The following is a 56,945-nucleotide window of genomic DNA, read 5'->3' on the forward strand; positions in this document are numbered from 1 at the left end:
GACGTGGTTCCGCCGGCCACGGAGAGGATGCTTCTGGGCGGTGGAGCTTCGAATGAGTGGGCAGAGCGATGCACAGTTGAAGGAGAAGCTAGCAGTGCGGTGGATTGAACTGGTATGCTCTGGTTCAGTGGATGGACGACGGCGCAGCTCACCTCGTTCTTATGGAGCAGGCGGAGCTGTGCTTCCAAAATTGAAGCACAGTGAGGTGCTACAATGGGCAAGGTGGTGTCAATCAAGCTGCTGGCTGTCTCGCGGAGCCACGGACGCGACGAATTTCATTAACGCTCTACGGTCACGTCGAATTGAAAGCAAGAGGTACCGTTGGCCATGGCTTTAGCGGAGACAGAGGCGTTGGCACATCCACGGTCATTAACGCAAGGTACGCGTGCACATGACGACGGGAAACATTGAGACGTGCCCAGGCGACTGTCCGCGCGGTCGACCCACGCGAGTGCAGAGCTGATATGACTCGTGCGCAGTGTGCTTGCGTGCGGTGGCAGGCAACCAAGGCACAGTGATGACCATGGTCAGTGATGGCTTGTCCAAAGCAGATGACGTGCACGGGTTTTCTACAAATTACCAAAAGCGGCTTCGTCGACCCATTTATAACTTACGCGAAATGACTTAAACTTCGAACGGTTTCGCGTCGAATTCCAATTCCGAGCTACCTGTTTCCTTATCGACTACTGAGTACGTACTACAAATTTTTATTAAAGTTCACATACACGATCTACATCATTTTTATTTAATAAAAATCCGTTTAGAATACTAAACAATATAAAGCGACATGAAACTTAACATCTATTTCCCGTTTCGGATAAACGTTTCAAAAGTCGTCTATTGATTTATACTCCAATTTACACACATATGCACAAATACATAATGCTCCTGCGATGTTTTAGCAAAACATTACAATGTAACACCGGGGTGTTACAAATCTACCCCCCTAAAAGAAAATCTCGACCCGAGATTTATGTGCCTAGTGTGAGAAAGAGACAGGGAAATATATTTGGCGCAACACTAACTATCCGACCCAGATAGGAGATGGGGGTAATGCTTTGTTAAGTAGCTCTCTTGCTCCCAGGTGGCTTCGTCCTCTGAATGGTTTTGCCATTGCACCTTGTAAAACTTTATCACCCTGTTCCTGGTCACTCTCTCCTTCTCATCCAAGATTTTTATAGGATGCTCCACATAAGACAGATCAGGTTGGAGCGGAAGTCCTTCTATTTCCACAGATTCTCCAGGAACTCGTAGGCATTTCTTCAGTTGCGAGACGTGAAATACATTGTGAACTGCCGAGAGAATTTCCGGGAGTTGGAGACGATAAGCAACGGGACCACACTGCTGCAACACCTTGTATGGACCCACATACCGAGGGGCTAACTTGCCATGGACACCAAACCGATGTACCCCTCTCATAGGAGATACCTTGAGATACACAAAATCTCCAGCTGCAAATTCCAAAGGTCTTCTTCGCTTGTCTGCGTAAGCCTTCTGTCGACTCTGAGCTGCCTTCAAGTGTTCACGAATTATATTTACTTTCTCTCGGGCCTCCTTTATGAAATCAGGCCTGAAGTACCCACGGTCTCCTACTTCAACCCAGTTTAGTGGCGTCCTACACTTTTGTCCATATAAAGCTTCAAATGGTGCCATGCGGATACTCTCTTGATAACTGTTATTATAAGAAAATTCTGCCAGCTTTAAACAATGATCCCACTTCTCAGGAAAAGAGATGGTACAAGCCCGTAGCATATCCTCGAGCACCTAGTTCACCCTTTCAGTTTGACCATCAGTCTGTGGGTGGTATGCCGAGCTTCTGAGAAGACGAGTACCCAAACACTCCTGGAGTTTCTCCTAGAAACGAGAGACAAAAACTGACCCTCTATCAGAGATGATGGTGAGAGGAACTCCATGTAGGGTCACAATCCGATCAAAGTATAACTCCGCATACTTCTTTGCATTGTATCTAGTGTCCACCGGAAGGAAGTGGGCAGACTTGGTGAGACGGTCCACAATGACCCAAATAGAATCAAAGCCAGAGGAGGTGCGGGGTAAACCCACAATGAAATCTAGGGAAATATCCTCCCATTTCCAAACAGGAATGGGCAAGGGCTGCAGATATCCAGGAGTACGCATATGATCTGCCTTGATTCTACCACAAGTGTCACACTCTGCAACAAACTGGGTGATATCTTGCTTCATATAAGACCACCAGTATAGTTGACGTAGATCATGGTACATCTTGTTGCTACCAGGGTGGATAGATAGCTTGGAATGATGGGCTTCTTTTAGAATCTTCCTTTTCAGCTCGTCATTAGACGGAACCACCAATCTATTCTTGTATCTCACGACTCCCATCTCATCAATGCTAAAATGAGGTCCACGTCCTTCAGCTAGCAACTTCTTGATGTGAGGAATCTCTTCGGGGTCTTCCTTCTGCTCCCGAATAATTTGCTCCAGCAATTCTGATGTCAATGCAATATGAGCTAGCACCTCTGTGTGGTGAAGTGATAAGGGTATTTCCTCAACCTGATGCGACTTACGACTTAAGGCATCAGCTACCACATTGGCTTTTCCTGGATGGTAGTGGACTTCCAAATTATAGTCCTTGATCAACTCTAACCATCTCCTTTGTCTCATGTTCAACTCAGACTGGGTGAAAATATACTTAAGGCTCTTGTGGTCAGTGAAGATGTGCACTTTGTTGCCCAACAAATAATGCCTCCAAATCTTCAAAGAGTGAACTACAGCAGCTAGCTCTAAATCATGGGTAGGGTAGTTCACCTCGTGCTTCTTCAGTTGGCGCGAAGCATAAGCTATCACACGCCCCTCTTGCATAAGCACACACCCCAAACCCGTCTTCGAGGCATCACAGTAAACATCAAAGGGCCTCTCAATATCAGGTTGAGCCAATACAGGAGCAGTGGTCAGAAAAGTCTTCAGGGACTAAAAAGCTTCTTCACAAGCTGGACTCCAAACAAACTTAGCTTCTTTCTGGAGCAGCTTAGTCATGGGCTGGGCTATCTTGGAGAAATCAGGGATGAAACGTCGATAGTATCCAGCTAGCCCAAGAAACTGACGGATCTGGTGTACAGACCTAGGAGACTTCCAATCTAAAACATCTTGCACCTTGCTGGGATCTACAGAAACGCCTTCAGGTGTCAACACATGTCCCAAAAACTGCACTCGATCTAACCAAAACTCACACTTGCTGAACTTAGCATACAGCTGGTGCTCCCTTAGCCGAGTTAGTATTATCCGGAGGTGACGGGCATGCTCTTCCTCATTCTTGGAATAGATTAAAATGTCATCAATGAAAACTACCACAAACTTATCCAGCTCCGGCATAAAAACTGAGTTCATCAAGTACATGAAGAAGGCCGGGGCATTGGTGAGGCCAAAAGACATCACTAAGTATTCATAGAGCCCATACCTAGTAGAGAAAGCTGTCCTTGGTATATCTTGTGGCCTGATCTTGATCTGATGGTAGCCCGATCGGAGATCTATCTTCGAGAACACCATGGCACCAGCTAACTGTTCAAACAAAGTATCTATGCGGGGCAAGGGATACTTGTTCTTAACTGTTACCGCATTGAGAGGGCGGTAATCCACACACATCCGCAGAGTACCATCCTTCTTCTTCACGAAAATTGCCGGGCAACCCCATGGTGAAGAACTTGGGCGGATGAAACCCTTGTCCATCAACTCTTCCAGTTGTTTCTTCATTTCGGCCAGTTCTCTCGGAGCCATGCGGTACGGTCGCCTAGAGATAGGAGCAGTACCAGACTCAAGCTCAATGGAGAATTCTACCTCACGGTCCGGTGGCAATCCAGGAAGATCTTCAGGGAAAACATCTGGGAACTCACATACTACTGGAATGGAGGTAAGATCAGGAACGGCTTCAGCATGGGCAGCAACAGGTAAGACTGGTTCTGAGGGTATGATGAGAGACATCCTATCCTCAGAAGACGGAAGCCGTAACTCTACACTTCTTCTCTTCATATCCAATACTACCCCATACGCCCGCAACCAGTTCATTCCAAGAATAACATCAATGCCTTGCCCAGGCATTATCATGAACTGTAGACGGTAAGTGTGGGTGGCTAGTACCAAACTTACTGTATCTGTGCGGGTATTGATGAACATCTGAGAACCCGCAGTACGGATCTTATAGGCATACGGTATAGCCAATAGTGATAAGTTGTGCCGCTCTACAAACCCCATGCTCATAAAGGAATGTGATGCACCAGAATCAAACAACACCAAAGCTGGATGGGATTCGATGGTGAACATACCAGCCATGACTGTCTCCTGCTGCACAACTTGCTGAGCATCCGTGAAGTGCACCTGACCAGATCTGCTGGGCACCTTCCTCTTGATGAAAGTCCTCTTAATCAGCCTGGAAATTTGCAGATGGCTGAGACGGCTGAGCTGTCTGCTGCTGAGGACACTCCCTGGCATAGTGGCCCTCCTTGCCACACTTGAAACAAGCACCAGGCTTGTTCCCGAATCCCTGACGAGGTGGGACCTGCTGTCCCTGAGTCTGCTGAGGCTGCACCTGCTGCTGAGGTGCCTTGTACTGAGTAGCAGAAGTATGTGATGTCTGCTGGGGTGACCGGAACGGAGGCCCGCCGGATGGTTGATAGGGCCCCCGCCTAACAATTTGCACCTTCTGAGTATGAGGGTGGCTGGAGGATCCAGCTGCCACCCTCCTCCGCTTCCAATCCGCCTGAGATGCCCGCTGAAAACCCTCAAGAGCAATGGCGGCGTTCATCAGAGCCCCAAAGGTCTGATAGTTCCCCAGGTACAGTTTCTCCTGAAGAGCAGGAGTGAGACCGCGAAAGAAGCGATCCTTCTTCTTGTCATCCGTGTCCACCTGACTACCAGCATACTGAGCCAAGTGGTTAAACTGGGTTACATACTCCATTACCGTCCTGCTCCCCTGACGCAGCTCCATGAACTCGGTCACCTTCTGGTGGATAACACCAGCAGGTATGAAGAACTCGCGAAAGGCGGTGGAGAACTCCTGCCACGTTGCCGGGTGATCCGGCAGCTCCGCGGCCTGGAAAGTCTCCCACCAGGCACCTGCGGACCCCAAAAGCTGCTGGGATGCAAAGTGCACCTTCTGCTCGTTGGCCACTCCAAGCAGCCGAAACTTCTGCTCCAGTGTGCGAAGCCAGTGCTCCGCCGCCAAAGGATCGTCCGACGGCGTGAACGTGGGTGGGTGGGTCTTGAGGAAGTCCTGGTAAGAGGACTGTCCCTCAGGACGGCGAGCACCACCCCCATTCCCACCGTTGCCCCCGGGGCCTCCACGGGCGAGACCCGCGACGGCCTGTGCCATAATCTCCATGGCACGAGCTGTCTCCTGACGAGCAGCGGCTGACTCCTAACGAGCAGCCAACAACTCCACCATGACCTCCGCGGCGGACAACGGCGGAGGCGGTGGCGGCGGCGGGAAAGGATGAGGAACCAAAGGTGGAACCTCCCGAGCTCCCTCATCGTCACGCTCAAAGGCCCGACCACTGTCACCATGGCCCTCGTTGGCCGCTCCCGAACTAGTGCTCCCACGTCCGGACCTCAGATTCATCTGTAAGAGAGACGAACCAACCATTAGGACTCCTTCCTGATCAGGATCCAGAGATTAAAGAAATGGCAGCACATTTATTAAAGCATTCATTAAGTTAGTTCTACCAATTTACTACTTTCATTATACGTGAAGGGGGATTCCTAGATCAAGTAAGATGCTACTATATGATGCATGCTTCGACCTATACGTTCACTCAAGCCGGAATATAGCGGCGTTCGTAACATTTTCGGCACATCGCACACTCACTTTCCGTATACTAAGCGATTTCTTGCGCCACGTAAGTCAGTGTACCTACAGAAAACTGATTAGATAAAACCAGTGCCGCTATCCTAGATACACCATATAGCTAGGGCTTATACTTAACTTAATCGCATCCTACTTTTCGCAAAACTTTTGTTGGTCAAATTTTTAGTTTTGTAAAAGAGTGAGGAACTCATGACCATTATTGGCTCTGGTACCAACTGTGGCAGAACCACCCGGAATAGCGTACTTACGGAGGCGCTCGTCTTCCACCAGACACTAAGCACCCCGAAAGCCACTACCACGAGCGGTATCCGTCGGGCACACCCCGAGGGAGAACCCGAAAGATCCACATTTATCCCAAGGATCCAATAATGAAAACGAGTTACAACACAAGTCCATCGCATACATTAGAGTTTCTTAAAAGTACATTATTACAATACCAAATACAGAGTGCGGAATGATTAACAGCGGAATATTAAAAGATAACATCTAGCGATAAGATAACGAGGATTCCGTCTGAGCCCACCAGATGGATCCTCCACACAAGGAACTCCTCAAGCATCACCTGCAACAGGGGTAAATAAACCCTGAGTACACAATGTACTCGCAAGACTTATCCGATCAGTGGGAATACTTTCCCGACTCCAAGGAATATGTTAGGCTTTATGGTTGCTGGTTCTCTTTTAGCAAAAAGCAATACTAATAGTGAATCCTTATTGATACATTATTATCATCAGCCGGATTAAGTTTTCATCTAGTCAATCTATATAAGCACCTGTTCTACTTTCAAGCAGGGGTTGAGCAATCGATATTGTTCCTTCTCCTTTTTCACTTCCAGTTCTTACTACGGTGCTAAACCGCAGACAAGCCGTACCGGATAACCCGGCGATTCGCGAATCAATGTACCCAGCTGGGTGCCCCGAAGACACACGCCCCACTTGTACCCCAGGCACAAGCAGGACTAACCCACCACTCTCCTGTCCCGGGTGTCCAGGTCCCCGTCCAAACTTGGACTCCAAGCCCCCACATCCTGAGTCCCGGACTCAGTGCGGTGCAAGGACCTCCACCACCTCCTCTTCCCATCAGTCGGTCCGGAAAGAGCCGGATCCGCGACAAGAGAGCAGCAAGTCTTCCCTGCGCCCATACCCAAGTATGTGCTCGGGACAATAATCTGTGACTTGCCTAGAGTCATATGCAACGACCGGTCCTTAATCGACACAGACAGGGAAAAAGTGTAACCGAGCTATGCCCTGTTGGCCGCAGGACACAACCCCTCACACCCACCAGTACCAAATCCACATCCCTATCCAGTCACCATTTTTCCTTTCCATTATTTCATCATGATATCATAGTGTAAGCACCTATTTGCGAGTAACGGCAGGTTACTCACGCTACCGACATCCTGAGCATGGCAGCTACTCGACCTGCACTAGTAGGACTCATGGTGGATATATCTATGCATGTAGTTTCCATAAAATGCCTGTAACGTAAATGCATATCATATAAATATATTTAGTGATCATTTAAAAATAGGGGTTATGCACCGGGGCTTGCCTTAGGCAGGTGCCGGGTCAGCAAAGTCAGCACCAACAGGCTCCTGGGCTCCCTCCTGTGCGAAGATCTCCTCCTCGTACTCCTCGATCACCTCGTCGTACTCTGGCTCGACGACGGGCACGAAGTCTACCAGCTCGTGATCTACATGCATGAAATGATGATGCAATGCTTAGGAATATAACAACAACAGCTCTTAAAATAAAAGTACATTGATTTAGCTACTAAGCTATGGATATCGACCACGGTACTAGGCTACCTATTGTCACCGATAACCATTTTGAAGTATCATTATTGTTATAGCAACTACAGCTATTCTTACCCCTAATGCTAGTTTACGATACATACCCTAAAGCAAGGATAATAACTATGCCATTAAGCGACTCGCTCAATGGCTACCTATTTTACAGCAAGTATGTAAAGATCTAAGGACCCTACCGTAACAATTTCGAAGCTAAAACTATTGCCGGTTTACCACAACAAATCCTGCAATTAAAGATCGATATACCGCTAAGCTCTCTACTTTTTTTTCTTATGAGCCTACCATCCTAACAGTTAATGGTGAACTAACTGTACTAGCAGGTAGATGACATTTTTGTGAACCTAACAAACTTGGTTTCACTATTTTAGGACATCTACACCATTTACTATCATTTATCAAAGTTCAGCGCATAACTAAACTAACTAAGCAATTATATTCTCAGGAACAACCGAAACAGGCCTCGTGGCCCACGGCCTGGCTCGGCAGCGGCGCAGCAGCGGGCGCGGCCCAGCGCAGGCGCGGCAGCGGCCCAGCGGGCGGGCGCGCAGCAGCGGCAGCGCAAGCGCAGCAGCGCGCGGGCGCGGGCGAGCGAGCGCAAGCGGTGCGGCCAGCAAACGGCAGCAGGCGCGCGGCCCAGCAGCGGCACGGCCCAGCGCGGAAGCAAGCGCGGGCTCAGGCGCGGCAGCGGCAGCGGCAGCGCGGCGAGTGCGCGCGGCCCAACAGCGCGCGGCGCAGGCGCGGCAGCGGCAGCGGCAGCGCGGGCGAGTGCGCGCGGCCCAACAGCGCGCGGCGCAGGCGCGGCAGCGGCAGCGGCAGCGCGGGCGAGTGCGCGCGGCCCAACAGCGCGCGGCGCAGGTGCGGCAGCGGCAGCGGCCAGCGCGGGCTGGCAGGCCGGACGCAGGCAGCAGCGGCTAGCAGGCCGAGCAGCGCGGCAGCAGCAGCGTGGCCCAGCCAGCGGCAGCAGCCCACAGTGGCGTATTTCAACGTATTACGACTTTATTTTCCTACATGAAAAGCGGCCACAAACACGTGTGACGTAGGGGTGACGTCATGATGATGTCAGCAAGCTAAAATGAACAGTAACGCACCGTCGCTGCTCTGCTTGCTCTGCTCTGCACGGGACGTGGTTCCGCCGGCCACGGAGAGGATGCTTCTGGGCGGTGGAGCTTCGAATGAGTGGGCAGAGCGATGCACAGTTGAAGGAGAAGCTAGCAGTGCGGTGGATTGAACTGGTATGCTCTGGTTCAGTGGATGGACGACGGCGCAGCTCACCTCGTTCTTATGGAGCAGGCGGAGCTGTGCTTCCAAAATTGAAGCACAGTGAGGTGCTACAATGGGCAAGGTGGTGTCAATCAAGCTGCTGGCTGTCTCGCGGAGCCACGGACGCGACGAATTTCATTAACGCTCTACGGTCACGTCGAATTGAAAGCAAGAGGTACCGTTGGCCATGGCTTCAGCGGAGACAGAGGCGTTGGCACATCCACGGTCATTAACGCAAGGTACGCGTGCACATGACGACGGGAAACATTGAGACGTGCCCAGGCGACTATCCGCGCGGTCGACCCACGCGAGTGCAGAGCTGATATGACTCGTGCGCAGTGTGCTTGCGTGCGGTGGCAGGCAACCAAGGCACAGTGGTGACCATGGTCAGTGATGGCTTGTCCAAAGCAGATGACGTGCACGGGTTTTCTACAAATTACCAAAAGCGGCTTCGTCGACCCATTTATAACTTACGCGAAATGACTTAAACTTCGAACGGTTTCGCGTCGAATTCCAATTCCGAGCTACCTGTTTCCTTATCGACTACTGAGTACGTACTACAAATTTTTATTAAAGTTCACATACACGATCTACATCATTTTTATTTAATAAAAATCCGTTTAGAATACTAAACAATATAAAGCGACATGAAACTTAACATCTATTTCCCGTTTCGGATAAACGTTTCAAAAGTCGTCTATTGATTTATACTCCAATTTACACACATATGCACAAATACATAATGCTCCTGCGATGTTTTAGCAAAACATTACAATGTAACACCGGGGTGTTACAGAAATTTTCAACTGGCTCTCTTTACAAATATATTACTACTGGAGGGGTTAGAGATCAGCAGATGATGAATATGTGGAAATGTAATATCCCTTTGAAGGTAAAAAATTTCATATGGATGGCGACTCATGACAGAATTCAATCACGTGTCTAGCTTAAGAAGAAACAATGGTCAGGTCTAGAAAAATATGCTGCTTGTGATATTTTGAAAACTACAGATCATATATTGTTCCAATACCTAATTGTTGTATTCCTTTGGCCCTTTCTGAGGGTCTCATTGGGATGGCAAAGCTCTCCAACCAGCTATACAAATTTTATGTTAGAGTTTGTTGAGGACTGCCGAGGAGCCAAATGCAAGGTAACACTCTTCATTTGTGCAGGCGCCTTATGGACAATCTAGAAGATGGGGAATGACATGGCAATCAACAAGAAAGTTCTCACTTCTCCTAAAGTGATCATTTTCAAGACCTTGATGCTGATCAAATCATGGCGTCCACTACTGAAGACGAAGCTGGAACCAACAGCGGAGGAGATGATCAACCTACTGACGGCTAATGCGCATTAGTTCAATCTTTGTTGCCGTTTTCTATAATACACTTTGTGGTCGCTGATCTTGGTTAGGTAGTGCCCAGTATGGGTGCCTTTTAGTTGTCGTCGTTATAGATGGTCAGTCGAGTTCAATTTGAGAGAAAGTCGAGCTTTTGTTAATTTTCTCTCCGTCTATGTTCTTACTTTTGTAAAACTGGAGTCCCCGATGACCGGACCTTAGGTGTTCGATTCGCTTCCTAATAAAGCTGGGTGAATGCGTTTGGTCTAAAAGGAATACAAAAAGTTGTGTCTCTTCATTTTCCTCAAGGTTCGTATATATACCACTTGCGTAGTTGTGCAGCATCTCATCCCCACGCCACACCTCGAGAAAGTAGCACTCGCAGCTGAGCCCTCCATATGATGCTGCCTCGGCTCGTCAGCGGCAAAGAAGCATCCATCGATCTCAAGGCTATGGCGCGGTATGAGCATGCTCTGTGGCCATGGTGAGTGGGGCGTCTTCCCCTGCCGCCTGTAGCTGCTCGCCGCTCACCAAGTCACCAGTGGCGACGAAGTCTAGAAGAAGCTGCACGAGCAGAAGAACACATGCTCGAAGGTCGAAGAAATAGAGACCAGCAATAGAGAATAGAGAGACATGGAGACGGGGGGGGGGGGGTTCATCTAAATTCCTCCAAGCGAACGGGGCCTGACCCTGACTTGCTTCTCTTTTGATTAGCACCGCAGGCTAGCTAGTAGATCGTCAGGACTGAGTGCAGCATGCAGCGAATTGTTCTGTATTATTACAAGCTTACTAATATTGTGATGTTTGTGGTCCGTGCTGCCTTACTCTAATTACCTCAAACTATTCATATAGGTGATAATCTTTTCCTTGTAGATTCTTATCGCGTAACTTTCTATTAAACTGTGCAATTTATACTATTTCACTAGAGGCTACCAATCGATCCCCACTCCCAAACTCATTTTAAGTATAATTACTATTTTCAATATATATCAATATATACATGGCATATGGATATCATAATATTTGTTTGACCGTTACGTTTTCCTATAATTTGATATAACATTCCAATACCTTTTATTATATTCTCCCATAATGCAACAATTTTATTTCTAAGAAAATAATGTTGTAATGCGCAAGGTGTCACATACAAAATATTTCTAAGAATATCCGCATTCGCGCAGCAACGCGTGAGGTATACTTCTAGTAATATAGATAATGAAGTTTGTACAAGCTCTTGGAGTTTCTCAATTGGTCAACGACAGCTGCCAATTGTAATTAACCTCTAATGAGAATAAAGAAAATAATGCATATTTACCTCATGATGTTATTTTATAAAAAATATAACAATCAATTACACACGGTGCGGCGCTTAAAATTGGGCCTAATCTAAGATTGCCGCTACATCAGATTTTGCCACATGGGCTACTTTCTTCTATGGCTAGTGCAGTTGGGCCCAGTGTTTGCTTGTTTAGGTCCTAGGAGCCAAGGGGCTTACCACATGCATGAATAGCAGGCCTGTTGGGTCTCCTCGCGGTGGGGCGTGGCAAAAGTACTCTTCTTTTTCATCAATAGATTTTTTTCTCTCTCAATTTTTCTTCAGACAATAGATAAATTTGGGACTTCAACGTCAGGCATCAGTACAAGATGATTACCGCCTCCATTTCAAAAAGTATGTTATTTTACTTCCATTTGAAAGCAAACTTTTCAAATTTGATAAAGTTCGTAGAAAACTATATACGAACATTTAATCCCTCCATTCTAAACTTTACTTTACTTTATCATTGCCTAATCAAATTTTGGTCAAATTTATAGAAAAAATACATACACCAACATTTATAACATCAAATTATTTTATCCATGGGATGCTAGGATAATGCATCTATTGAACTTGTACACGTTAATATATTTTCTAAAATATTAATAAAAGTTTAAAAGGTTTGACTTACGATAAAGTTAAAGTAAATTATAGTTTAGATCAGGGAATATAATACCAAATAAATTCACAATCAAGACCTATTTCATGGTAAAATTAACAAACTCATTAGATATTGTAGATGTCAATGTTTTTTTTATAAACTTATCCCAAGTTAAAAAATTGTTTAATTTATGACATAACTAAATTGCCAAAACGAGTATGTGCAACTAAGTAGCAACAGCTACAATCCCACCAACAAAATAGGGAGGAAAAGCAATTTCATCAAGACAAAAAAGTTTAACATTATATACCGATTCGAACAATGAAACTCCATCCGTATATGAAGCAAAAATATGTGCATGGACGATGAGAAGAAACAATAAAAAAGCTTAGATCATGTTCTATAGCACAACTTCAGCAGTACTTTTCAGCGAATGAACAGTATTTTTCTCTCACAACAAATCAACATAAACCAAATTTTAGCGAAATGGACATGGCCTTAACCTTGTTTGCAGTATAGGAACAAAATTGGCGATTCAAAATATTTCATATAACATCGGATGTTTTTTTTATGATGGCTACTGTATGTCCTAAACATAGGTTTTCACTGTTTGATGGCTTTTTTTTACTTTTCAGCCAGACCTTGTTTAGATTGTAAGTTTTTTCACTCTCTCTCCATCACATCAAATTTTTGGACACATGCATGGAGTATTAAATGTAGATAAAAAAATAACTAATTACACAGTTTGATTGTAAATTACGAGACAAATCTTTTGAGCCTAATTAGGCCATGATTGGACAATAATTGTTAAATACAAACGAAAGTACTACAACGCAAATACTAATTTCTAACTCCAATCTAAACAAAGTCCCGGTCACGCCCATTATTCATGCAAAAGTTGTTATTTTTTACTGAATGAACACAAGTGACGGCAGGACACGGTACGGTTTCGGTCAGTGTCATCGGAGTCGGACGAGGACGACAACCACGCGTACGTCGGCGACGAGGAGCATGTCATCATCCAATTAATGAATGTTGTTTGCGGCGATCGATGACATGGCCGCGGCCTGTTACAGTATTACTGAAATCTATCAATGGCCGAAAGGTAAAATTGAGCTGAAATCCAGCCTCATGCGCTGCGTCATGTGCATTTGCTGTGCTCGATTACTCGGAGGAGCATTTGCTTCGCTCCGTCCTTATCCTCCCACCAAGGCCAACCGTCGTTCGTACTCGTACGTCCGTGAGCGCCGTCAGCGTTAGGTAACCGTACGTCGGACGCGCATTCCAGAGAGTTCATGACCATCTCAACTTTCACCAGCTCATCACCACTGTCAAAACTCAAACGCGACCTTGTTCATCCTGGTAAAAAAAAAAGCCCAGCAAGATCCTCCTGCACCAAAGAGAGCTGCCCGTGCCGGCAAATGTGACAGGGGAACGTACGCTGGGTGGGTGAGAACTTACCTTGTCGATGGCGCTGGAGCTGAAGGCGCTGTCGGCGGTCCCGGCGAGCCAGCCGGAGGCGCCAGCGCCGGCGCGCTGGCGTTGTTGGCCGTCGCAGGAGAGATGCTGTGGTTCTTGGGGCTGCCGGTCGGGCTGCTCTTCTCCGCGAGGACGTACCGGTGCGGCACCGTGGTCCGGCGGTGGTGCACGTGAGGTCGCAGCCGCAGCCGCCGTCGTCCCTGACGCCGCGCTATGTATTCATGCAATACTAACGTAAAAATATACGGAAACATCAATTTTTGTCATCTTTTAACTTCGAATCCGTTTAGTTTTGGCACAAGAGGTAGTAACAAATGTTGTAGAGCTACGCGAGATCTCCAACTTTACTTAAAATGCCAAAGTCTAATTCGGCCTGGTTGGAGAGATACAAGCTTCCAAAGTGGGGTGGCGCGGCGTCGTCCATCGGCTTCTGTTCGCGCGCCCGCGGGGCTGCGGCTCACCTACATGGCCACGGCATCATGCCACGTCAGCACGAGAAACCAACGTAGAGAAGTATGGACCTAGATAATATGGCGTACAAAGTTTATGACTAAAAAACCACTTTGTAAGTTGATAGATCTAACCGAAACCTACTCATAAGTTAATGGACCTCTGATGTATTTAACTCAAAAAAAAAAAAAAGCCCAGCAAAATCCTCCTGCACCAAAGAAATCTACCAAAACCACCAACCAGGCAACCAGGGTCCAGGGGTCCGGGGATCTTGCCGTCGTCAACGCGTGCGCGAGAGCGAGACCGAGCACACAAACGCAGCTGTCAGGCTGTCGCTTGCGGTAACAGTAGTCTAATCATGAGCCGCTGCCCTTTCCGTAGCCGACAATATGCCAACAACCGCAGAGTGTTGAGGGTACCATAAGTACGTATATTATACTGGGTGGTTTGGGCCACCGTCCGTTTCCACTGCCACCGACGCCCGGGCCCCGCGCCACGGGCCCGGAACACCACCTGGGCGGCTTGGACCCCAGGCCCAACCAGAGCTGGGGTCGGGGGCCTCGGTACGGACCGGGCGGAGGCCTGGCCTGGCCTGGCCTGGACCCGGCAGCGCCAGGTGGTGCTGCCAATAGGACGCACGCTCTCGCTCCGAGGAGAATTTAAGAACCGAGGCAGGGGAGAGGAGTCGAGGACCAGAGGAGACAGGAGAGAGAGAGAGAGGGGGGAAGTCGAGGAGACAGAAGAGAGAGAGAGAAGGGAGGCCAGGAGGCTTCCTCTCCCCATTCTCCAATCCCTGCCCTACCCGAGCCAGCCGCGAGGAAGGAGGCGTCTCGTCCGGCGCCCGCCCGTCGGCCGACCTTCTGCTGCTGCAACTTCCAAGTGAGTGTCGGAATTTCTGTCCTCGATTTGTTACTCGTATGATCCGGGGTTTTCTTGGACCTCTCGCGGCCGTCTTTGGAGATTCTTTGCGCGTTTCTGTTTTCGTTGCGGAATTGGGGATTTGGGGACTGTGATCGCTCTAAAGCTGTGTGGCGCGTTGCAAAAAATTGGGCTGACGAAAGAACGGACCTGAGCTTCCGGTTCCTGCTGCTGCAGTAGATTTCGCTTCTCCGAAGTTGTTACGAATTCCCCCCTGCTCTCGTCGATCTAGTTTTCTCAGCTGTTTGTTTAGTTCGAGTAGCTCTAGCATAGTTTTTCTTTTTTGCGCGCTGTATTGGTGATATGTTCCTGTCCACATTTGCTACTAAAAAGCACGTTTAATTTAGTCTGACGATAGATTGACTACAAAAAATAGTGCACCTCTGAAAACCGTGTGTCTTTCAGTCTTCTGTCGTCAAATCCGGTCGGGGATCGGCTTGTTTCAAGCCTTCTCGTCCGCGAATCCCGATTCGCTTGAATCGCTTCTCCTCCATTTTGCTGCTTTGGATAATCTGTTCATCTCGGGTACCTACCTCAAACAGCAATTTTCCATCTTTTTTTTTTTCAGTTACAAACGAGTAGAAAGTAGGAAAGGGTCATGGCCCTACCAAAGATCACGATGAAAAGAAACTTGCAATGCCAGATTTTCTATTAAAAAGAAGTGCTGCGCCTCTGTTTCTGAAAATATGTCAGAAAATTAGTAGTAAATCTGTTCCCCCCCCCCCCCCCCCCCCCCCCCCACCCCCCATAACTTGCTCTCCTTCGCCAACAGCTAAGTTTCACATACATGAACAGACGGCCGCCATTTTTGGGAACTGGTGTCCATCTTCTTTTAGGTAAAAGCAAGTACTTGAGGGTGTCCAGTTTTGTGTTTGTACGTGTGGCTCTGATGGTACCTGTTCTGTCAAGAGCAATCCTGTCCATAAGTCATGTCACTGTTTGCATTACATAAATCAATCATAGGAATAGTTTCCATGTATACAAATACAAAGGTTCCATAGTTTCCTCTTGAGCCTTATATTGCTACGTTTCTACAACCCTAGGTTGCGTTGAATATTGCTCTAGGCACAGTATCTAGATAGTGTTCTAGTTCTAGCCAAAAACAACTTGTAGGATCATGATCATGATTTACATGCTACCCTCTCTCCTACTGTAATCGATTGTAAATAACTGCTTGGCATATGATGTTCTATTATATAAAGATATAATGCCCTTCATTTGTGCTATATTGTTATGTATTTTTTTTATCATATTTTGATATTTTTACTCATGTAAATTATTGTGTAATCTTAGTGGTACTAGTGTTAGCTTTTTTCTACTTCCCAAAATGTCGTGTATTCATGACTGGTGGTATTATTTTTTGGAATCACGCAACATGTAAAATTATTGATTTGAGCATCGTCGATTCTATTCAAGATCTGGAACTTGACAACCTTATATCTATATCTATAGTACACTTAAATGAGGATCAAATATAGTTTAGATCTCCATAACTATCTCAATAATCCAAGATCCCCTGACCCAGCAGATCCTCAGTCCAACTACATGGTTCACTTAGTTTCACTTGAAGGTGGCTAGGGCTAAGACCAAGAGGACTTGTGTCAATGGCCTTACAACCACTAGTTCAACCCAAGAGGTCTTACATTGTTGGCTACATCCTATAACCACATGATGCCTTAAGCCAGAATATGATTGGTTGCTCTAAGTTATCCACGAGTTCTCATTGGCGCATTGTTTCAGTTTCACACAATCCGACAAATACCATTAGTTCTCATTGGCGCATTGTTTCAGTTTCACACAATACGACAAATACCATTACTTCTCATTGGCGCATTGTTTCAGTTTCACACAATCTGACAAATACCATTAGGACGACCTTGAAAGTTTGAAACCACTAACCGTCATGCTATTTTGCTACAAAAGAGTTAGTAGGACCCACCTATCCTTGGTGCATACATATTAAAAGACTTTATTTATTTCAGAATGTCTAAAAGGTGCAAAATGAGAAGGTGATTGCATAGCATTCACTGCTTGATGTATTAGTAGCACGTCATCCTTATCTAACATCCATATCCTTCCTGTCGGTATATATCTGCCCATTCACTACATGACACTTGTGCAAATAAAAAAACACATGATACTTGTGGAGATTGAAAAGATAAGCTCTCCAGTGGAACGACAAGGTGATTGCATAGCATTCACTGCTTGCTGTATTAGTAGCACGTTATCCTTATCCAATAGCCATATCCTTCTCGACGTAATGCAATATATATGCCCATTCACTACATGACACTTGTGCAAATAAAAAAAAGTACATGATACTTGTGGAATTTGAAAAGATAAGTTCTCCAGTGGAATTGGTTTTGCATGGGTAAGTACAAGGTTACTAGCCATCTTTCTGTTATGTGCTAATGGGGATATTTAGAATTAATCTAAGTCTGTTCATCTGATCGAGTCCGAAATTGTTGAGATCTGATTTTTGGTTCTGCAATTCATGATTTGCTTCAATTTGGACACAAATCTCAGCATCCATTTAGTTGTCATCCCCTTTCTAATTAAGAAGTCATACTTTTTTTTTGAAATGAATGGCAGGAGCTCTGCCTCTCAATTAAGGTAGAATAAAAGGGAGTTATGTACAGATTTTAGTCCGAACGAAAGCGAAAGCAAAGGAAAAAAGAAGTGGCAAACACACAGAACCACAGCCCGGGTGCAGCTCCAGCACCGGCTTGCTAGTTCCCCCTTTCTAAAGCCCTTTCCGTTTGCTCAATGTCCTCCTTAATTCTCGCAGCGACCTGTGAAGCCGATTCCTGGGCATTATTGTTAAGAAGTCATACTCATGGTCATGGCTGACATTTTCTTGTCTAACCACTATTATGGAACTGGTTGTGCATTGCATCCTATCTTCCAGTGTTCCAATCTGAGACTAAGGGCATTTTGATTTTAGTATGCCACAGGAAGGTTTGTCAGAACTTTGATCTTAGATAGGTCATCGTAGGTCTATTTTCGAGCTGATAGTGATCTGGCCAAATGAACAAGTCAACGATCCTAAATGCATTTTCTAGTACCCGAGAGTCCGATATTTCTACCACTTTGTATTTTTTTCCAAATACGAGCATGTGTTCATATATGATCATGCTTTTGAATTGGGACGTAGGAATATGGTTTGTCGCTATCTGACTGCATTTTATCCCTCTGCATCCGTTGTCTTTATCTGGTGGAGATATTTAGGTGGAGATATTTAAATGATGGTTCTTTGGATGGTGAGACAGAAGCTGGTCTGCTTGGGCTATCCAAGAATGGAAATCAATTTTAATACAATTGCAAGAGGTCAAGTTCATGTGCACAAAAGAATCTTGTTCTTGCAGACAAAACTGAAATAACCTTGTTTTACTTCTTTAAATTACATAGAAGTTCAGGACTGTTTCTAATTTTCCTAATTAAATTTGGACTGATCGATTAATCTGTTTCTTCTTTTGCAGTTCTGGAAAGATCTTAGATTTTTGTGCAAGAGCGAGTGGACATGGAACCATCCTCTCAGCCTCAGCCTGCAATGGGTGTTGCTGCTGGTGGATCACAAGTGTATCCTGCCTCTGCCTATCCGCCTGCAGCAACAGTAGCTGCTCCTGCAGTTGCATCTGCTGGTTTACAGTCAGCACAACCATTCCCAGCCAACCCTGCTCATATGAGTGCTCAGCACCAGATTGTCTACCAACAAGCTCAACAATTCCAACAACAGCTCCAGCTGCAGCAACAGCAGCAGCTTCAGCAGTTCTGGGCTGAACGCATGGCTGAAATTGAGGCGACGACTGATTTCAAGAACCACAACTTGCCACTTGCGAGGATAAAGAAGATCATGAAGGCTGATGAGGATGTTCGCATGATCTCAGCTGAAGCTCCTGTGGTCTTTGCAAAAGCTTGTGAGATATTCATACTGGAGCTGACACTGAGGTCGTGGATGCACACTGAGGAGAACAAGCGCCGCACCTTGCAGAAGAATGACATTGCAGCAGCCATCACTAGGACTGACATTTACGACTTCTTGGTCGACATTGTTCCCAGGGATGAGATGAAGGAGGACGGAGTTGGGCTTCCTAGGGCTGGGTTGCCACCCATGGGAGCCCCAGTAGATGCATATCCATACTACTACATGCAACAGCAGCAGGTGCCTGGTCCTGGAATGGTTTATGGTGCCCAGCAAAGCTACCCAGTGACGTATTTGTGGCAGGAGCCTCAGGAACAGCAGGGGCAAGCTCCTGAAGAGCAGCAGTCTCTGCATGAAAGTGGCTGAGAATGTTGCTCAGAAGCTATCACCTGATTCAGAGTTCTCATTTTAGGTTGTCCAAACTGCAGGCTTTCGTTAGCTAATATCGTTGGGTATCAAACTGAAACAGGTGATTCTAAGTAGGGTGTAGCATCATGGTAGTTTCATTTCTGCTGTGATGTTAGTTGAAAGGATAATGATTAGTAGCTAGTGGATTAAAGTTACCATACCGTTTCCTTCCGTTCTAAAAGTTTGCCTCCATGAGGCCTCTGATATGAAATGCTGGGTATTAATGCTTCTATGCTCTGCTTGTGTTGTGCGGTTCATGTTCATGCTCCTCTTATCTCCCTCCCCCTTTTTTTCCCGTTGCTCTTGATTGGTAGCATGTAAAGTGCTGTTAATTCATGGAAGAAAAATTCGTTTCAGACCTTGTGTCTAGTTGAATTCTGAGATCCAGTAGAGTTGGGACATGGTCGTTCACTCCAAAGACCAAATCAGTCATTTCCACTGAATTTGACTGGACTTGGCAATGTTTGCTGGGTGCACCTTTGTATATTCTGAATACAACAGGTAACTACTCCCATGGGCGGCATAATGTGTCATGTCGCCCAAATTTGACCGGACTCGGCAATGTTTGCAATTAAGGTACCGTTTAGTTCCACTTCGTTTTGCAAAATTTTTCAAGATTCTCCGTCACATTAAATCTTTGGACGCATGCATGAAGCATTAAATATAAATAAAAAATAAAACTAATTACACAGTTTAGATGAAATTCACGAGACGAATCTTTTAAGCCTAATTAGACTATGATCGGACACTAATTATCAAATAACAACGAAAGTGCTACAGTACCGTTTCGTCAAAAAATTTGCAAACTAAACAGGCCCTAAGGATTGTAACTTGCTGCTGAGGTTTACTTCTGTCTCGCGGGCGCATGTACACGGCACTATAGCAAACAGTGAGCGAGTTCAAATTTTCCGCTGTGCGCTGATCAGACGGTCAGCAGAGGTGTTTTCCGTGCAATGGTCCTCTGGACAAAGGGGATTTACACGTTGCAGAAATCTCAGGGGCCTATGAATCTTCTAGGAAGGTGCTTGCAGAGGAAAGTGCTTGTCTCGACGGCAAGCACCTCCCTTTTCTAAGTAGGGAACATCCCTTATTTTTGATTTCGCAGTCTTCTGACTAGCTTAACAAATGAGTTATTTGTGCTCATACCTTTTTCATGTTTTAGATCTACTATATACATAAAAGAGCTGAATAGAAATGTCTTATAAATAAACCACGCTATTTTAAGAATGGGAATGGGAAAAGTGTTTTGCTCTTGGATTTGTTGATCGGCAACTCACATTTTCGACCGAACAGTATCAGGTGGGTGAGTAACTTCCAGGCATTGTCCTCTCCATTTCCGCACCTAAGCACGGCTCTTTGGCTTATATAAGCGCTAAGGGAAGGGGATCTGAGTTTCTGAGAACGACCTTCTCCATTTCCGCACCTACAAAGCACGACTCGTTGTTCTGCTGGGCAGGGTTTTGAGGCTCACAAGGCGGCGCAAGGGCAATGGGGCGTGGGAAGGTGGAGATGAAGAGGATCGAGAACAAGGTGAGCCGGCAGGTGACCTTCTCCAAGCGCCGCAAGGGGCTCCTCAAGAAAGCCGAGGAGCTCGCCGTGCTCTGCGACGTGGACATCGGGGTCATCGTCTTCTCCGAACGCGGCAAGCTGTTCGACTACTCCTCACCGGCCAGGTCTGGGTGACTAAATTGCTGTGGACCTTTTCTTGCCCGATTTCACTGCCATATCATTTTTTGGTTGTGTTCATCCCATTGGGATTGCTTGGATTAATTGTCGCTCGGATTAGGTCTTTTTTGTTGTTGTTGCTGTGTTCACCCCGTTGGCATTTGCTTGTAAGGTTTTCAGATCACCGACGATTAATACAAGCAATCCGAGCCGATTACTGATCTCGGTTAGCAAAAAGTATAGGATGATCCCAGAATCTTATAAATCCCTAACACTAACGCACTCCACACTCACCATTTGCGAAGCTTGGTTGATCTGATTCACCGGTACGAGGCGGCCACCAACACGCAACTCTTCCATAAGGAGGCACACTACACTGATGATCATCATCAGGTACGCAGACCCAATGCAGCTTCAGTATCTTCATCAGTCTGTTTATGCGCCATCTCTGCTCCTGATTGAATTTTTTTCCCCATCGCAGCAGCAGCAGCAGCAGCAGATGGCCGCGGAGTTCAGCAAGCTGCAGCATGAGTACCAACAACTTGGGGCCAGCTTGAAGACGTACACGGGAGAAGACCTGTCGTCTCTGACCTCGGTGGTCGAGCTCGCCGAGCTCGAGCAGCAGCTCGAGTCGGCCGTCGGTAAAGTCCGTGCAAGGAAGGTATCTACTGTTCAGTGATCCTAATTCAGGATGGACACTGCCTCTGCATGTTAAAGTTTTAACCGCGTGCCTTGTTTTTCTGGCAGGATGAGCTGTTCATCAACCTGACCGACGAGCTTCAGCTCAAGGTAGCTGAAACTATTTCAGTTTTTGTAGCTCGTATAGACGTGTGATCGATGGCTAGGCCTTGTTTAGTTGGTGAAATTTTTTGGGAAACGGTACCGTAGCACTTTCGTTGTTATTTTGCAATTAGTGTCCAATCATAATCTAATTAAGCTTAAAAGATTCGTCTCGCGAATTTCATCTAAACTGTGTAATTAGTTTTATTTTTTATTTATATTTAATGTTTCATGCATGCGTCCAAAAATTCGATGTGACGAAGAATCTTGAAAAATTTTGTAAAATTTTAGAAACTAAACAGCACCCTAGTCGACCGACCAGCTGGTAGCTCATAGCTATGAAGTGATTGCGCCGCTGCGATGAGATGCAGATCAACGAGAACGGGCGCCACGACGACGCAGCTGCCGCCGCAGGCGTGGAGGCGGAGGAGACAACGACGATGGCGGAGCCGCCGCTGCCACAGTCGCCGTCATTCGCGTACCTCCTGGCTGTGGAGGAGAAGTCGGCGGCGAGCACAATGCTGCGCCTGTGGCCACAGCCGGACGCCGACGCCGACGGTGGGAGTTCCAGTCGACGCGGTCTGCAGCTGTGGTAACAAACCGCGTACGCGTACGTCCGAAGCTAGCTGATCAGTACTGCTAGCCAAGTTTAATCTTTTTTCTTTTCACCCTTTGTGCTGACAAATTCAGCGGTAATTTCTTCTTTGCAGATCGAAGGCAAGTAGACTGGTTGCCTGGCCGAGGACGGACGTGTCGATCAGCTGGGTGGACATCAGGACATGACATAACAGATTTACTTAATTTGCTAAAGTAGAAGCCTAAAACAAACAAGTTAGTTAAAGAAAGAAACTATCATGCTTAAGTAGTACTAATAGGTCATGTAATTAATGCTCAAGTGGCCATAACTTTTTATGTCTTGGTCACATCTGGTGGCATTTGGGATTTTGGGGTCTTTTCAACTGTCGTCGGTTGCCTCCGAGTTGTTTATGTGACGAAGGATAAATAAAGACCATAACATAGACAGGATAAATCTAAGTTTTAGCACCTTTACTACTAATGTTTTTCTTTTGATAAAGTACCTTTACTAATGTTGACCTGAACTAAAGATGCGGATGGATATCCATGGACCTCCTATTATTCCTAGTGTTGTGGTCATGAGTCATGAGTTATGAACTTTGCAGTTGTTTCATCTCTGAGATGGACACATTTCAATTGCTGATTTTGATTACTCCCTGGAGGGAAAGGATTATAATACATAATGTCATTCTCGCCATGACGCCACCATGCGAGTGATGGACTCTTGAGTCTCTGACCAACACACCCCACTGGAAGTTGTAGCACAGAGCGGCACACGAACCAGACGGTAGACAGCTTGGCACACGGCACGTGAACAGGACGCGTCATAGAGAGGAGCAGAGACGCGGCGGGCGGCGGGCGGCGGCCGAGCCAAATCCAACCCAACCCAGCGGCTGGCCGGACCCGTCCCGCCTCTCGGCCGCTGCCCCCGCCTTGTCGGAGAAGCTTCACACACCTCTCGAATCTCGATCGATCCTGCGGGCGCCGCCTTGGCGTTTGCCGCCTCAGCTTCTTTTCCGCGGCGGCACAAGCCCTAGTGCTCGCGTGGCGATCGGAACCAAATGCGCGCCGGTGGAGCGGCGTCCCCCGAGCCGGCGGCTTCTCCACCGCCTCCCGCCGGTTCCCTGCTTAATTTGAGGCCAGGCCATGGCGTCCCACGACCGCGTATGTCTCGCGCTCCCTTCCCTTCCTCGAACCCTAGTCTCGGCGTTCGTCTAACCCCTCGTAATTGTTAGGGCTTTTTGGATTCCTGCCATCGCAATTTTCCAAGGTTTGAAGATTGCCATTACAATTCGTCTTATTGGAAGATTGCCATTACAATTCTCGATACCCCTGTTCGTTGCCCTCATCTACGTATCCGATCAGCTAGGGCCCATTGTCAGGCCGTCGGATGCATACGCAATGCATATGGACGCCGATGCCCCTCCTCCCTAAGTCTTTGAAGCCGCAGCGGCTCCTCTTCGTTACCCCCCGGTCATCTCCGTTCCCCTTGAGCTTTCTTCTCCATCTTCGTCCCCCTCCTCAGGAACCCTAACCCTAGAAACCAGCCACCGCCGGAGCCTCTTCCACCCGTTGGAGTCAACGTCGAACCCTAACCTGGCAGCCACCGGTGATGTTGGAGGCACCGTGATGGCGGGAAGCGCAGGCTCCGCGCCTCCGTGCGCATCCACTGCTGCGGCGACGATGGAGGAACGCGGTAGCAGGTACCCAATCTTCGTCTTTCTTCTCCGTTTGCTCATCAAAGTTGGCGATTAGGCGTTTAATTTCCTTGTATTGTTGATGAACTGTGCATGTATACACTTCGACTGGGGATGGATTTACTGCTTGTTAGGGATGGGATGTTTGCGCTAGAGGTCAAAGTTGAAGCTTTTGCTTCAAAAGACTTGAGTGGTAGGAAATCATACACAAAAGGCCGAGTGTTTAAGTTGGATGTGGAGTATGGGTCACTGACACTAGACTTGCTGTTGAAACATCTGGCAACTGAATTGAATCTGTGCAATAACCAGACGCCTACAGTTTGGTTCTTTGACAAAAGATTGAATGAGGATGCCAGACTAGTTGATGAGATACAGATGGTTGATTTGTTTGAAATGCATAAGGAGGAGATAACTTGCCAGGTTGTAGTAGGTGTATTTGATAGTTCAATCTGTGTGGAGCATGAGTTTGATGCACTGGAGCCTCTCTGTATGGTTCCTCCTGATGATGTCGCAGAATTAGGCACTCATGATGTTAACCTTCTTACACAACATACTAGTGGTGGTACTGAGCCAACAAATGAGCCGCATGCTGCTCCTAAGAATCCAAAGGCAGCTTCTGAGTTAGAACCAGATAGAGAACCAGATATTTTTGATAACGAAGAAGAATATGTGGGAATTGATGATGAGGCCATGTATGATGAAGAACCTACACACCAAACTGAGTTTCCACAGCCACATGTTGATCCATCGTTTGACAATGCTAACACTAATGCTACTGCTGATCCATCATTTGACTTTGTAAATGTTGAGGCAGAGGTGGATGATGCTGATCCTCTAGAGATCAATGTCTTGCATGAATATTACTCTGTTGCTAGGTTCAAAGCTACCTATGAGGATAGAGTTGAACCAATGCCAGACAGATCGCAGTGGCCAGAAATTGATCTTGGGTTCAAGGTTCACCCACCTCTGCTGGGAAGAGCAGCAGGTAGGCCTAAGGTTCAAAGACAAAGAGGGTGCCTAGAAAAAAATCCAGACAAAAAGAAAGTGAGATGCAGCAGATGTGGAGGTTTTGGACACTTCGCCAAGACCTGCAAACTTGAAATGGTTGGAGAGGATGGCGAAACTGCTACAACAAAGAAAAGGTTAGCTTTACCTTGAATTTCAGTTCAATTATCTAGTGCTGTTAATTATTTGAGGCTGTTAATTATCTAGGACTGTTAATTGTTTATGCCTGTTAATTAGTGGATAAAACATGTACAGGAAGAGGACAGATTGCACCCTTGAAAAAGAAGCTGGACCATCAAATGGGAAGAAAAAGAAGGCAACAAAGAAGAAGAAAACTCCTACGAAGAAAAAAACTCCCTTGAAGAAGAAGCAGAAGAGAGATGCTGCTGCTCCTCCACCAAAGGTCGTCAGAAGCCTGAAGGACTTAATCTGTGATGGTGGACAGTGACCCTCTTGGTTGTGATGATGGACAATGACCCTTTTGGTGAATGTGAAACCTTTTGTGAACTTGTTTTGGTTATGTAATGGCCTGTGAATTTGTAGATGGCTGTGAACTGTGAACTGCTGCCTACAATGGCCTGTGACATGTGCACTGGATGCTGTGAATTATGAACTGGTGCCTATGAATGGTCTGTGCTGCTTGTAAACTTGAGCAAACTATTTGCTGAATTTCTTAATGCTTGTAAACTTGAACAAGCTTCAATGCTCTTATGAGGAATGCTATTGTCAGTTTGAAGTAGAATCATGGTAATGTTAAAATGTGCCATTTCAGTTTGTAATATTTCAGTTTCCTTTGAATAATGCTATTGTCAATCTAAATTTTTCTCAGTTTCAGTCATGGTATGACAACATACATGAGGTATGACCAACAAATAATTTTTGAAACTAAATTCCATTGACATATAGCAGACAGCATACATACATTCCAGTTCATCCTCTTGGAATTGCCATACAACATGAGAGACTAACAAAATAATTCTTAATTAACTAGGTCCATATTTTGCTCATAAGACATCCTAAAGCTACACCTACACACAGTGCTGCTATCACAACATAATCCATTTTCACCCTCTGTACTTGGATATTCAGATCACCCACATCACTCACGGCACTGTCAATTTTCTGCCTCAATGCATCCACCTCTCGCTTCATGTGTAGAATGTGGTCAACAGAACCACCAACATGGTGCCCAGGACTATGAGGAATCGCCTTCTTCTACTGAGTTGGGAGTTGCACTTTGTTGCGTAAGAATGCAACATATTGGTCCTCGGACATGATGATGCCACATGTTGTTGGGTCGTCCTGCATCCAACGAAACCCTAGCCGCATGAACACCAACCAAGAACTCCAAATCGAACACAAATTCGACAGAAATTGACTTACTTTGATGTTGTTAGGGCACTTCACGAAGCTTTGGCCATAAGTATCCTTCTTCTTGCTTATGATCCGTATGAGCTGGACGAAGCAGTGGGGGCAATCCACGAGCGCGGGCAACGGCAGGCTCTGCGACGAGCTAGAGGCAGTCGCTGGCGGCGGCCTATAATGGGTGCCACTCATCCTCAACAGTGGCAAGCGTCAAAGCCAGGCGGCCGTCGGCGGTGCGGTACGCGGTAGCGGCAGACAGACGATGGCAATGGCGTGCGGGCGAACGAGAAGAAGAAAGGAGATGAACGGGGGCTTCTGCCTTATCCTGAAGCCAGGGGCAATATAATCATATACGCAAATACGTAGCCTGCATGTGGGGTCATGTACAAGGAAGATGTAGATGAGGGCAACGAACAGGGGTATCAAGAATTGTAATGGCAATCTTCCAATAAGACGAATTGTAATGGCAATCTTCAAACATTGGAAAATTACGATGGCAGGAATCCAAAAAGCCCTAATTGTTAATACGGGTGACTGGGTGTGGCGCGTGCCACCCCCGCCGCCGCGGTTCCTGCATCAGGGTTTGATGACGCCGCGTCCTTGTGGGGGCGCTGGAACTCGAATTTGCTAAGCGGTGCGCCGGTACGGACCGGTGGAGCCTTGATTTGCTCCTCCTCCGGGAGGGCCTTTTCGCGCGCCGTGATCCCAAGGTGAGGCATCCGCGAAATTTAGACGTTTTACCGCTTTGCAAGGAATTTGGGTGCATTCCCCTTTTGTTGCGATAGAAATAGCGTCTCCGCCTGTGCAGTTCTGAGTTCGAAATTTCGAATTGTTTGTTTGCTGTCCGTATGATTTGGCCTGGCGTTACATATGGTGACGATGCATGCGGTTTGTGGTTGTGGGTCATCTGCTTGCTAATCGGTGGTTTATGGGTGAGGACCTCGCGACTAGGGTTATGGACGTGAATTGGGGGTTGCTTACGTGAATATCTTATCTAGGCCCGGTCTGTTTGTAATGTTATACGTGTTTGGGCGTAGTGGCTGAGTGGTGCTTGGATTTGTTACCTTTGTCTCCCATTTTGCAGGTGATGTGCATTTGTGGTTAGTGCAGGAATCCAGCATTAGTTGACATGTAACACATTAAACTATGATATATCGCTGTCCTTTTTTTTTGGGTAGTGGGCACATTTGTGTGCATGTTAGCACATCTAAGTTGTTTTTACAAAAAATGGTAAACCGACCCAATGTTTAAATGCTTCATAGTTGATGCGAAACGTGTAGACATTAAATTGCATGGTTTAGCAATATCTATCTTGCCATAAGTGCCTCCTTTGTTTTCATGGTTACGTAAGTCTTTCATTTAGTTAACTTGATGATTCCCATAAGTGCGGGTGAATAATGGTAAACGTAAAGCCGAAAGCTTACCAGAGATGCAAAGACTGGGAGTTTGATTCGTTAGCATGACAAACCTATATGTTGTCTGTATTCTGCCTTCTTGCTTACAACTGGTTTGGGAAACAGTATCAATGACCATGCGCTGTCGAAAATAACCTGGCATTATTTCACCAAATGGAATGCACAGGTGTAGGATTGTCCCCTATTGATCTTGTGTTCATAACCCAAAAAGCTATTCTTGGTTGGTCAGTTTGGAAGATTTTATAAACTAAATGAACTGATACACATATTGTTTTTCTTGTTTGTTATATATCTGTCAATTTATCAGAGTAAAAGAGTATGATCTATGTTCCTTCTGTATTATGGTTGTTGTGCCTCTTAGTTGGTTTACCATCAGCCATCACTGCATCAGTTAATGACTTAATGTTATAAACCCACTTTTTGTTTACTTCAGTTAAGTTTAGATTTTGACTGATCGGTTCAGGTGTAACATCATATAGGTTTGTTCAGTTGGTGAAATCTTTGAACCTATTTGCTTAGCATAATAAAATAAACTTCCTAAAATCGACTATATTTACAGTATGATCATCCTTGTATGCTGCAAGTCTGAAAATAAAATTTTTATACTTATCTAGTGGTTCAAAAATGTGGAAAACAAATTATTCTATGTGCTTAAAAAAAATGACTATGTTAGTCCCATGATAAGTTAGAAACACAACCTAAATATCATGCATTGGTGGTTAAAAGGACTTTTTGAATGAACCGGTTAAAAGGACTCTGAGTCACATTGTCTGTATCATGCATTCCATATCTGATCAACTGGTTGATGCTTCATTTCATACCTTTGAATACCTTTTATTTGATAACATAAATAAATATCCTGTATTGTTAGTTTGAAAAGGACCTTGATTCACATTGATCAACAGCTTGACAATTCATTTCATTCCTTTGGATACTATCTCCATCCAAAAATATAATGGATTCTGGCTATGCACACAGACAAGTACTTGTCTAGGTACATAGCCATAATACCTTATATTTCAAGACGGAGGCAGTACTTTTTATTTTATAATCTAAATATCCTGTATTGGTAGTTTGAAAAAGACCTCGAATTGCATTTTCAATTGCATGCACTCCATATCCAAAAAAAAACTTTTTGACATTTCAATATATTCCTCTGGATACCTTTTATTTGATATAGCTCTTGGTGGTCTTTGTGTTGAAATCTTGTATGACCTATGGCTGCATGCTGCTTACAAGTCCTAAATCATAGATGACGTAAAAAAACAAGAAGTTATACTCCTATCCCCTTCTTGTGCAGTGCAACCACTTATATTACACATTTGGTTAATGTTATTCTTATTAGTTGTTACTGTTGCATCACCTATTTCTAATTTTCTGCATTATTGAGAATTTGTGCATGTGTAGATTTCCTTATTTTAGCTGAAAACAGGGGCTATAACATTTACAGAAGTTGCTCAATGAAAAGGATTTCGATGTCATGGATCTCAGTCTGATCATCTAACTGCTTTCTACTGTAGACTGGTTTAGCTCGTTCATTGCTCCTTGTTTTCCTCATGAACTCTCTTTCTCTAGACAATCCTGACTGACAAGGATCCACTGTAATCTGATTGAGTAAATAGTTAATTGTGTGAAGAAACACTGATTGAGTGATGAGCCTTAAGCATGAAACTGGATTTTTTCCATGCTAGCTGTTTTTTTTTTTGTAATTTTATATCATAATTTCCTGGTGGTTACTAGACATTTCTCAAGGTGGAAGTGTTTTTAAGAAAATTCCTTTTCCTATGGGTCCTTCCCTTCTGGACTTCTGGTTATGGGTATGGGTAATGGAATTCGACTGCTTTAGATCTTGATCTGGAGTCCAATGTGCATTGATGAGCCCTTCTCTACTTCTAGGCCTTTTTGGCGTTGCATGCATGAACAAGCAATAGCACACTCAAGTCATTCAGAACTATCACAAATGTCTGTTTTCTGATAGATTTGGACTCTAATTATCTCCTTGTATGTGCTGTAAATCCTGCCAAAATATTATTTCTCATCTTACCCTTTTTTTTCGGGGAAGAGGTTGGAACTCTGTCAATCAATTAGGAAGGAAAAGAGATTTGTACAACACTCAAGCCAAGTCTAGAGGAGTCAAAAAAAGTATTATAGAAATATTGTTAGAGTACGTCAGGGGCCTATTGGGCCTGGGTTGGCGCGGTTGCTGGTGGCCATCCGACCAGGCGAGGTCGACCGACCATGCTAGGTCGCGCTCCCCTATGCTGAGGTCGACCGCCGCCAAGGTCGCCTCGTGCATAGGTGAGCGCATCTTCTGCAGCCGCCGGCGCGCTAGGAGGCCACGCACCGCAGCCTGCAGCCGCACCGCCGCAAACACCTTGCAGGCACTTGCCCGCGCAATCGCCTTCCTCTCCGTGAGCTGCAAGGCTGCTGCTGTAGGGACGACTGGACGCCGCCACTTGAAGATGGGGTGTTGTCGTCCCTGCCGGCGCGCTAGGAGGCAATGCGCCACCGCCTGCAGCTGCGTCGCCGATGCCTGGATGCCATCCACGCCCCCGTAGAAGACGCCATCGCTGTCCTGCTGTGGCGGCACGGGGCTGGGGGTGGTGAAGGACGGAATCAGTGAAGGAGAGGTGGAAAGCAGCGCAGGACTGCTGCTCTCCTCGGCGGTCAAGAGTCCGTTGGACGGTTGCGGCGGCCAGCTGACCGGCTGCGGGAAAGGGCCGGGCGCCGAACTCGCATGAATCCCGGCCACCATCTTGCCGAGGTCGAGCACCGCGGCCGTCAATTCTGCATTCAACATGACGCCCATGGCGGAGGGAGATGCCCCCGTGGCCAGCGGCAGCGAGGTCTCGGGGACGAGCGGCAGGGTTCCCGCGGGCAGAACCGGCTGGGATGTCCGCGGAACAGGCATTTGCGTGGAGGCGTTGGTGGCCGGCGGCGGCGTGGTGGAGGTGGGCTACAGTGTCCACTGGTACTGTTTACAGCGGCGGCGGCTAGGGCTGCAAGGGCGCTGGGGGAGGCCGGCCGCGGGGCTTCGCCCACGGCCGGCAAGAGAGAAGGGATTTCCTTCTAATCTCTTGCTTCATTAGATCGATACATCTCCTCTCCTTATATAGAGAGGTTTACTTGACTCCCAAACAAGGCTTACTTGACCCTTAAGTAAGCGACGCTTATCTCTAATTAACCCTAACACTAATGGACTATAGAGCCAACCCAGGCCCAATAGGCCCCTGACGTACTATAACAAATATCTTTTTGATCATGAAGTCTTCCACGTGAATACATGAATGCAATCCTGGTGAACTGACATGTTTGTATGCCATCAAATACCTGTTCACAATATGCTACTATATGAGAAGTTATCTGTTATCGTAATTATTCCAGGTTTTTTTTTCTCATCTGCATTTTAATTTATTAGGATAGAGGAGTATCAAACCCTTGTTAGCTAGGAAAGTTGCTAAAACCAGTTTCTCATGGAGGTATTTACAAATTGGTGACCCCTGGTTTGAAGCACTGGTGGGTTGTCCTCAACCGGAGGAGGCACCAACCAATCTATTTGAATTATTTGATTTTGATGTCAGAGCTTTGCTGAACTACATATTATTATCATTGCCAATAATGCATGGTGTTTATATCTTCGTTCAGCGGGGACAAAGGCAGTAATGATTTGGATGAAGATTCAGAGTTTGATCTGCGTTCATTTTATGATACATCCCTACATGCAAAATTATTGAAGTGCATGTTTTCTTTCCAGGAGATAAGGGGCTTTCCTCTTAGTTTTTCCTTATGTTGTGTTTCTTTTATCCAGTGTTTATGCTCCTGTCAGTTCTATAACATTGTATTCTTTATCCTCAGTTATTTCTGTTGTTAAATGTACTTGGATACATGTTTAAGGTCTGTGGATATTTAGTCTTAGAAAGTACCTAATGAAGCATTAAACTATCATACTATTGACAAGGGAATCCAAAAGGAAGAGTGTGACAATGTAGTTACGTTCTTCGATTTTTTTTTCTTTTGATGTTTATTAGCAGTATACATTAATCATTCCTTGGTATTGTCTATCCCTGTTTTTATTCCCTTAGGGTTACTAAAATACACATGTACACTGACCCTTCTTGCACTCGAAGCAGGGGCTATTGCTTTCTCTGCTATTTGCATGCATTATTGTTTTTTCAGTAGAACCTATTTAGCTTGTATTCTTCAACTGAACCCATTCTTTAGTCTACTATAACTGTACAAGCTGCATCAACACTGCACAATCCAACTTCATGTTGAATCTACATACGTGGATTAATTCCTCGCATGTCATTACTCATAATCATTATTGGGGCTGTCTGTATGCTTGTCTATCTATTTGAAATTAATTCTTCCAGTACAATTGTGCTGTAAATCCTTGTAGATGACCTATAGCTATATCACTGGCATCTACCCATTAGTATGTTACAAATGTGGGACGTGGTGCCTAGTCGTCTACCTGTTCACAATGTTCTGCTATACCCTTTGAATATTCGTACATTTAAATTCATGTTCGTTGAATCTTAATGGATGCTCACCGTTAAAAGTCTAGACAGTGCAACCCCTTCTACCTTCAGGACCATGATTTCTGGGTAAACAAATAGTGAAAAGGTATATAGATTTATTGGTGACTGTGTTGTGGGTGATAGAAATTAGTTTTCATGCTGCTTAGCCTAGCTGAGTGCCTGAGTCATAGGTTGATTCTGGTAGGCCTTTTCCTTCTGAAGGATAAGATATGTTTTTATTAGTCTTTCTGCTTGTACTTAGAGATTAGAAATTTGGAATCTCAAATTAGCTATAAAGATGTTGTGCAGTGATCTGTACTTGGCAGTTTCTTCAATTCCTGAAAACAGTCGAAACATCATTGGACTTGAGATTTGCAGAAGGAATTGCAGAGTCACATGGCAGTATATTAATCAAAGGATAGTTAAAGTGGTTGAGTTTTGCAAGTATTGTATCATTTCCATAACACACACACACAAAAAAACCATAGCTATAAAGAAAACAGGCTAGGTAAACTAAAAAACATAACATGCTTGACATGACCAGGACTTTATGGAACAGAAGATATGCAAAATAAAAACCAACCCTTGATCGACGCTTTTCCTCTTCTTTTTGCTGTCTTGTACAGGTGTATTCTTCTAAACAATCCAACAGCCTCACCTGTACATGAGTATACCAAATTAAGTAAGCACAGATCTATTCACAGTTTCAAACTAACAAGCCTTTTTGTTTGACAAGAACAATGAGTAATTGAACTTGCCTTGTTAAACATAAATGGAATACCCTTCTCTTTTTCCCAAGCTTTAATTTTAGCAGTCAAGTTCTCCACAAGAGCTGTAAAATGAAATAAGACTTAAGGTCAAGTTGAAAATTTACAGACTATACTAGTAGATGAATGAGCAGCAAGCAACAACAGCAAATAACTGAAAATAATGAAACTGCACTGTTAAAAACGGGCCTAAACTATAACGTAAATTTGACTTGAAATAGGGGAACATGTGAATCACTAATAGAGGTGTGTTAACACATGTTTCCAAAAGAGATCACTTGAATGAATTAGTCCTTTTCTTTTTGTGAGAATGGCAACACAAAAAGTTGCTCAGACAACACAGATCACACACAAAAAAAAATTATAACTCATGGTAACCACTGCAGAAGAATCTTTTGTAAACTGGTTTTTTCTATTTTATAGTCGTGTGCGTTGTTTTGTTATAAAATATAGGGCCTGTTCGTAGGTACGTGACTTTGGTGGTGCAGCCACAAGCTTGCAACGCAGTCAGAAGAAGTTGAAGTGAACAGCCCATAGTCAATACATAGTCTGAACTCTGAAGCCTTAAGTTGCTGTATCTATTATCCAAACAACCCGAATTGATAATCATATAGGATACTGCAGCCTTCTGGAATGTTCTACGATAACTATTCAATATGTAGGGGGGTATTTAAGCTCTTAGATATTTTTCAGTAGAAGTATGAACAAGTATACAGCTTACAATTTTTCAGTAGAAGGAATTCCTGAAAACTGCCATGTGACTCTCAAATTATGCTGTCGTACTTACAATTGTTCTTTAAAACTGAAAAACGGGGTAAGAATATGAAGATGTTGTGCAGTGATCTGAATTATGCATGTTCTCACCTTAAGAAAGGAGAAGGTGTAGCATCGTGATCTATAATGGCTATCGAACTCTGGAATGTCTTTTCACAAACAAAATTTACCTTAAGATATGATTAGGCCTGGCCTAGCATTGTAATCTGGGAATTGCTGTCGAACTTTAGTTTGGTCTTTTTTTTTTTAATTCAATAGCCTGACATGTGTTTCTTTGTTATTGTAAACTAGTTGCAACTTTCCTAGCAAAAAAGATACTGCAGGACATATATATGGTGCAATATAAGACTGATCACAGCGTTCTGATATTGAAACTAGCGCAAGATATATATATTTTTTGTTTGATTCAGTATCAATGAACGAAGATGCTTCTGAGTAGCGTCTTCCTTAAGCAATCAGCATTGCTCTTTACAGTGGCACTCCTTGACATTCGATCTTCCTCCAAGGCTCCAACCTTCTCTCTCCTGCTTCAAGCACCTTTTACGGTAGCCTAATGACTCGAGACGAGAATGGGAGCGTGGTGATTAGTTAATCACTGGCATAGCTGCATTGTGTATTTGTTTTTTTTCTTGACGTGAAAGGAGTATGTAGATTTTTTTGGCAAAATTCTTCAAATGCTATCGGACCTTCGGTTCAAATGCCTTTTAAAAAAACGTTTTTCTTCAAAATTTTCTCTCCTCGTCACCGTCGTCCACAGGGAAGCTAAAGACCACCGCTCTGTTCGTTTGGGCTTGTTTAGTTTATAAGTCGTATTTTTCAGTCAACAAATAATATTTTTCTCTCACACTAAATCAGCCAACAATACTTTTAGCCATGGCTTATCAGCCAAACATGCTCAAACGAGTATGGCGCATGTTCCCGGTGGACGCTAAATACCACGTTCCCTCCGCGCCGGCGCAGGACAGGACGTCGTGCGCAACACGTAGCAGGGCGGCGTTGCGGCGACGGTAGGGATGGCGATGGGCACTGCATGATCCTATGCACACGGGTTTTTGGGTGGGCGATGGGTCTACCACAGCACGCGTGCGACCCCAGGCCGATGGATGCCGCGTGGACGTGGACTCCATCGCACGGCCGCTGTACATGACTCGAGACCGGAGACAAATCGATAGATGGTTCGGCACCAAATCGGCTCGGCTCCCTCTGCCGCCATCACCTGTACCCGCGGCCTGCGCCGCCTACGACCTGGCCGTCGCTTCTGTCTCTCCGGCTCTCCCCAGTGGGCTCTCGTCATCCGCATCTACCGAGCCCGGCGCCGCTTTTGACATCACGTCGCCGTCGCCCGAGCCTTGTCCCTGGGCTCCTCCTGTACCTCCGCCTATTTACCGTTGCCTGAGTCTCTTCCCGGCCGCCCTCGCCGTCTGCGATGGCCGGCGCGACCAATTCCTATGGAAGTGGTGGCGGCGGCATGCAAGCATGCAACAGCCCGCTCTGGTCTTGGCGTCGTCTCGTGAGAAAACAAGACTCCAAGCAGCGGAGCCGATTTAGAGCCAAGCCATCGATCGATTTGTCTCCGGTGTACAGCTGCCGTGCGTTGGAGTCCACGTCGCACGCCGCGGCGGTAGCCCCATCGCCCACCCAATTTTTTTCCAAGCGGAATGGCCACGGTGCGCAGCAAGCCACCGCCGCGGAACCGCGCCTGACCGGTGCACCAAGCCACCAAGGTGTAGGGCTGCGGACGGCGGATCAGAATGCCGGGGCGGCGTGCGGCCAGGATATTCCAGGCTTTCAGCTCATGCACGCATTAATGTTAATATTAATATATAAGCCTTATTTTTTTAGAAAAATTAATAAGCCTTATTAAAGAGGAAACGGTCAGTGGGCTTAAAAATGATTTGGGCTTTTGGGCTCATATTATTGGGCTAGTAACAACATTCGGGGCATCTCGATTCTCCATAGATCTCAGCGGACAGGGAGCTCCATCTGGACCGTGAAACATTCCATCGGACGGCTATCATGAATGTCTCGTGGGCTCGCTCACTGGCTCAGCACGGGACCGCGGCACTGCGGGCCTGCGGCAGCCGCAGCCGCATCCCCCCGCTGCCCCGCACGGCCGCGGAAGCAGCACTGCACTCTCCACCCACCGGCCATCGCCTCCCATGGCGACCAGGGCGGCGACAGCCACGTCCTCTCTCCTCAGGCAAGCTCTTCGATTCTGCTCCCCCACAATAGTTTCGAGCAGCAATCGCATTCAATCCCGTCCGACCCAACTCGTCTTTCCCTTCCTTGTTACAGGCGCTCTGCCTCGCTGCGGCCGCTGGGTATCCGGTTCCCCCACCGCGTGCCTCCCCAAAGGTGGAAAACTGTGCTTACGTTTATTGTAAATTTGTTTTGGATTTAGGGCTATTCGTGTTGGCGAGGCTCGGCTTTTGTTTTTGTGTGTTTCTTTGGATTTGAGTGGTTGCGATCTGGTCTACTATCTTCTGCATTTACCTGCTTGCTGATGGTATCCTAGTGGTTAGTACAATTCCTCTCACTGCTTGGTTGCTAAAAAAGCTATGCTTGGTTGTACAATAATTTATAGGACAACCGTGGTTAGAGTTGTTCATTGGATGTCAGTTGAAACACTTGACTGAGCCGAGAGAAACTCCTCCATGCTTAGACATGGACACTGCAAGGTGAATATTAAGGCACAAGGAAAGCATTCCTGACATAAGCTTTTGTGTTAGGACAACATCCAGGTTCACTAGAAATCAATATAAGTTTAAGTCGAGAACTTGTGATTCATTTCTTCATTACATGACAAGTACCCCAAGTGATAGTTCAGTCAATTGATAGCAGGGAGGAAGGACTCATAACCTTTGTTACCCCTTCCAGATCTTCTGCAAAATGGTCACTGTGGCCTCCAAGTTTGTTATAGCGGTCATAAAAACTTGTGTCTGCAAATTGATTGAATTCAATTCAACCAGATCGGGCTACTTTCAGTTGCTAATTATCTTGAGCTTCTACTAACTTCAGGTCCTTCGAATTTGTAGAGTCATCTCTTTTAGCCCTTTACACACTTATGGTCCTTTAATGCTCTAAAGTTGATTTCTGATACATTTCCCTGCTGCTTTAGATTTGTGCGCCATATTGCTTCATCAACAAATGAGGAAGCTGCTGCCAAAGCAGCCGCCGCCACTACTGATACTGGAGGACCAACCATGTAGACCTCATACACTTGCTTGTACTCTGTTTTGTGGCACTGAATATTCACTTATGTTTAATTTGCTCAGTTTCGACAAGATCATTGCAAAGGGAATTCCTTCAAGCATCGTATATGAAGATGAAAATGTGCTGGCATTTAGAGATATTAATCCACAAGCCCCTGTGCACGTTCTAGTCATCCCAAAAGTGAGAGATGGGCTGACTGGATTAAACAAGGTATGTAGTGTAGTTCATATTATGTGCACAAAAGGAGGTCAGCCTGTAAAACATTTTACCATGACTTTTATGACATTGTTACATGTTCTTATTAGGCTGAGCCAAGGCATACTGAAATTCTGGGCCAGCTTCTTTACGCAGCAAAAGTAGTAGCAGAAAAGGAAGGTGTAGCAAATGGGTACCGTGTTGTCATAAACAATGGAGCTGAAGGATGTAAGGAGCTCAGGCGCAACCTTCATCCCACATTTTTTTCCCGTTCTCTCCAAATGTTTCATTTTTATGCTAATGGTGTGTCATTTATCAATCCATAGGTCAATCTGTCTATCATCTGCACTTGCATGTACTCGGTGGAAGGCAGATGAAGTGGCCCCCTGGTTAAATTACGAAGGGGGACATGTTTGATTTCTTTTGTGTCGATCATACCCTCTTTGTGAGTTTGCTGCTTGTCTTGACTGTTGTTCCAAAAAGAGAAAGAGTGATGATGTACTAGTATCTACCCCTGTGATGGCCTCCTTTGAGCACTCATCTCTGGAATTACTGAGCTTTTGCAGCATTTTGCTAAGGAAATACTATTGCAGCAGATTCTTTGAGAATATTAAACAGGTTCTAGAATTATCCTGGCAAACAATCGGCCGTACATATTTCAAATGCCCTTTCGGTGAACGTATGTTTTTACCCACGTGGCACATCTTCAAGATTGTTGAACCATCCAAGTGCTGGGTATGATTGTTAACTCTTTTTATGTTGGAATCCAGATGAAAGCAGCTGGGTCAAAAATCCAAATGGACTTCCTTCTGTTCCATTTTACATAACTAGATAGACAACTAAGTGATATCATTTTGTTGCACATGTACACACATTCAGAGCAACAAATTTCACCTGAGCCAGGTGAAATTTTACAATAAGTATAGGCGGTATGCCCTGGTAATTGATCCCTAGGTTTTACTGTGCTAGAAAACTGATAAAGCGAGAGAAATTGTGCAGTAACACACTTCTCTGATATATACATGATGGAATAATGATTGATAGGAAATACAACAACTCCGAATCCTGCAAGAATAATGATCGATGGCCATAATTCTGTTCGGTGCTTATAATAAGCAAAACCAAAGTGTTATTGTAACAACCAAAAATCCACACACCAAAAATCCTAACTAAAATTTTTTTCTTCAAAACCCCATGTGATGATGAGTGACATTTGTAGGAGCTAACCCTAAGTGTTGCATTAGTTGTAATCCAACTAAACAAACTCATAAGTATAGCATGTCACTTGTTGTATATGTGTGTTTAAAACCCCTAACGCATACATTCATGCATACATTTTAATTCTAAACAAGCGAGTTGCCTTTTATTGATTTTTTGTTGTGCAAATAAATGTGACTACTTATAATTAATTTAGTATGCAATAAATTAATCACCTAAGTACCACCTAAGTATGTGGGCCCCACCAACCAGCCCTAAGCTCCACCCTTAATCAAGGTGCACACTAGTACATGAAACTAAATAAATCAAACCCTAGCCAATTTGGCAACAAATAAAAGAGAAAGGAAAACGAAATAGAAAAAAAAAGGAAATGGAAGAGGAAAATGGAAAAACCATCTGGCCCAGCTTGTCCATCTTCTTGGCCCAGCTCGCCAATGGCAACAGTAGCCCATCAACCGCGAACCGGCTTGCGCCCTCCTCTGTTGGCCCACGCGTAGCCACAAGCAGGCCTGGCCCGACCGCGCGCAGCCCACGCAGCCAGCCCGCACGCCACCACGCCGTCGTCTTCCCCTGTTTCGCTGACGGATGGACCCCCGATGTCATCCCCCTCCTTGGTCCCCTCCTCTGCATCCAGAAAATAGAGCACAGGTGCCGTGGGGGGAAATTCGATGCCGCCTCGGCCCCTCTCCGCCGTCCGTGCCTCACAACCGACCGCGAGACCCCGTGGGATGGTTGCCACGCTGGCACCGGCTGCCCGACAGGGTCACGCACGGTGCGTGACCGCTACCGCGCGAACCAGCTTGCCATGGCCATGCCATGCACCTGCCCCCTCCCTGTCCCCCGCCTTTTTGACCAAGGAACGTGAAATCAGTTTCGCCATCGCACCCGCGGCCGCGTCGCGACCCTGAAGCCCTAGCCTCGATGCGATCACAGCCCTCCGCGCGCCCCTTGGCCATCCCCAGCCGCTCGTTCCATGCCATGGCCGAGCTTCGGCTATAAAAACCAAGCCCTAGAGCCCTAGTGCGTTCCCAAGCCCCGCCGCCACCTTGTGGCCATCCACTGCACACCCGAGCCAAGAGAGAGAGGGGAAAAAGAAAAGGAAGAAGAGGAAGAAGAAGGAGCGCCGAAGCCGTCCGACGACGCTAGTGTCGCCGGAGCGGAGGACGTCGCCCCGATACGAGCCAGTAGAGGTAGGATGGATCTCACATGTGGACTCGCCTTGATCTTGAGAAGCTGTAGAACGCCTAGACCGCCCCGCCGGCGCCCCGTAGCGCTCCTGCATGCCTCACTGTTGTCACTGTGCCACCGCGGACGCCGTAGTGCCCCTACCGGCCACATGGGGACCCGAAGCCCCGCCTTGAGCCCCTGGATGCCCTCGCCGTGCCCCCACGGATCTGTGGAGGCCCTTATCCGCCCAGCCGAGCCACCAGGGAGCCCCCACGCACGGCCTCACTATCGGCGAGAGCTCTGCTCCAGCAGAACACTGGTGGAGAAACGGGGGGGGGAGCCTCTCGTCACCACGTGCACCGGGTGCACGATGCACCGCACGGCCTGTGCCCGCATGGACACGGTCCACCATAGACCTGCTCGCGGTCCATGGACCAGCGCTCCTGAAAGCCCGTTAGAGGCCCATTGGGAGCCCAACTACGCCATGTGGCATCCTTCGCAGTGTGACACGTGTCCGGGCCGGCCCGGCCCAAATCCAACCCTGTCCAGGCCCACCAAAGCCTAGTCGAGACCCAATCCGGTTGATCGTTGACCGATCAGCGTTGACTGTTGACCGGGCCCACAAGTCAGCGACACAGAGCCGCTGGACCCACTTGTCAGAGGATGAAACAACCGAGAAGACGTCAGGATGACGTCATGATGACGCCAGCTGCTGACGTCAGCAACTCTGGCCCCACCTGTCAGTGACTGTGACCCGTTGACCGTTGACTTGCCCGTTGACTTGATGTTGACTTTGACTGGACCCACATGTCAGCGACACGGAGACTCTAGGCTCACATGTTAGGAGGTGACGTCATGCTGATGTCGTGATGACGTCAGCGGGACCCACCTATCAGCCGCGGTTTAGCTCTGATGATGTCATGCTAACGTCAGCATGCCACGTGAACCAGTTACAATGTGACACATGTCAGCCCTGAATTAATCAGCTTTAATTATTTTCAGAGATGATTTAAACTTTGGAAATTCATAACTAATTCATACGACCTCAGAAAATACGAAACCAGGACCAAAATTCATCTAAAATCAAGCTTTACGCAATGAACCCATGTTTGAGTGCATTTGGCTCTTTTAAATTTTCATTGCTTCTTTGTGCTATTCTATAGACGTCGCTAACGCGACTATAATTCGATCGTATGCAGACTCGGAGGAGAACCAGACGGACGAGGATCGTGAGTACCGTGAGGAGTACGGAGATGGCTACACTGAAGGTGCCACATCCCACCAGCCTCGTAGCACCTATTACGCATGGCTAATATAGAACTGTTATTGCTTTACTTTATTGTTATATTCACACTATGATAGGACTTGCATGGTAGTATGCTTACTTGATGGCCTTTACCTTGACGCAACCTTACCCCTACTTACTCTGCTATTAGGCTAGACACACGCTTGCTGCTATATTTCATTGCTTATACTTCTACTACGCTTGTACTACATTGATGCGTGGTGGAAACTGATGTTATCTGGACTATGGGGAGAGTGTTGCGTGTGTGACTTGGGTGTGTGGAGGGTAAGGGTTGTGTCGACAAAGTTGGAGTATACGACGAGCCTGGGGCAAGTTTTGTCGTGGAGTGTTACCTGGGCACCCCTGGAATGGATACCTGTGGTGGGTAAATGGTATATGAGGTGGCCCTGGGTGTGAACCTGTGATGGGAGGAGCCTGGGGTGGAGGTGCTGTAGTGGCACGGTAAATGGAAACCCTGATGAAGACATTCTGGCTTGGTCATCCCTAAGAACTTACTAATACTCAGATTCACCGGGAAGCCTTACGTACCACTCGCCCTATATGGTGCGGGACGGCCGGACTACTTGGTAGGATATTGCCACTACTGCTAGGTTGATAGCGGACAGTGTAAGGAGGTACGGGGCGAGGAGGATTTCCCCCATACCCTTCCGAGACTTCATGGAGACCTTGTGGACCCGGCTCATGACTCACAGTTTCAGCCACCCCAAACTAGACTTGGGGTGTACCAGGGCTGAATGGTAGAGTGACATTATCCTAGGCTAGCAAGCGGCCGGAATCAGCCCAGTTGACGACGGTCAGCGAAGAAGGCAAATCTTGTGGTTATGTAAAACCTCTGCAGAGTGTATGGTTGATCAATCGATACATGTGCCGACTTATCGGCTATGGACCTTTCCTGGGTTTCACTTAAGCTAGATAGTGAGATGAGTCATTCTCTTCTTCCCCCGTGAGAGAGTGTCGGTCGTAGCCAGAGGCTACGGGCCTTGAGACAGTGCCGAGAGGGAGTTGGCCTGTTGACTGAGCGATGGTATGGTGATGGTGTGGAGATGGTGGTATATCGATCCCAGGATCGAAATCTGGCTCTGGACGAAAATAGGGTGGAATGTGTGTGGGAATGGTGTTAAAATTGATCAACTATTATTATATACTTGATATGCTAAAACATAGGAAACCCCAGCCTTATAGGTTCATTTTGAATATATCCAACTTGCATCCAATTTTCACAAAGCAATGCTCATAGGGTGGGAGTGGCCAATACAAATCGTATTGATAAATTTTGGCACACAGGTTCTGCTGAGGAGTATAACTCCGAGGAGTTTGACGGTTGAGGGGTTCGTTCCTACGCTCGAGTTTGGCGATCTTATCTTTAAGCTGTTCTGAATGAATGCTACTTTTGATTCCGTCAATGCGGCGATGTAATAATTTATGTAATTCTGCACTATTTGTACTCTGAAATTACGTTGTATGAATGTGATATTCGACTGGAATTTGGGTAATATGGTCTACAACGGTCTTATTACACTTCGACTCTGTGGATTTCCCTTCGCGGAAATCAGGTCGTTTCAGTTATCAGGTTGTTCGGCTATCATAATCACTCTAATGGAATCATTGCATGCTAAAAAACAAATTTTCAAGTCAAGCACAGCTCATTTCTGGTGTCAAGTTGCATCTTCTCTGCCCATCCCACATCCCCCATCAGCAACTTGGCACGCTGGATGCTAACCTTCACCCAGTACATGCTCGACTGGAAGAGAAAAGACAATTGCTGAAAGATTGAATCCGTTCTGGAAGAGAAAAGGTGATTGTTGAAAGATTGAATCCGTCGTTGGAAGGTTGAATTCTTTAGAGGAGGAAAGAGACGTTGCTGGCAATCAGAACAGGTTGGTTAGCTGCATTGCATTGAGAGGTCGCAAGAATCAGATGGCGCCGAGCTGCCCATGCCAGGACACAGCCTGCTGGGCTACCAACGCGAGGACAGGCTACACAACAGAGACGCATACGAATACGTGCAGACGCAGCGAGCACGACAGCGTCGTCTGGGGCAACCAAAGCGGCAGCGTCACGAGGAGGGGTTGGCTGGGTGGGCGCACGAGGGACCATGCATGTAGTAATGTAGGGCGTGATTGGTTGTTTTTGATGTGGGGAGCCGGGAGGGAGAGCCGGTCCAGGATGATGAGATGCATGCTTAAATCGTGCACTCAGTCGTATTTGTTTGTCTTTGTTGTTGGTTCAGTATTAGATGACATCTTGTTTGGTTGCATGCATTGATGTGAATTTTGAGTGTATGACACATGGTGCCCTGTGCCATGCCTGAATCAAATCATCCTGTATGGAGAGGGAAGTGGAAATTGAGAAGACGAAGTCGTGCAGGATGGAGGAGGGCAGATGAATGAAAGGATACATACGAAAGGCACGAGAAAAGCAATCAAACACGCTGCATGAACGAGATCAGACAACTAAACACTACAAGGACGGCTCGGTTCGGCCTACCAATCACGCCCGCAGTGGTCTGCTTAACAACAGCGTCCAATGCATTGCGACCTCCGTCCGTGCACGGCTCGCGCAGTCGAGCTCTGATTTCGTCCTCTTTGCCTTCGCACACGCCAAACTGTAGCTGCATGCGCATTAGCGGAGCCAAGATGAGCACCTCAGGGGGGGCTAATCAATAGAGATTTAGAACAAATGTCGAAGATTAACCATGAAATTACGTTTTTGCTACAGTAATTATAAAGGAAAATCAGTCTCACGGGGGGGGCTGCTGCCCCCCTAGCCCCCCCCGTGGATCCGCCAATGTGCATGCGCATGCTCTCCTCAGTCCTCTTCTGCTCGTTTGGGCGTCTCCCAAATCCGGGTGGGGAAGGAAGAACACATTGCTGGTGTGAGAGGTTGAAGCTGCCAGCATGATCTGGCTGCTCAAACGCCGGCCGGCCGGCCAGCGTCTCAAGTAGCGCTCGATCGGTGACGCTTCACCAGATCATGTTGCAGCTTCACTCTCTCCCAACCAGTAAAGGGCGGCAAAGCATCGCGGAGGCTCCCGACAGATGAGTTCCTTCGCCGGTATGTGCTTGTTTCATCTTTATTAAACCAAGCGTCATGCATGTCTCACAGGAGTAGGATTCGTGTATACTTCGTGGTTTGTCAAAAAAAAAAGAGTCTCTGAACTAGCAATTTTTTTGAGGGGTCAGTAGGGGAAAAGCCCCACCACCTTTTTTTTTTTTGTATTCATTAAGGGTAATAAAACAATACAGCTGCACAAGTGGTACAAAAAAAGTTACAGTTAAGTTACAACAGAGCTTGCGAATCTCAAGAAAAAACAGAAAGAAAAATGCTAAGTGATACTCTCTAACCATAGACATAGCGAGCCTGCAAGGCTGGGTTTGGCCTTGATGCAAATCAAGCCACCAGTCTCTGAACTAGCAATTGGTGTTAATATTCTGGAATTAGGTAGTTGCTGGTTTCTCAGCAAGGCATTGGGATAAGCTGACAATGCAGGCTTTAGAATGCATACTATTACTCATTCATTTTTTTTTCATCTCTTCTTACTAAAGAAAGCCTATTGCTTAACCACAAGCAGAGATTAAAAGGGGGGAGACAAGTCAATTATTCAGTTTTTCAAACCAATAATTATTTTTTCTTTGAGTCATGAGTTATTGCTTTGTATATTTGTATAGATTCAGTTAGTAGCTAGGCTTCTATCCACCTTTAATACATCTCAGTCGGTGCATTTTTAGATATGATGTCACAGTAGAATAAATTCCAATTTTATCTTGATTTGATTACCACTGTATTTTGTTTAATTCTTTTCTCTCAAGAAGATTACTGTTTCTACTAGTTATTGGTAATTTGTCTTAATTATAATGAAGTATATATTGGGTGTTTGGTCTACGGCCACACCTCGCCACGCTGCAGAGTGGTGAGACACTCGTCTGCGCTTCTGTTTGGTTGGCGAGTGAAACAAGATGGCCACAATATCATAGAGAAGCAAATCCCGCCACAACCTGCAGCACTCCCGGCGCGGCGGACAGTGGCGGGTATCTAAAACAACCCCATATGCACCAAATATATGACTTACAATTAAATCATGAAAAGTAGGACTAACAAGTACATCAAGAAAGCCTTGACACCCCTCTTGGAGTTCACAAGCTCATTTCCAACGTGGTATCTAGAGCCAGGCTCTAGTATTAATTAGGGTTTGGGTTGCCGTTCATGCGGTGCCACAAACATCGTCATCGTCGGCCGTGGCTCTTCCTGCCGTCGCCCATGCGCACGAGTGGCACAACACTGCCATTGCCCACACGATCCGTCAGCTCGTTGGCTCTCACGCTGTGCACCACTTGGTTGTCAATCACTGCCAACTCGAGCATAACCCATGCGGCTCCTCCTACCACTGCCCACCTGACACTCCTCTCTGTGTTTCCCGCACGGCTCCTCTTGCTGCTGCACCGCCTAGCCCTCCTTTCCGCACGACCCGCATGGCTCTTCGTGCCGTATCGCCACCCGCCCTCTTCAATGGCATCCTCTTCGAAGAGTGGCAGTACCAGTGGACTTCACTATGATTACTATGACAAAGATGGCCATGCAGAGACTTATTCTTCCAGCAATTAAAGAAGAAGGCTCACTCTTGCTTAGGTGGTCATTCCTCACAGGGTCCTAGCAATGCCTCTATTTGCCTTACTTCTTTACCGAGGCACAAGCGAGATCTCGTCACCAATATTATCATCCAAACTCAGGTTCCATGGTCCACCATGAGTTTGAGGGGGGGGGGGGGGGGGGGGGGGGGGGGGGGGGGGGGGGGGGATGTTGTCATGTATTTGATGTACATACTTCATTGTATAAGGGCTTTCATGCATATATGTACCCAATATATTTTTGGGCTTTGCACCTCCTGGAATACACAAGCTCATTTCCAACAATCATTATCATCAAAACCAAATTAGGAGCTAGATGTTTTCACTACCAAATTGTGATGGATGATGGAGTAGCACATAAGCCATTTCTCATAATAGCATAGTACATTTTTGTTGTCCAATAATGACAGTTTACATGACGAAAGTCTAACCAAGCCGGCAAAGCACCTCAGGGCTGAGATGATCAAGTTCTGGGTTGAAATGAAATGGTGGCCGACACAGGACGTTTTGCAACACGAGGCACGCTGAAGTCATCAAGAGTTAGGCTATGGTGATCTGTTCTCACAAGGGTCTTAAAGCAACGACCCAACACGGTATCAGCCTGTTCGGGAGGCCGTAAACGATCGTGGATTATTTACTGCTGGCTGGTTTGGTGTGAGAGAAAAACACTGTTTCTGGCTGGAAATTTACGATCGTTTACAAGCAAGCGAACAGGCTGTATGATGATAGATGAGTACAAATCTGTCGCCAAGAAATTCGTGAAGGACCAAACTTTTTAGAAAAATATGCTGATAATGCTTTTTCATTAAGAATAAAAAAGAGTTCCAAACAATGCACACAACCCCTAATGAAAGAAGAAAGAAACACTACTTAAGAAACGTCATCACAGCTCCTCTAACCACTCCACACCAAAGTTATTTGTGTCTACATGACATATCCATTCCCTAGTATTCATTTTTTAGGATTTTAAAATGAATATTTAGGACCCTAAATGACTTCAAATGAAAAAGTCATCAACTACAAAATCGTAGTTCTTATCAAGATCTACAACTTCGGTTTTAGTTGTTTTGCCATCCGAGGTCATTTGACAAATTTGAATTTCAAAACATGAGAACTTGAGCCACAATTTTAGGACCTCAAATGATTTCAAATGAAAAAGTCATCCAGATCTACAACTTTGGTATTGATCGATTTCCATCCGAGGTTGTTTCAAAAAACTGAATTTCAAAATGTTTGAACTTCAAATACAAATTTGAGACCATAAATAATCGCTAATGAAAAAGTAGTCATACAAAGTTGTAGATCGCTAATCATTTTTCCATTTGAGGTCGTTTGTACAATTTGAAAAAATTGAATTTCAAAATATAAGAACTTTAAACAGAATTCTGGGCCGTAAGTGATTTTGAATGAAAAAGTAATCAACTGGATCTACAACTATGATATAAAGTTTGTTTTCATCCACTACAAAGTTGCACATGCACCTTCTTGACGTAGTTCATGACTACGTAGTCCGTCGAAAGTCCAGCAACGACCAAGTAAAGCCAACCAAACAAAGAAAGGACACTTATTCGGTGCTCTGTTTTTTCAGAGGTTCTTTGCACCTGAAATGCCAGTCTATTGCCCGATGAAGAATGCCCTGTAGGCTAAGGTAGAGGAGTAACGACCAGGACCAAACAAAGGTACTGTAAAAGGGTTTTAGATATACAGCAGAATACATAACACATCCATGGCATATCTGTTTTCCCTTGCCTTCCTGCACCTTTGTGTTCGCACCAGCACCACCAGTCAAATGTGTTCGATATACTTGTCTTCCGCCCTGCTCTCGCCAGTAACAAACGAGCCATCTTCACCACTCCAATCAAAGACGCCTGGGAGGCCCTTGCCTTCCTGCACCTCCGTGCTCGCACGACGACCACCATCACTCGAAATGTGGTGGATCACCTTCTTGTCTTCACTAGTGATCTCATAAGCAAAGACACCTGCTGGGAGGGTCCTGCGGCTCGTGCCTACTGGCAGCTCCGAGCTCACACCATCATCAGTTGAAATGTGGTGGCTCGTCTTGTCCGGCAGCCCGTTCTTGGTACCACTAACCGTGGTATAACCATCATTGATGTCAAAAGCAAAGACACCTGGGAGGCCCTCGCCTTCCAGCAGGGCTCCTCCGTGTGCAAAGGCATCGTTTACATAAATATCAGAAATTGAAGCCAGCTTCTTGGCAAATTCAGGGTTGTTCTTCTCTTCCTCCTCGTAGAACCTAGCAGTTTCTAAGAGCAGAACACTTCCATCTGGTAAACAAGCAGCCAACTGTTCGATGTCCTCATCAATGCAGTCCTTGGCCATAACCACCTTTTATATCAATGGATATAACATATAAGCAAAATGTAGGGGATATAAGATGAGTTATAATTGCAAATTTTAATGTTATGTAAAAGAATAAACATGAGTTATCTTTTCAAAACACAACACTTCAAGGAGCTCAGACAAGCGCGGGACAAGAGGCTTCAAACTGAACTTGGGAGCGACACCTTTTGGACGCCCCTGATGAGAGCACAACAGTGATTGCTTAGAAATAGAATACATAAAGTGAAAAAAATTAAGCAGTTCAGTTCAGCCTAAAAATCAATAGGGATGAACAAACGTTTCTCCCTTTTTAATGTATTTTTATCTGCTATACTTTTTAGTTTGTAAGGGATATGTTTATTGTCGACTGACGTAAATGTTGAAAATCACATCAGGTTGCTAATTGGTGCCAGCCCCCAATAGAGAGATAGAGAGATGACCTTTGAATTTTGGTGACTCAAGACAGTTACTGAACAATTATTACAGCAATTACATGATTAATCAAGTGGGATATCTCCAGTTAAAACACCATGCACTATATGAACCCAATTTCCATTTTTTTTGTTTAAGTGAAACCATCACCCTGATTATTATTACTGTGAAAAGACTAAGATATACAGTACAGAGTAAATTTTAATTAATTGGCTTTTCACTAATAGAGCTGACAGATTTGCCATGTAAATAGAGTTCACTAGCCCACACACACACACACAAAAAGAGTTCACTATAAAAAAATAGAGAGTTCACTATAAGGCCGTGCTTCTCCTTCCTGAATAACTGTTATCCATAATTAGGCATATTTGCTTTTGCTTCAAGCGGCTGCCACTGCTGCTGCTGCTGCTGCTGCGGCTGCAGCTCCTCCACTGAGTTGTACTGTATCTTTGAGCTACGTGCAGCCGCAGGCGCAGCCGCTGCGCTGCAAAACTGCAGCAAACAGAGCCACTATGCATAGAACTGTACCGTTCCTACCAATCGCCCAATGTAGCAACAAATTTCATGCGCTCGACTGCTCGAGCACAAATCCACAAATCCAATATAGCGGTTCGGTTGGAGAATGATTCCACGGTTGGGTATTTTCGTTTTTCTTCTCCTTTCATTTTTTCTTTGTTTTTTATTTTCTCATATGTAACCTATTTCTTTTTCTTCCATATATTATGAACAAAATTTTCAGGTTAAAAAGTTTTTTATGAAATAAATTATGTAAAAAATGTGTTGAAGAAGTTGCGTATATTTTTTATGTGTACAAAATTTTTGTGTACAAATTATGTGATTTGTATAGTTTATTACTAGAAGATATGAGTTCAGCAAAGGATTCTCCACCTGTTTCTTCAAAAAAAAATATGATAAATTTGTTTGTTTATAATTATGAACTAAAGTTAGGTCATAAAAGTAATGTAGAAAAGTAGTCATAACAAATTATTTATAAAGTTATGTCAAAACATATATTTATGACTACATGTTCCTAAAATATTATGTATAAAAGTTATGATTATAACGTTACAACTTTCTAAAAATAAAACAGTTATAAAAGCATTTTTTTCTCGAGAAAAGAAAAGTCACGAGATTGTCTGATCATTCGCTGAGCCGTTCGGTGGTTTCTTATGCAGCGAAGATTCGTTGATTAGTGGAGCCGTTCGGTGGTTTCTTATGCAGCGAAGATTCGCTCATTAGTGGAGCCGGTACAAATCGGACCAAAGTAACCTCTCAGAGACAGAGCAAGAAACCTCTGCTCACCGGATGGCTGGCCAGGATCACCTTGGCGCCTTTCTCCGTCAAGAACTTGATGGTAGGGAGCCAGGGACAGAGGCACGGATGCGGGTGTCGTCGGTGATGTTCTGGTCGTCGTCCAGCGGCACATTGATGAGATCGGCGCGGAGGAACACTTTCTTCCCCTTCAGATCCGCCTCCGTCAGGTTGCCAACGCTCTTCTGGGTCACCATTCTCTCTTAAAACCTGCACAAGATCCGATTCAGAAGTCATGGCAACGACGATCGTCTGCCTGTCAGTTTAATCGTAAGTGATCAAGACAAGGAGAAGCTAGGAAGCCTACCGCCCGGGAAAAGGTTGATGGGACGATACTTGGGGACTTGGGGTGATTTGGTTGCGAGGTGGAGATGAAGAGAAGCTGCTTTTGGTCTATGGAGCCAAGAAAGGCGCTAAACTTCCATTTTATAGTAAAAAACTCAGGAACGCTTTGATTTTTATTTTATTTTATTTTTGGATACGGACGTCCGAACGTACGCATGGCCATCCACTCCAGACGAGACATGGCACGGCTCCATCCACACGGTGCTGATTAAAAAAGTGCATCCCACCATATGATCTAATCATTGTTAGATATTTATGTAAATTGGACACAGACACACTTTAATCCATATAAAATTAGCAGGATACTCCCTTTATTCCAAATTACAAGACGCTTGGTTTTTTTCCACACACACACACACACATATATATATATATAACTTTTGCTATGCATTTAGATATATATTGTGTTTAGATACGTATTAAAAAATATATATCTAGAAATACCAAAATATCTTATAATTTAAAATAGAGAGAGTATTTATGATGATTATGTGTGTATATGGTTTACTAGCAATCGCTGCATACATGCTAATTATAATGATCATATGAACACAGATAAAGACTATGAATGTACCCTGCAGCAGGATGAATCTAGGATTTTAGTTTCTTTCTTAAAGTAATGATACTCAGATTACTGAGGAAGATTTTCTATGATTCATGATAAAAATCAGAACACATCTTTCTTGGAAAGTCAAAACATTAAGTTTCACCAAGTTTATATAATAAAATAATATTTATGATCTCAAGTAGCATCATTAGATTCTTCATTAATTATATTTTCATAGCATACATATTTGATGTCATAAATCTTTATAATTTTCGACTTTTCAATAGAGTTAAAATGACCTATAATTTGGAATAGAGGGAGCACACAACACAGGATGACGGGATGAGTCTATGTATGTCACCATGAAATACGTGAAGTACCAAACAGCAAACTGAGGCTGGCAACCAGACTTCCAGAGTCCAAGCACGGCTACTGTAAAAAGGGTTTGAGTAAAGGAAGGATAAAACACATCCCATGTCATATCAGTTTGTTCCGGGCACACCTCCATTTTATTCACTGCTCATCTGGCAAAACTAGAAAAGACGCGCCTAGTTTCCTGGACAGGAGAAGAGGACTTGCATTTTTGCATTATATATACTGCAGTACCAGCCTACGCGTCGTCAAGAGCAAGGACACCTGGGAGGGTCTTGCCTTCCAACAGCTCCAGGCTCGCGCCACCGCCAGTCGAAATGTGGCTCATCTTGTCCGCCAGCCCAGCCTTCTCGACCGCAGCGACAGAGTCTCCTCCTCCAATGATGGTTGTCACGCCTTTAGCAGTGATTTCAGCTAACTTCTTGGCAATCGCCTGAACAAATAGGCGATGAATTTAGCTTAGAGAACACAGAGATGCAAATAACTCGTATGCAAAGTATCACTCACATCAGTGCCAGCTGCAAACTTCTCAAACTCGAAAACTCCCATAGGCCCATTCCAGATGACAGTCTTGGTGGTCTCCAAAGTCTCACTGAAAGTCTTGATGGAGTCAGGGCCAATATCCAGGCCCATCCAACCATCAGGGATAGATGATGCAGGCACAGTCTGCAAATGATGGCAGGTGTCAGCATGAGCAGAGTGAGAGAACAGCTATATTTTCAAAGATACGAGGAAACTTGGTATAACACTTCCACTTTTTACCATTGCCAAGGTGCAAATAGCTTGACTTACTCAACAGAGTTTTGTTGGTGCAGGTTCTACATTACATTGTTCAGTTGCTACCCAAGATAATTCGAGAAGACACTTCACGTAGGCTAACATGAATAATTAAAAAAGGGCGTACCCAGTGCAGAGAGCTCCCGCTCTGTGCGGGGTCTGGGGAAGGGTGTTAGTGGCAAGCCTTACCCTCGCCTGTGCAATGCGAGGAGACCGCGACTCGAACCCGGGACCTTCCGGTCACAGGCGGTAAGACTCTACCGCTTGCACCAGGCCCGCCCTTCGCTAACATGAATAATTGCAATAAAAAAATCTACATCTTTTGTAGGAGCTTACCTTGCTGTCAGCATCTGCAGCAAATTTGTCAGCCACTACAACATCAGTGGGAAGCAAGAGTGAGACCCCCTTTGACTTGGCTTTCTCAATAAGTGAAGTTGCCCTCAAGCTTGTCTTCCTCAACAAGAGATTTGCCTACAGCATATCCCTGGGCCTTGTAAAATGTGAATATCATACCACCACCAAGGATGAGGATGTCAACCTTAGCCAATAGAGACTCAATCACCCCTATCTTCGTTGACACCTTTGATCCACCAACAATTGCAGCGAATGGCTTCTTTGGGTTGGCAACAGCACCAACAAGATAGTCAAGTTCCTGAAATGTGAGAGCTCTTAGTTGAAAGATGAAAACAATATTGCAGAACCTTTCAATGCTGTCAAGTTGCAGGTAATTGGAAGCTGACCCTCAGCCAATGAAAAGACATCAGGGCTTTGCAACTTGAAAAGGAAAAAGAGTATTGATTCTTCACAATGAAGTACATAACAGACTAACTGAACTTCAGAAAATACCTTCTGCATAAGGAAGCCAGCCACAGCAGGTTTCAAATACTTGGTAACTCCCTCTGTTGAAGCATGGGCTCTGTGTGCCGTACCAAAGGCATCATTTACATAGAGATCAGCAACGGATGCCAGCTTCTTGGCAAATTCAGGGTCATTCTTCTCTTCCTCCTTGTAGAACCTAACATTTTCTAAAAGCAGAACACCTCCGTCTGGTAAAGAAGCAGCCAACTCCTGAACTTCCTCACCAATGCAGTCATTGGCCATAACAACCTTTTAACAATGTATATAAGCAAATAAAGGGCAGATAAGATGAGTTATTGTTCGAGTTTTTCATACTATGTACAAGAACGAACATGAGCTATATTTTCATAATGCATACATTAACTCCAAGGAGCTCAGACAAGCGCGGGACAAGAGGCTTCAAGCTGTACTTGGGAGTGACACCTTTTGGACGTCCCTGAAGAGACAACAGTAACTGTATTAGAATGACGTGATCAAGTGAAACGATTAAAGTAGTTATAAGCTTAAATATGGTTAGGGAGGAACAAATTTTTCTCCAAAGCATAGAATATTTGGTCTGCTACTTATTAAGGGAAATCTCGAGTTTGGGTTGACCTAATAAAAGTTGAAAATCACATCATGTTACTAACCAGTGGCTGCTCCATTAGTGTATCCATGTCTTGACTGACATCCACAATTCAAGTGCCACAAGATGTGATTAATGTAGGTTCATTGTTACCTTATGGGACTCGAACATGTAATATATTGGTTACCAGGCATTGGCTGTAATGTAGGTAACAAACCACATCATTTGAAGAAGAAAGTCTCAAACTAAAGACTGAAACCAGCATGTTAGAAATATCGCTTCAAATTTTGATGACTAAAGACAATTACTGAACAATTGATTACAGAAATTACATGATTAATCAAATGGGCATGTCTCTAAGTTAAAAGATGCAGTCTTGTACCACTCTGAACCTAATATCACCCTTTTCTTTAAGTGTAACCATCAACCTAACTATTACTGCAACCAAACTAAGAAAATTTCTAGTAATCACCTTTTGACTGACAGTGATGGTAGATTTGGCACATAAATAGAATTCAGGCCGCGCTTATCTTTCCTAAATACTGAATAACAGGTATCGATACTAGTACAAATGTACTCCCATGCTACAAATCACACCTGAATACTGAATAGAATCTTACACAGGACTGTACCCGATGTTACCAGTCGCCCAAATCAGCATCATATCTCATACACTCGAGCACAAATCGTAGAAAATTAACCTAGTTTACAGACAGCTGACACAGAGCAAGAAACCGCTGCTCACCAGATGGCTGGCCAGGATGACCTTGGCGCCCTTGTCCATCAAGAACTTGATGGTGGGGACGGACGCGCGGATGCGGGTGTCGTCGGTGATCTTCTGGCTGTCGTCCAGCGGCACGTTGAGGTCGGCGCGGAGGAACACCTTCTTCCCCTTCAGATCCGCCTCCGTCAGGGTGCCCACGCTCCGCTTGGTCGCCATTCCTCCCCTAAACCCTGCGCCAAATCCGATCCCACAAGTCACGGCAACGATTTTCGCCCGACACCAGGCGTCAACTGAATCGTGTACTGATCGAGAGGCGGAGAAGGAAGCCTACCAGGGAAAAAGCTGGTCGGATTCTTGGGGGCTGATTGATTTGGGTCCGAGGTGCGGTGGGAAGAACAGGAGCAGCTTTGGTTTCGAGGAAGCCACGGGAAGGTGCTGAAATTTCTTTTTGGTTATTTTGACCCAGGCCATTACAATTCTTCTCGTTTTAAGAAACGCCGTTATAATTCACCTATTCGGAGATCTGTCATTATAATTTCATCTCTCCTGTATCCATGCCATTTTCTACGGCTGCCGCGTACAAGGCCCACTGTCAGGCACGTATGCCTACCGGAAAGACGTACGGGCGTCAAGTCCGCGTCACATCCGTCAGACCGGCGCGTGTGCGAGCAACCAACGCCACCACCACCGCGGGTGCGCGCGAGCACCTGCAGTCCCAACAAGCCGATGCGGCAACCACCCTCGTCAGCGACCTCCATCTCCCGCTCCACCGTCCACAGCACCATCACCACCTCCCTCGTGACGAACTCCTCCTCGCTGCTATGGCTCACCTCGGCGCTGGCGGCCACGCGAGTTCGCGGACGAGGTGCGCCCCTCCGAGGAGGAGATCGACCCGCACAACGCTGACACGGCGGTGCGCCGCCGGCTTCCCACGGCAGCAGCGACCGAGAACCCGCGCTCGCGCCTTGCGGCGGCGGCGGGTCGCTCGCCCGCGACCGCGCGCGCGTCTAGGAGCTGACGGTCGCGGTGGTTGCAGCTGGGGCAGCGGAGCCCCTGGCTCACGCTCGCCCGCAACAGGTGGCCGCGGCAGTGGCGAGCGGGAGATCTCCGTGGATCTCGTGGCCCGCGGCCGTGGCAGGGACAGGGCCGCCAGCAGGGAGAAGAAGGACCGCGCTGACGTCGACATGTCGGTCTGCGTCGACGGCGAGCGAGTGCTCCACGTCCGGTGCCTGCGCTGGAAGTTCCGAGGCAGCGAGCGGGGCGACCTCGGGGGCGGCGACGGCGTCCAGGTCTCCTGGGACCTCCACAATTGGCTCTTCCCCCACGCGAGCCGCCCCCGCGGACGCCTCCACGCACGCCCACGCCCACGCGGTGCTCGTCTTCCGGTTCGATCTCGCCAGCGGCGGCGGCGAGGAGCGCTAGGCGGATTTGGGGAAGGATCCCTCCTCCCTCGACAAGGCTGCGAGGAGGAACACGGGCGTCTGGGGAGGAGGCTACCTCGCGCGGTGGGGGCAACGGGACTGGAGCGAGACGGGCAGCAACGGCGAGAGGAGGAGGGGTAGGGGGCGGAGGCTGGCCAAGGAGAGCTCATCGTCGTCGGCGTCCGTGGCATCCTCGATGGCGTCGTGGGCCAGTGGCTCCACGGTGATGGACTGGGCCAGCCCCGAGGAGGCCGAGATGTAGCGCGGCAACGGCTTCTCGCTAGCTAACACCGGCGACAACGGCATGGTTCCGATTCCGATCCATTGCCCGGAAGTCGTGCGTGGCGCACTCTGCGGCGTCGACGGTTGAGAGAAGAACGGCGCATGCGAACAGCAAAGCTGCCAGGACGCCTGCCAGGCTTGCCACCGCGTCGAAGAAGTCCGTGAGCCGCGCCGCTGCCCGTGGGGGCCGGAGGCGGAGCGACGGCGCTCAATCGCTCATCCGCGGCGGCCTGCGTGCGAGCGACAGCGGGCTCGGTCGGAGGAGACGGGGACTTACGTCCGTATGCCTTCCGTAGGCATACGTGCCTGACAGTGGGCCGTATACGCGACAGCCGTAGAAAATGGTACGGATGCGGGAGAAATGAAATTGTAATGGCAAATCTCCGAATAAGTGAATTATACTGGTATTTCTCAAAACTCGAAGAATTATAATGGCCTACATCAAAATAACCCTTTCTTTGTAGCGTTGGCCGTTGGGGAGAGGCTCGTCGTCGCCGAAATGGGCCCAAGTGTCGTCGTTGTTGACACGTGGGTTCCAGTGGTCAGTGGGCCGTAACCGTTTGGGTGGGCAGCGCTCGAGGGTTTTATGCGTGCGGCGCCGTGGGTTTGTACACGCGGATTAGTCAGTGCGGTGGCCGGTGCCATTGGGCCTGTAAGCGTGTGGACGGCCCAGATTGAATTGCATCAAAGGATATTGCTCTTTTTCTCTGTTTTTTAATTTTTTGATGATGAGATGAGAAAAGAAGCTTCTGTAATGTGACGCGTGGAAATGGGCTTCGACGTGGCTGTGGACATGTGGCTGTCGTTATCTGCAGTTGCATGATTTTGCTCTGCAATCAGTGCACTTCTAAAATTTACCGAAAACGCTATGTCAGGGCATCCGATCCAATAGGATTCCGTGGCACGCCGTCGTTGTTGGGCCACGGCACCGGTCGAGCGGCCCAACAGACTCATCGTTGCTAAAAAATAATACTCCGCTCTTATTTTTTTCTTTCCTGATTTCCCGCAGCGTCCGCATCTAGTAATTAGCTCTCCTATTTCACGCTCAAAATCCAAAGCTAATTTTTAGTCTTGAGAACTGTTATAACATTGTGGAAAACCCTTGTCATCAAAATGGGCAAGTGGCATCCTTCTTGAACCAAATATATAACAAAAACTATTAATATTTATGATGTGTATCATTATCAAACATATATTTTTATAAATAAATTTATTGGGAGATGCGTGGAAATAGGCTTTGACATACCTGTCGTTTGTTTCGCACCCTTTGCTCCATTCTCTGCACCTTTTGCTCCAGTGGCAACTGTTTCCAGAATGCTTAAAAGTCAAAGTTTATTCTTTCTTTTCT

The 56,945-nt window shown here is 46.1% G+C and overlaps 4 protein-coding genes and 1 pseudogene across 9 annotated transcripts; 3 read left to right on the forward strand and 2 right to left on the reverse strand.

The window, feature by feature from the left end:
* The first annotated feature begins 14,827 nt into the window (after positions 1–14,827).
* On the forward strand, positions 14,828–19,577 carry LOC136527610 (nuclear transcription factor Y subunit C-4-like). 2 transcript variants are annotated; one of them, XM_066520399.1, is made up of 3 exons: positions 14,842–14,966; positions 18,234–18,332; positions 18,485–19,577. In XM_066520399.1, the coding sequence occupies exon 3, from the start codon at positions 18,526–18,528 to the stop codon at positions 19,291–19,293; it is 768 nt and encodes a 255-aa protein (XP_066376496.1). In that variant the 5' UTR covers positions 14,842–14,966; positions 18,234–18,332; positions 18,485–18,525; the 3' UTR covers positions 19,294–19,577. The 2 variants fall into 2 exon arrangements, with proteins under 2 accessions (XP_066376495.1, XP_066376496.1); XM_066520398.1 differs by lacking the exon at positions 18,234–18,332 and having other exon boundaries at positions 14,828–14,966; positions 18,485–19,576.
* Positions 19,578–20,760: 1,183 nt separating this feature from the next.
* On the forward strand, positions 20,761–22,818 carry LOC136529911 (truncated transcription factor CAULIFLOWER A-like). 3 transcript variants are annotated; one of them, XM_066522961.1, is made up of 6 exons: positions 20,761–21,008; positions 21,306–21,393; positions 21,482–21,661; positions 21,748–21,789; positions 22,152–22,390; positions 22,491–22,818. In XM_066522961.1, exons 1-5 carry the CDS (start codon positions 20,824–20,826, stop codon positions 22,374–22,376), a joined length of 720 nt encoding a protein of 239 aa, XP_066379058.1. In that variant the 5' UTR covers positions 20,761–20,823; the 3' UTR covers positions 22,377–22,390; positions 22,491–22,818. The 3 variants fall into 3 exon arrangements, with proteins under 3 accessions (XP_066379058.1, XP_066379059.1, XP_066379060.1); XM_066522962.1 differs by having other exon boundaries at positions 22,152–22,384; XM_066522963.1 differs by having other exon boundaries at positions 22,152–22,372.
* Positions 22,819–23,192: 374 nt separating this feature from the next.
* On the forward strand, positions 23,193–37,973 carry LOC136527999 (14 kDa zinc-binding protein-like). Of its 3 annotated transcripts, none has more exons than XM_066520872.1 (6): positions 23,193–23,520; positions 27,004–27,133; positions 37,018–37,104; positions 37,175–37,322; positions 37,418–37,535; positions 37,634–37,973. In XM_066520872.1, the coding sequence occupies exons 1-6, from the start codon at positions 23,418–23,420 to the stop codon at positions 37,699–37,701; spliced, it is 654 nt and encodes a 217-aa protein (XP_066376969.1). In that variant the 5' UTR covers positions 23,193–23,417; the 3' UTR covers positions 37,702–37,973. The 3 variants fall into 3 exon arrangements, with proteins under 3 accessions (XP_066376969.1, XP_066376970.1, XP_066376971.1); XM_066520873.1 differs by lacking the exons at positions 23,193–23,520; positions 27,004–27,133 and adding exons at positions 35,945–36,099; positions 36,195–36,254 and having other exon boundaries at positions 37,634–37,961; XM_066520874.1 differs by lacking the exons at positions 23,193–23,520; positions 27,004–27,133 and adding an exon at positions 36,475–36,577 and having other exon boundaries at positions 37,634–37,961.
* Positions 37,974–47,112: 9,139 nt separating this feature from the next.
* Positions 47,113–49,943, reverse strand: LOC136528530 (uncharacterized). The gene is made up of 2 exons (XM_066521506.1): positions 49,698–49,943; positions 47,113–47,969 (listed from the first exon to the last, which is right to left on the reverse strand). The coding sequence occupies exons 1-2, from the start codon at positions 49,941–49,943 to the stop codon at positions 47,409–47,411; spliced, it is 807 nt and encodes a 268-aa protein (XP_066377603.1). The 3' UTR covers positions 47,113–47,408.
* Positions 49,944–51,028: 1,085 nt separating this feature from the next.
* On the reverse strand, positions 51,029–54,356 carry LOC136528528 (phosphoglycerate kinase, cytosolic-like; annotated as a pseudogene).
* Positions 54,357–56,945: the final 2,589 nt, after the last annotated feature.

The sequence above is a fragment of the Miscanthus floridulus genome, chromosome 19 (assembly GCF_019320115.1).
Source record: "Miscanthus floridulus cultivar M001 chromosome 19, ASM1932011v1, whole genome shotgun sequence".
In the NCBI taxonomy this organism is placed as follows: domain Eukaryota; kingdom Viridiplantae; phylum Streptophyta; class Magnoliopsida; order Poales; family Poaceae; genus Miscanthus; species Miscanthus floridulus.

Excerpts from the sequence above, each read along its gene's own strand:
- LOC136527610 (XM_066520398.1), top strand. The coding sequence starts at position 18,526 with ATGGAACCATCCTCTCAGCCTCAGCCTGCAATGGGTGTTGCTGCTGGT.
- LOC136529911 (XM_066522961.1), top strand. The coding sequence starts at position 20,824 with ATGGGGCGTGGGAAGGTGGAGATGAAGAGGATCGAGAACAAGGTGAGC. Across the intron at positions 21,394-21,481 it reads ACACTGATGATCATCATCAG|CAGCAGCAGCAGCAGCAGAT; the intron begins GTACGCAGACCC and ends TCCCCATCGCAG. Across the intron at positions 21,790-22,151 it reads CCGACGAGCTTCAGCTCAAG|ATCAACGAGAACGGGCGCCA; the intron begins GTAGCTGAAACT and ends GATGAGATGCAG.
- LOC136527999 (XM_066520872.1), top strand. The coding sequence starts at position 23,418 with ATGCGCGCCGGTGGAGCGGCGTCCCCCGAGCCGGCGGCTTCTCCACCG. Across the intron at positions 37,105-37,174 it reads GATACTGGAGGACCAACCAT|TTTCGACAAGATCATTGCAA; the intron begins GTAGACCTCATA and ends TAATTTGCTCAG. Across the intron at positions 37,536-37,633 it reads AAACAATGGAGCTGAAGGAT|GTCAATCTGTCTATCATCTG; the intron begins GTAAGGAGCTCA and ends ATCAATCCATAG.
- LOC136528530 (XM_066521506.1), bottom strand. The coding sequence starts at position 49,943 with ATGACTTCTGAATCGGATCTTGTGCAGGTTTTAAGAGAGAATGGTGAC. Across the intron at positions 47,970-49,697 it reads TGATCCTGGCCAGCCATCCG|GTGGTTATGGCCAAGGACTG; the intron begins GTGAGCAGAGGT and ends TTGATATAAAAG.